The 62,909-nt window shown below is 45.2% G+C and overlaps 1 long non-coding RNA gene across 3 annotated transcripts; it reads right to left on the bottom strand.

Annotated features, from left to right (window-relative positions):
• Positions 1 to 14,472: 14,472 nt before the first annotated feature.
• On the bottom strand, positions 14,473 to 40,100 carry LOC133209665 (uncharacterized). 3 transcript variants are annotated; one of them, XR_009724725.1, is made up of 7 exons: positions 39,557 to 40,100; positions 24,791 to 24,888; positions 24,290 to 24,480; positions 21,466 to 21,599; positions 16,506 to 16,654; positions 15,834 to 16,047; positions 14,473 to 14,765 (listed from the first exon to the last, which is right to left on the bottom strand). It is a non-coding gene; the product is annotated as an uncharacterized LOC133209665 (long non-coding RNA). The 3 variants fall into 3 exon arrangements; XR_009724723.1 differs by lacking the exon at positions 15,834 to 16,047; XR_009724724.1 differs by lacking the exon at positions 15,834 to 16,047 and having other exon boundaries at positions 24,834 to 24,888.
• Positions 40,101 to 62,909: the final 22,809 nt, after the last annotated feature.

The raw sequence follows: 62,909 nt of genomic DNA, 5'->3' as shown, positions 1-62,909 counted from the left end.
GCACAGCTCCCTGACATGGTACTTCCTGCTCAAGCACCCAAGGGCCTTATTCAGGCTTCCCAGTCTGCAAATATTGGCCTAAAAAAAAACCCTAAATGAAATGTTTCAAGTTGAAAAGTCCAAGCCCATTCAAAATAGAAACAAAGAAAGTTAATTTTAAAAGCCCTTTATTTTTTAGCCTGTAAAAGCCAAGAAAGTTGTGTATTGATGAGACAGTGCCTCAAGACAAATGAAACACAGCTCAGCACCCCACTGCTGGTGTTGACTATCCTTAGGTCTCGTCTTCAAGCACTGATAGAGATCAGCACCTCCTAGCTCTGAACCTTTAACCATTTGCCATGTTTTGCCTCAGAGGCAGCTGCACTTCAGTGGTGGGTGAAACGATTCCTCTTTGTCTGAAAGGGCAAATTCTTCCCTTTAGATGTTTGTGCTCACCTCCCATTAACTCTGGTATGAGCTGAGCTCATGCTTCCAAGAGCAAAATTTGGCTTATAATTTCTGCATGCTTCGGGATCCTCTGGGTACCATATAAGTGTAAGATACTGTGATTCAGTGCTAAAGAGCAGAGAAAATGCAAACCCCTGGGAGACACTGTAAGAGAAAATCAGATGGAGTTTTGTTTAAAACACAGAAAAAAAGGAGAAAGATTAAAACAACTGAGATTTATTCCAAAGCCGACTTCATCTCAAACCAAGAACCCACCTCTCTTCCTTGTGTGCTCGCTGCTTTGACACAGGCCATGGGATGAGGCCGCAGTTTTAGAGGCATTATTGCAAATGTCTTACCTCCTCCATTTCCTGGTTTTTAATCAAACTCACTGTGCTGCCAGAGGTGTTTCATTTACCAGCAGAGGGGTCAGCAAGGCAACACTGAGCAGCAGGAAATAGCAAATACAGAACAGTTCCTCCATGCCTGGAAGCTCTCCGAGGGCAAATAGGACTTGGATGCTCATTATTATCATCTACCTTCCTTCACTGCACCCCTCACAAATGTGGGCATCCTGCTGCCTCTCCAGGGCGCCAGCGGTGGCTGGGGGGGATCAGAGGCTGCTGGGTCTGGGACTCCTGGTTCTTGTCCTCTGATTTCACCCACTGGCTCTTTGCAGTGAAAGGAGCTCACAATGCATACATGTTATAATTACATTTTCTATCTTCTGCTGCCATTTTATAGCTTCTTGGCTTGTTACAACTGTCATAAAATTACTTTAGTATATTTCCCCATCTGTTACATTTTTGCCTCTTTACAGGGGGACACTGCATGAAGCACACAGGCTCATTTAGCTTAGGAATGATTGTATGACTGTTGTTTACAGAAAACGAACAGTGTATTTGCGGAACAACATGTGGCTTCTCTGTAGCACCAAGGAGAACACATGAAGTTAGCAAACAAATGTCAGCAGATGGACGTGGCTGCCCCCTCCCCTCCTACCCCACCTCCTTTGCTTTGATTTGTGGTCTTATCTACCTAAGGTAGAGCTGTGATTGCTCATTAATTCAGTCATCTGCTTTGCATTCCCATTGCCCACCTGAAGGATCCCTGTCTCCACTGCAGAAGTGCACTGCTGGTGGGGAAGCCATTCAAGTTCTGCCATAGAAGAACTGATCTCACACACACACAAAAACGGAAAGAGGAATAATCGGGTGGATATGCTCTCCCTACCTTGCTTTTCTTCTGTTTTCCTTGCTTCTTCTATTCAATTCAGCCAAAGCCCCTCGGTTTGACTATTCTTTCTCATACTAAGCATCCACCTACAAGTATGAGCTGTCCTGATGGCCTATTCCCACCATGAAACTTGGGCAGTGACACTATGGTCTGGGGACAGAGAGGCCTGGGGATGCTCTGAGCATACACCAGGGCTTTAACAAGGCTTTCTGAAACTCCTCCACTATTTTATTGCCTTTTCCCCCCCACTTTTTACTGCAATTTATAGTGTCACTGATGGCACCAGCAGTCCATGATCTTCAATGTAAATGATGTGTATTAAAGACTTGGTACTGTTCAATTATTCACATTATTAGATGAAATTGTGTGTTTAATCTGGGGGTTTGGTGATCCCATGGGATTTCTGAATACACAAAATATTAAGGAAAAAATGGTAGTGCAGTTTCAGAGTTCTATTTATGTAAAATCCCTCCCTTCACCTCTCCTCCCTGTCTCTATTGTAAAACACACTTTGCTCATAGTTTTATCTCCAGGAAAGGAAACAATGCTTTTTAACAATGAGCCAGATCCTGTTACCAACAGAAAAGCCTACTTAGTACACAGGACATGAACAAAGAAATTCTGTGTTCCTGCAGCTGCCAGTGGCTTCAATGGAAGCAATAAGAGCACTTACAGAATCATAGAATCCCAGCCTCCTTTGTGTTGGCAGGGACCTTAAAGCTCGACCAGTTCCAACCCCTGCTGCGGGCAGGGACATCTTCCACTAGAGCAGGGTGCTCCAAGCCTCATCCAACCTGGCCCTGAACACTGCCAGGGATGGGGCAGCCACATGGAAGGCACCAATGGCACTGGAAGACTCCAAGCAATGATGTCTGTGTCATCTCTATTATTTGCAAATAACATGGAATAGATTTTGTGTGTGATTTCAATACATAACTGTGTATTGCATGGATGCAGACAATGAGCTGTGCTTTCATTACAGCTGTCCAACTGGAAAGTCTGGGTGAATTTTCAGCCTTTGCAGTTGCCCAACTATTTAATGGCAACAGTTTTGGAAAAGGAACTCCATGTTTTCCATTTAAAATGATTTTCATAGTGAAAAAGATTAACAAAAATCAGCAAAGTTATGTCAATATTACAACAAATGACAGCAATGCAAGATCAATTCTGTGTCTTCTCTCCTGGGGCTTCATTGCTCTGGCACAAGGTACTTCTCTGGTGGATGATCAGGCTTAGGAACAGGAACAAACAATTACACATAAAATGGTGGCTCATACAGGAATTCAGCTTGATGAAGACCTCAGACTGAACTGGCAAGGAGGTTCTCTTTGAACTCTGCAGCCCCTTTGCTCAATCCCTTATTAACTTGTTCAATATGTTCTATTACAGTCAGGCAACATTATAGGAGCTATCTTGCGGCTAATTTAACACCTGTAAATTCCCATGGCTGCTAATGAAATGTTGTATAGGGTCGCGGATGAAGCATTTGCTTCATGTATCAAAGGTCATTAGTTCAGTACTTGTTAATGCTGTTGCTTTTATTCAACTTTTTCAGCTCTTTCTGCATCAGCGTACTGCTTCCCAGTGGTAAATACAAAAATTAGTGTCATCTGACCCGCAACACTGGGGCTAAATTCCTTGCTGAAATCTTGAATTAACCTGATTGAAATGATACTTCCAAAGCTCCTCTCCCCATCAGTCACGTGCAGAGGGGGAGGCAGCATGAGAACAGGGGCAACAGGGAGGTGAGCATCACCCTCACATGGCTGGCTCCCATGGGGGAAGGCTCGGAGATAGCTGTGCCCAGTTTAGCATCTGCACCAGCTCCAGACCAGGCAACCCTGTGGTTTTCTGTATCTGAGTCAGGAGATTCCACTTAGTTGATACAACTCCTTATGTGCTCAAATCTAAGTGCTTATGTGAGCTGAGGTCAGAGCTGGTACCATCTCAGTGGTAAGCAGCAATGGCTTTAGGTGACATGTGTGCCTCCCAATATTTAACTGAATTCCCTTTGTGGCACATCTCCTATTGAGCCAGGGTGAGAGAGCTGGGCTGGGTCAGCCTGGAGAGAAGGCTCCTTAAGGGGAGACCTCAGAGTGGCTCCAGTGCCTAAAGGGGCTACAGGAACCCTGGAGAGGGGCTTTAGACAAGAGCCTATAGGGACAGGACAAAGGGTGAACTAGATGAGCTTGAGGTCCTTTTCAACCCAAAATGTCTAGGATTCTGTGTTCAACAATTAGACACAGCTCTAGCACCATGTATCTATTATGACCTGTGGCTTTCCCATTTTTTCTTGTTTTTTGTTTTTATATTACAACAGTTTACAATTTTTGACTATTTGGAGGCAATCACTGGAAGAGAGAAGATGGTGAAGAGGAGACAACCCATCACAACTAAACCAAACCACCTGCCAGTAAGGGATGTCCTCCCTCAATGCCCTTGGCTGTACTGCCTGCTTCCCATGTGGTGGTGCTGGATGAATACCCCTGGTTTAGGGAGGGCCTCCACCAGTGACTTCCTTTGGCCAGGCTGGTTGGTTGTCGTTACACAAGTAACACCATCCCCTGACCCTGTACTGCTGGTGAAAGCACTATCTCCCTCTGCAAAGACCATGCTGTGTCATCACTCCTGTGCTAAAGAGCTGACACAGTGAGCTCCAAGCCCTGCAGCTGGCTTTTCTGGATGTTGTGCATCTAAACTGACCCCTTCTCAGCCCTGTCATGGGTTGGGTCCATCACAGTAGCCAACTTCAAAACACAGCAAGCACAAAGAAACATTATAATGAAACCAAGCAGCTTCTGAAGATGAAATCACACAAACACTGTATCCAAACGCAACGCTGCAGCTTCTGGGAAATGCTGAGTGTGCGCTTCTTCATCTGGAAAGGTCTTGGCATCTGTGCTGTTTATCAAAATAACAACTCACTGAAATACAGCTGAATGTATTGCCAGAAATGTTGAATGAACCACTGTTGTTTCCAGTCCACCATGGTCTCTACTGACTCTTCCAGAGAAGGGAAACCAGTGGGCTAGAAGAATGAACCCTGTATATATGGTTCTCACCTGGTTGTGGCCACGTAGCGTGTCCCCCTGCAGCAAGTGCTGCCCCACCATCAGCAGCCCTGCCTCAGAGCTCAGGTGCATGCAGATCACTGCAAGAGAGGAACCTTCTTCATCTATCTTGAGAATGGCTCTGGACATTGCTTTTAATAGTAGGTGCCACTTGCAAAGGGCACCCCAGGAACCTGCCATTGAATGATTCTGGTTATCAACAGAGAAGAATTTCTGGATGCAGTCCCGAGACTCACTATCAATTTAATCTGAAGTAAGATGTGCTTTTTATTAATATCTTTATGCTGCAGAATTTTATAGGGTATTGGGTTCTTTGTAAGACACACATGCTGTTTTATATTCATATCTGCGCCTGCCTCAGAGCTGGCTTTGTGATGCAACTCATTAATTCAAGACTGAAATGTCGTTCTCATCCTACGACACAGAGATGCCAGATATTTTCTACAAAGCTTATTAAAACACAGTTTTATACTTCATCTTTCACTGTACTACCAAATACACCAGTGCATTCCTGTTCTGGTATATTCTATGGGAAAAGGTCTTACTCAGCTTGCACAGTAAGAAGCACACACCCTGAGGAACACACACCTTTTTAGTCAAAGGGAAAAAAATCATCAGGTTAGCAGGTGCTCCAAAGTTAACAGCAGCTTCTGCCTGTATTCTGAATAACAGAAATGTGATTTGTGATAGCACATATGCACAGATGATGCCAGACACCTAAGCTATTCTCAAACAAAGAAGATCTCAAATAGTAAGCATCATTCTAGAAAGATGGCTGCTAAACCCATTCGATGCTAAACAGCAATGAAGCCTGTTGGTGCAACAGGCTCAACTTTTCAGTGGTCCCATCATATGTCTCCCACCATTCTCAGAACTGTCCTGGGATACTTAGTGCTCCTCCTTGCTGCATCAGGTGTGGTGGTGGGTCACCAGTGGCTTCAGCAACCCATGCGAGGACTTGGTGACCAAGCACACCCTTAATGCGTGCTTGCTTTGGAAGCACTATTGTCTCCTCCTCCTCCTCCCTTCCTCTGCTGTGAGTCACATTCGAATGCCTGATGCCATGATCCAAACACCCTGTGGTTGCAAAACAGAAGTCTGAGGGCCCAGACACCTCCTGCCCTGCTCAGTGTAGAATCACAGAACAGTTTGGGTTGGAAAGGACCTCGTGCACATGTATGCGTGTGAACACAGGCCTGGCCAAGGGGACCAGAACCCCCCGTGGAAACACTGGTGAAGAGGAGACAGCTGGAGCACAACTGGGTATCTTCCTTCCAAGCCCAGAGAAGCCCCAAGGTCCCAGGCCTCCTCCCTCCCCCCCGAGTCCTGGGCTGGGTACCCATGGGTTTGAGAAGATAAGGATGAACTTAAATACTCACTTTCACTTTATTAGGGTACCATCTCTATTTCCCAGCTTTCCTATTGCTTCCATATGAAGAAAGGATGCTGGGACCAGCACAGGGTCCTTAGCTAGTGCATACAAATTACCTATAAGAGTAATTTAAGGTTAAAAAAAAGGTAGAAAACCAGCAACAGTGGCTTCCCCACTCACACCCATACCCAGCAACTCAGCCCCAGGACCACAGGATCAGGCTTTTAAAACTGCAGTCACAATGAATGGTGGTTTGAGGCTCTCTTTTATTGAGTTAACCTTGGTTTTGTTGCAATTTCCTCGTATGTGTTATAAAAAGGCCTGAAACAATGAAGGCCAGACTGGTCACCTCTCTGTCAGCAGAGCTATGGCTTCCCTGAGCATCCCACCTCAATTCAGACCATGCCCCCACCAAGAAGCTTTGATGTGCAGCTTTCAAAGCATTTAAACAGAGATAGAAGACTTGTATTTGACAATGTTTCTGTATGTTTGACTGAACTTCTCAGATCTCTCCATTTCTCTTCAGACGTACAGAGCCCGTGAGCTAAAAGCCAAGGTTTTTCCACAGCTTATGTTCTTGTAAAAACAGCTCCAAGTACACACATTCTGCTCCTTGCTCCAGTCAGGGCTCCGCATGCCAAGTCAAGTATTTATTTTCATTACTTTTGAGACCACCAAAATTAATGTATCTTTCAGACAGGAAGAATTTTATTTATTATGGTGGATTTGAATCCAAGAGATGAAAGAAGAGCAGCGTGCATCTCAAACGCGGCCGGGGCTGGGAGCAGGAGGCAGCAGCCTGACCCGAGTTCCCCTCCCTCCCTATCACCAGCCCTGCCTGTCCAATGCTTTTCCATAGAGATGGACCACAGCACTGTGAATCCCCCCAAATCCCACCATAAATCCTACCACAGTTACGGTAGTGCGGGCAAGCTTCAATGCTTTAAGGAATTCCCTGTTTTCCTAAGTCACTGGTGTAGTTGCAAGTTGATGGTACAGCTGTGGAGGGTAGGAAGCTGCTGAGGGGAACCTGCTCATCCCTGGAGAGCAGCACTCAGAGAGAAAACAGGTTACTGTTCCCTTTTTCATGTGATACCTGAACTCTACAACATGAGCATTTCCACCTAGGTGAGAGGTGAAATGGCCAAGCCAAGCCATGCTCTTCAGTGTCAGCCACAGCCCCATCAGACATTTCCTTTGATAAGCTTCACCCAAACCACTTAAGCTGGGATTTCATGCTGGAGGAAGATGCTCAGGCATGCTGGCTCAGCTATCAGCATGAATCCAGATCCCGTTACCGTGGTGGACCTCAGCACGTGTTAATTTAGTCTAACCCAACCTGCTGGATGCCCTGGGCTATCCAGGAGTGTGTCCATGTTCCCCTGGGCTGGCTGCAAAGGGAAGGACACACACCCTGGGTGTTTCATTTGAGTTATGCTTTGCTTTCAAGAGGAATACATCACTGTTTACTAGTCAGATCACTGTGGTTTAGAAAGATAGAAATGAATCATAAAAAAACCAGACAAAATCTGGACTTGCTCAAGCACTGCAGCCAGGAGCTGCAAGGCAAATTGGGCCTTGGTGATTCTGAGAGAAATCCCCACTGAAATCCTGCCCTCCGGCTCATGTGAATAAACCAGGTACATTGGGAATCCCGGTCCCAGCAGCTGGCTTTACATTACAATCCTCCCTTTATTTCAGCACTTTGGTGTGCTCCATCAACTGGACTGCAGTGCCAGAGGACCAAGAGCTCTTCCCAACCCCTTTGTTGATACTGAATAGCTGTATGAATGTGTTTTACTTTTCTAACTTGAATAAAATGCAACTCAAAGTACCTGAACAGTCAAGCTGTTTGTGTAACATATAGTCTGGTTAGCTTGGGTTTTTCCCGACGGCTGCTGTCTGAGCTTCACCCTTCATGAAAAGCCAATTCAGCAAAAGAGATGACACGTGCCCTTCACCCAGACCCACAGCCAGTCATCCTGCCCATCAGGAAGAAATGGATTACATCGTTTAGAACTTTTCAGAAAGCATAACTTCACTTCAGGCCCAGAGCCAGTCCAAAGATGGATCGGGTTGGTCACTGGCACTAGTTAGTTTTCAGTAAAAATACTCCATGGAGAAACCTGATTGATGCAGCTACACTTGAGGGAGGCAGATTGATGGTGTCATGGAGACCAGAGGAAGACTAAGAGGAAGACAAAACCAATGAAAACCTAGCCTTGGAAGTTCAAAACCTCATATAACAACTTGTGGCTTCTTCCACAAAGCTCACTGAAGCTTCAGACAAGTCTTAAATGCATTAGGATGTACTTGCCTGAAGTACTTGCCTGAATTAATGCCAGTTTGGAACTCCTTGAGATACTGGATCATTAGAGATCATCAGATCCTTTCCAGGCTGTATTTGATACCATTTCTCATTGCAAAACCTTAGGTGGAACTGTAGTTTTTAGCTGCTTTCATCAGCTCTGAGCACACCTCAAGCCTGGGTCCTAGTTCTTTTAAGAGCAACGTATTGGACACCCAATAAAAGGGAATTTGTGCTATCCACAGTTAGTTTGAATTCAACTTAATTGTTTATTACTCTGAGGTCTCTAAAGGATAAAGAATATGGAATAAAATATTTCTACCACCTCAGCCTTTGTGAAAACATTCGCAACCTGTTAAACACCAGGGTCAGTAACTTTGAAATGATCTCACAATCCGATTTCATACTATTTTAATTGCAAACGATATATTCCAGGGCTCACGTCGGGCGCGAAGCTGGGACTAAGGGAACATTAAACCCCTGCTTTTTTTTCCTCAGCTCTCCAGCCAGATATACTGCAGGCAGGTGCAACACAAACTCCCAAATACCCTGCTAATTTAGTGGAAGCCTGACCTGGAGGGATGGATCTGAACGGGCTTTTCAGCTTGCATGCTTGTTCCATCCGCTCTGCGGAACGGCTGCCAGCCTGGGGACACGGTGCCAGCAGCCCGGTGGTTTTTTTAATGCAAAGTTGCAAAACCACAGAGCTCATTTTTACTGGTGACCTTTTCACCACTAATTGTCGGGTACTTGAAAAAAACCCCCAATTAAAAGAGAAGTTACTTTGGTCAGGGCTGAAACGATAGCCCAGAAATGCGTCTCCGGCTGCTGCTCCCTCACCATGTGCTGTTTTCCCAGTGTTTGCATCCAAACTAGAGTGGGTCCTGCTCAGATGAGTCAGACAGCTTTCTGGGTTGTTGCTTTAGTTTTCCTTGCAAAGCAGCTTTTGATTGTGAAATAAATCACCAAATACGAGCTGGAGTGTTGGGAAGAGGGAATGAGCAGCCAGGGTGGGGGCACAGACAAGGAGAGATCCAGGGCCGCGTCTGCACCAAGCGCTGAGTGAAGGCGGCTGTTTTTTTCCCTCTAAGAACACACAGGTCTATTTTACTTTATTTCTACAGCTTTTTTTGACACGGGTTAGTCAGGAGTTGCAGCTGGACTCCCTCTCCCTAGGAGAGTTCAACCAAGTTTTGATCTCCTTTGCCCAGGTTTTAATATTGATTCATTCCCTAATTTCATTAGAATTGGCGACATGTAAGAGGTGTGTTTGTGAGCAGAGCCTGACCTACTTTTTCCACCTCCTCTGCAGAGTGTTGTACGACGGGACTGAGCTGACGCTCGGCTGGGGGCAGTGGGACTCTCAGCTAGGTGACCTTTCTAACCCATCCAGTTCTGTGCTTTCCATATACCTCCCCAGAGAATCCCAATCTCAAGGTTAAAAAAGGAGACCAGTCCATATTAGCAAGTCCTAGTAAATTAAAACAAGGACACAGAGCTGTTGGAACAAGACCAGAGGAGGCCACGAGGATGATCAGGGGCTGGATCACCTCCCATAGAGGAGACAGGCTGAGAAAGTTGGGGCTGTTCATCCTGGGGAAGAGAAGCTGCGTGGAGACATCAGAGCAACTTCCAGTATCTGAAGGGGGCTACAAGGATGCTGGAGAGGGACTCTTCATCAGGGAATGTAGCAACAGGACAAGGTGGAATGGTTTCAAACTGAAACAGAGGAGATTTAGGTTGGATATAAGGAAAAAATTCTTTACTGTGAGAGTGGTGAGACACTGGCACATGTTGTCCAAGGAAACTGTGAATACTCCATTCCCAGCTGGACAGGGCTTGGAGCATCCTGCTCTAGCGGGAGGTGCCCCTGCCCATGGCACGGGGCTGGAGCTACATGAGCTTTAAGGTTCTTTCCAACCCAAATCAGTCTGGGATTCCACGATTCTTGAGCTACCTTATTTATCTTTTTTGCCATGTTGCAGTTTCAGCTATAATAGTGTTAAAGCTGGTCTTGCTATTTCTATGCACTGAAATACTTCTATACTCTGGCAATGCCTTAAAGTGCAGACAGTATTTAGACAAAAATGCCTAGCAGAAAGCTGAGTGGCAACGTCCCACACTAGCAGGTATCTCACAGGAAAAGTGTGCTGCTTCTTCAGCAAAACACCCCCAGACTAAATAACAAACCCCTCACTGGCTCTGGCCCTCTGCTATGCTTGACGGTCCCTCAAGATCAGCAAAGCTGCACCACGGGCACAAGCTTATATTTATGGCAAATCTCTCACCACTGTCAATGTGTCTGGACTGTCACAGAGTGTTTCTGTTGTTGCTTTCACAGATAGCAAATTGAGAAATATCCAGCCTAAATGAGAAAGAACCACAGTTTACAACAAAGCATGTGATGACTCACAGCTTGGGGATTGCGGTCAGTCATATCCATGTGAATCCATCCACCACAATGAAGGAAATATCCCTTCTACCAAGGGATTCTGTTGCTGCTGGTTTTGTTTGTTATTTTCAGCCTTTGCCTCCAAAAACATACAATGTGGTCCAAAAGTCCTAAGGTGATTTCCTCTCTCACTCTGAAGCCACATCTTCACTAAGCCCAGGAGCTGCTGCAGAATGGCTTATTTCTAAACATGGGTGAAAACACTTTGCTCTGGTTATTTCTTTCTGTTAGCGCATCCCAGTTTTCTCCCTCTTAGTCCTTGCTTCCCAGTATTAATGTCAGGAAAACATTCTTTCCCTCTATCTTGCCCAAGCTGGTTTATAGCACTGTTTAACATTCAAAATCAGCCCTGTTGATTGGCTGGTGGCTGGGTCACATGGTCACTCAGCACTGAGCTGAGTTTAATGGCTTTAACCTGCCAGAAGAGAGACTGAGCTGAGCTCTTAGGCAGAAGCTCTTCCCTGTGAGGGTGCTGAGGCGCTGGCACAGGGTGCCCAGAGAAGCTGTGGCTGCCCCATCCCTGGCAGTGTTCAAGGGCAGGTTGGACACAGGGGCTTGGAGCAAGCTGCTCTAGTGGAAGGTGTCCCTGCCCGTGGCAGGGGTTGGAGCTGGATGAGCTTCCAACCCAAACCATTGTATAGTTCAATGATTGTAAGATCAGTGAGGAAGGTGCTGGAAGGACAGGGCCAGCCACATGTGCTCACCCCATCTTGGCTGATTTCACCTCCGTCCCCACCACATCATGCTGTGCCTCTATACAATTGCTTTTGAAAGCTCTCTGCTTTCAGAAACATGGTTTTAGCAGTAAACAGTTTAGAGAGTTATTTACAGCTCAATTTACAGAGCATCCTACCGGAACAATGAAGGAATGTTGCGGCGCGCATTGTCTGTCGAGTGTGGTCAGCAGGAGGAGTCTTCTCTGGGATCTTTAATGCATTCTGAACCCTTCTCCTGCCTCCAATGCACAACCATCTAACCAGTTACAACACGAGCCTTGCACGCAGGAAACCTGAATGTAGAAGATGACAAGGAACCCAGAAATGCAATCAAAGAAAAGCTAGAAATGGATAACCTATAATTTTCATACTTTTTTTTTTTATTATTAATTATCCCAAAGGATTTATACTTGAGCTCTGCCAGGAGCCTGGGGAGATGGGCAATTTGTCAGGGGAACAAAGCACTGTGCCACCACTGCCGTGTTCAGAGGGAGATGTTAACAGGGCAGGGTCCCCATCGTGCACCAGCATCTGGTTTTGCTTGGACTGGATTTTAAATTTCACTTTTATTACCTTTGAGCCCAAAGTTTTTCAAGGAAGCCCTCCAAAATCTTTGAAATTTTGCTCTCATGTGAAGGCAGGAAAAGTTTTACCCTCAATTTAAGTGAGTACAGAGACAAGAGAGCCCAAGGCGGTTTGGAAACGTGTAGCTGAGAAGGTCTGCTACAATCTCTGTCACAGAATGGAGCTACTCAGCATTTCCTGGACAAGTCTGTCAATCTGAGGCTCAACTCCTTAAAATTCAGTGTAAGGAGCTCCTTAACAGAAAGCATCTAGAGAAGTGCAAATGGCCTCTGTCTTAACAAAATACCAGGTATGGCAGAAGTAAAGAAAGATGGAGATCGCTTTCTGGGGAGCAGCTTTAGAAATGAGCTCTCCAAAGCTGCATCAGCACCATGGTCTCACTTGGGGTTTAGAGCTCCTCTATGAGCTGGTTTCTCCCAAGACACAGCAGTGACCCTGTGCCCCAGGAAAAGGGACTATCACCCTGTCATGACTCAAGGCACAGCGCTGCCTCTCCAAATCATGACCGAGATTTTTCAGGCCTCAGACCTAACGAACAGACATTCTCTAGATGGTGTGATGGGTACTCCAGATCCTGGATGGATGGGTGAACTTGTACAGACAGGTCCTTCAGGCAGCAGCAAAGTCCAGCACTGGCTGGAGTGGTGGGGCAGCGGTGGGGCAGCACTGTGCTGGTTCTGTGCTCCCCACACAAGGCACAACTCAAAGCTCAGCAGCAGCAGACACTGGGCGCTGGTACAGCAGCTGAGGAGCAGCAATGGCAGCCAAATGTATGAGGTCTTTAGGCACCCTGCAGCTGTGGCTGCCCAGGCTCTGCTGGCTTCCCTTGCCCTGGGAGGGGATGTGGTGGGATTCAGCTTCTTCATGACTGCAGTTGCTCAGATCAGCGCAGGCAACTTGTGAACTCCAGTTCCCTCTAAACCCATCTTGCTGCTCAACTCGGCAAGTGCACTGCTCTACCCAGCTCTGCCTGGATTCTAGCACAACAGACCAGTGACAGCATGGAAGTCTGGCACCCACCAGGCACATGCAGCCCACCACAGCCCATCCAGCTCCTTTGCATGTGTCTGGCTCTTGCAGTGCTCTTGAGACAAGTGCTTGTGAGCCCCTTGGCGCTGCAGAACCTGTCAGGAACACCAGCCCACTCCTCAGCTGGGCCAGGGCCATGCACTGCTGACAGCCACAGGGTTGCATCAGATTTTGCCAGCTGTGGATACCGCCCACAGCTGTTGTATGTGACCTCTCCTCCCTACACCATCTGAATTTTCTGGGCTCTGAGAAAGCATGTACTCATATAACCAAAACCAGATACAGGAGGAGAGGAACCTGTTTAAGATTTGAGATGACAATCCTGCCCTCAGTTACACTTTCTTGAACACGAGCAGATTTGGTTAGTAACAAGATACAGACCTAATTCTGATTATTTTTACACCAGCAAAGCCAATGACTCTGGGAGAATGAGAAACGCTTTACACTGGCACTGGTGCAACACCAGCCACCATTGCTGTTTAGTGCCCTGGACATTTTCTCTACAATACAGTTTCAAATGCTTGTGAGAGCTGAAAACAAAGAAACAAAACACCAGCCTCGTGCAGACTTTAGAAATGAAAAATAAAATGTCCAGGAAATCCCTGCAAGGGCTTGGACTGAACAGGAAGATCCATTACAGAATATTTTCAACTTCTTTTGGTGGATTTTTTCAACTTGCAAGCAGCAGAATGCCAAAACGCTAACAGGCAGGGCAAATTGAGCACAAATCAAATATTCTGTGGCCTGGGTTAGAAATTAAGGCAGTGTTTATTTTTTTATGCTTTACACTTTGGCCAGCATTTATCCCGAATGAAGGCAGCAAATGTTATTAGATTTCATGGAATGTAAATAAACAGTTATTGGTAAATACATTTTGGTGGTCTGCTTGTTACACTGCATGTCAGGAAAACTATAGGGAACTGGCAGGAGTTCAGACGTCTTCAAGGAACACAGAAAACAGACATATTTTACTAATTATAGCTAACAAAAACACTCTGAGATTACAGTTAAATTACATTAAAACATAACTTGTTGGCAAGGGCTGTGAGCATAATGCTTTCCCTGTATCTTTCTGTATAATGTTTCATCAGAACAGAGCAGTAACATCGGGAAACCCTGGCACAGACCAAGCGTCGGGGCTGGTCCAGGGTGGTCACTTGGTTTCCTCACTAACTTCTGTAGGTCCAGTGTAGTTTCTAAGAGGTGGAAGACCTGGGTTTGCCCACAGAAGATACTGTGTCACATCTTCATCTGAGCCTGTGCAGAAGGGAAGGGAAGGAAAAAGAGGCACCTGCTACAGGGGCAGTGTGGTTCAGTGAGAGCTGGGAGGGCAGAAGCAGTGGCAGGTGGAAGGCTCTCATCAGGAGCTTCTTTATCCACAACATCTTACCTGGAGGGACTGAGCCACGGCTGGCTCTGCTGAACCTTCTGCTTCTGTCTTTGCAGATGCTTAGAATCACAGAAGGGTTTGAGTAGAGACCTGAAAGATCATGCAGTTCCACCCTTCTGCCATGGGCAGAGACACCTTCCACTAGACCATGTTGTCTTCTGGATCTTCTCTGCAATGTATCTATGAGACAATGAGAGCAATAAGTGATGGCTTTTTTCTGGAGTCTTCTGTGGGGCACAAAGATATGTTTTTTATACATTATACAGGGACCTCCAGCAGCCAATCATATAGCTAAAATCAGACACACGCCTTGACCCAACTCAGCAGCTCCCATATGAGTTTCAAATGACCAACTCACCTCCTTACAGAAGTGGATGTGGTCACACCAGCCCAGGCCATGTTTGTGGCACAGCTTCTAAGGTCTCTGGCTGTGCACCCCATTGTCACTCCCCAGCTACCCAACCTGGCCCATGGCACTACAGCCCCACCACCAATGCAAACCGCTTCTGCAAGAGCAGACCTTTCTTAGCCACAGGAGGAAAGCAAGGCCTTCCTGCAGAAATCCTTCTGTTTGACAATGTCCAGAGCTTCCATGACAAATGACCTGTAGCCAACGCTGTCCCTGTCATTACAGTGAGCAACCGCTGCATGAGGCATGCATGTGAACGTTACAAACTGTTAACATATTTTTTGTTGAAGTACAGTTCACATGAAAGTAACTCAATAAAGAAAGATGCTCAGAAGCATCGCATGTGAGCAGTATTAAGGTCACAGAATCACGAGGTGCAATGTGTTATTCTGCTCTCCCACGGCTGTACATCAGGAGGTGACAAGACTGGCACTCTACTGAAAGCCTCTGAACTAGATCAATTTCCTGCTTTCTGCTGGGGGTTGCTAACACTGAGCAGTCCCTGGCAGGGTGACACAGCGCTGGTAGCTCTGCTGTGCCACCCATGAATATCCCATCCCTGGCAGTGTTCAAGGCCAGGTTGGAGAGGGTTGGAGCAGCCTGCTCTAGTGGAAGGTGTCCCTGCCCGTGGCAGGGGATTGGAACTGGATGAGCTTTAAGGTCCCATTCTAGGATTCTATGATTCTGTGATTATCTATTTAAAACAAGGTAAATTAAGGTGGTCATTTAATCTGACCATTTAACCTGACCACAACTAGACTACAAGAAAAGCATGTATCATTTTGCCTGCAAAGTAAATGAAAGAGGAGTATCAAAGAATATCATATATACAGACTTACCTCTCCAGAATATTAATAAGTCTCCTGCCACTATGCCCTACTTCAGAAACACACGGTTCCCGTGGCTCGGGTTACTCTTATGTCCATGCCCATGTGTAAAGAAATCCTCTAATGAAATCATGCTTTGCGATTACCCATGGTAATCTCTTCACTTGGGTTGACTTTCTGACACATTTATGGCCCGTTCTTTGCTGGGAAGATTTTTACAGGGGATCTGAAGTTTAAAAGAAGACAGATGACAAGCTGTGATCGCGAGGAGGAGAGACTCACCATATGGAAATAGAAAGCCCTGGCTCTCTCCTCTATCCCTCCTCCCCCCTCCCCTGCCGAGTTTCTCTACTTCACATGATGCTATTGGGATTTGAAGATCAGAATACGAATTAAATTATTAAACAAGGAACACACAAAAAAAAAAAGAGCTTGGGCCTTTCCTCTCGATCCTCCCATGTGATCAGTAATTATAAATCAAAGTGGGGAAAACAGCCCCGCTGGAAGCTGGCATTTGGGACATAGCCCAGTTGCCTGCAGAAGGATATAATGCTCAGGCGACAGTATGTGCCTTTGCATGCTATGGGGGTTCACGCATGAATGGGTTCTATAGCTAAGAAATTACTGTAATGGCAGACACTGTTCCACAGAGCACGTTTATTGTATTTTTTATGGTTTACTTACTGGGAAAAGCAGAAGCACCACTCCTCAATCCAGTGTGTTTTCACCAACATCGGACTCTCAAAAGCCATGCAGTGTCCCCCAAAACAGGACAGCCAAGCCCGTAACTAATGCTTTGTAGCCACTGATGCATGGTAGCAACCATTTAAAGCCTAGACAGTCAAAGAGAAACAAATTAATCCACTTCAGCTGGACAGATCTTGAGATGTGGCAGGTTTTCGGCTTGTTTTGGTGTGGCACACTTAAACAAGTGGGTGATCTGGTCAGTCTATAGGTCAGGGGCAACATCTATAGTTCTGGGCTGGGACTCGCTGCCTGTGGTCCTCACCCTTGCACCCTGTGGGAGTTCAGGGGATTCTGCATTGTTGAAAAACTCACATGCTGCAGGCCCCAAGTTTTGAAAGATCTGGCTGTGTTTTCAACGCTGGCTTTGCAAGGCTTGGGCTCAGCTGCTGGCCTCAGTAGCCAGACTTACAAAACAAGCACTTAGTCCCCCCTTAAGTGCAGATTTGGGCTACATGGACATCCCATTTAGGCACCTGTGTTGGAACACCGGCTCCTTGTTTCCAAAATAAATAACCGAATCAATGCTACACAGAGTTTAACCTAAACACATAATGGAGCCTAACTCGGATATGCACTGTAATCCATCGACAGGTCCTGGAGATGGCAAACTGAAGCCTGCTTTTATAGTGTGCCAGCTCAGGGACCTGTTCCCAATTTCCAGATTTGGCCTGCTGCATTCTAGAAGATGCTTAATATACTCGATGCGTGTTTGTGTTAATGTTTACCATTGAAGTTTTTCATTATTGGATGTTATATTTGGCCATAGCATTAAAATTCCATTGAACCGACTAAAATCTAGTGTCAAAGCCAAAGAAGCGTCTTTGTGATAGACCTTCAGCTCCCATCCAACCATGTGATAAAAAACATCTATTGGAGGTGTTTTCTTTGTAGCTTTTCCTCTTTTTGCCAAAGAAATAGCAAACGCTTTATTTATTAGCTGTTGTTTTTATATGCATAGCTCTTAGCCCAAAGCCACGGACTAGCATGGAGGCAGTAGCTGCTCTGCCAGGTGGGCACAGGTCCATCCCATACCAGGGTCAAGTGCAAGTGAGGGCGGCTGACACCTCCGAGTCCTTCTCCAAGGCCTTGTCATTTGCAATAAATAGGATTACTACCTACAGCCCTCCGGATTCACAAACTAATGCACCTTGGGGACAGCTGAGGGACTGCACTGGTTTTTCTGCTGCTTGCAAGCTGCTTATTGTGACTTGGATCATGATCAACCTTGGACGCCTGGACAAAAACCGATTTCCCACTGTGCTAGTGCCCAGCACTGCTGGGAGAACAGCCCTGTCCTGCAAAGCCTCAAGCCTTGATTCACCGAAGTCCTTAAGCACATGCCTAAAATGAAATCTGCACCAGGACATGCTTAAAACAAAGCACTTGCATTAACTGCATCTAATGAGGGACCTGGCCTGACCTGGGGTCTGGTGCTGCTTGCCTGCTTCTGCCTGCAGGCTGAGGGCAAGATTTTTGTATGGAAACTCAGTGATACAGGATCAAGAGTCGATCCCCAAGTGCCATGGGGAGTCACAAGCCTTGGGGGGATGCTGAGGACGCTCGGCACTTGCAGACTTGGAGCTTGCAAATCACACACACGCTCACAAAAAACCCTGGCATCGCTCACCAAGTCCAGAGCGAAAATAAATGAAGGAGGTTTGCCTAAGTCCAGATGTGTCTGAATTCAAAGGGACCTGGAAAATATGATGGCCTGGACAAAAAAACTGGGAAACAGCATTTAAACATAAAGCCATGAGGGTAAGTTTGAAAAACAGTCAACAGATATTCTCTCAGCTAATTAGAAAGGGGAGGCCTGTGGATAACCCATTTTTCACTCTACCAAAGAACTGCCAGAGCAGAAAGAGATGTTTCAAACTGTGTCCCCTCCCCAGAACATTTTCTCCAAGTTTCTTATCACAATTCAGATCAGATACTTTGCATTTCAATGAATTTTGGTTTTCAGGATGGTGTTTTTTCATTGTCAAGATTATAAATTAAATTCTGTAAATGCCATCTCAGTACATAAGAGCATTTATTTTGCCCGTATTACAATGGCATGTTTTGATTAATGAAGAGTTCCCACTTTGCTCCAAACCGGATTTCTTTCTGAAATGGGAAACAAAACTCTCTGCCTGCAAAACTTTGCTTGGCTTTAGTTAAATGCTGAAACACTAAGAAAAAAGATCTGTGGCATTACACTGAAGTTAACGTTATATACTTGTAATATATAGCAGCAGTTCTAAACAGCATGCCCAGCCCTGGGATTACTCATATTGAAATATCCTCTTTAAGAGGCACACAAGAAGTCTGACATTTTGGGGAAAATGAAGCCACATTCCTATGAAGTCCCAGTGGTCACAGGCCACTAAGATGACCCTTGTTAGGGTCAGACTAAGATTTCAGCATTTAGCCCATTAGCACAGCTTATGGGACAGAACATATTTCTGTATATAGATCTGTTAAACCTGAATGTCCTTAATGTATCATTCTTGAAGGCACTGATTTACTAAAAGCCTGTGAGAGCCTGATGTTACTGGTTGAGATGTTACACATTACTGGTGCAAAAGTGAAGTAAACAAACTTTCTCCCAGCATCAGTATTGGTGGTAGTGATCGGGTTAGGATGGTTTACCAGATCCTCCCACATCAGCTCCCCATATGTTAATGTTCTGGTATACACTTTTCAAAGGGATGGACAGGTTAAGGTTTGCTTGAGACCTGTTGCTGCTGCTGGCTTCATGCTGCAAGAAGTATCTGTTAGAACTGGAAAGTTTGGTAAGTTGTTCCCTTTAGAAAAGAAGTCTTTGTCACTATTTAGTGAAGTGTGCAAAGCTGCTAATGCTGGTGCTGGTCCTCAGTGACAAGCTTCTCGTCTCACCATCACTGCTGTCTCCTCCTAGAGTCATAGGATCAGCCAGGGTGGGAAAGACCTTTAAGATCATCAAGTCCAACTCTCAGCAGGTATCTCATTTGCAGCACCTTGTGCCCGCAGCTTCTAGAGTTGCCCACTGGCTTTGAATGCCATCCCCTGATTGAGCTGGTGAGCACTTGCAGATGGGTCAGGTTCAAACCACAGAGGCTGAACACCATTTCCCTCTCATGCTTCTGTATTTACCTGGCACAACTTGCCTACTATGGGACAGCCTGAAACAACAAGGACTGTCCGCTTCCCATAAAACTTAGAACAAATGTAGTGATGGGAAGGCCCTTTGTAACAATGAGAGGTCTTTACACTCTGCTAAGGTAAATCCATTTTGTAAGCCACCAGCTACATGGACTGGGGGCAGCAGACCTCTTAATTTCAGCAAACAGCCTTGGCCACCAATGACATTTTTACCATCTGTAATCTTGAGTTGAAAGCCTACCTTTTATCATCCAGGTCCAACCCTAAGAAGCTGTTCCTTGCCTGATGCAGAGTAAAAGAAGGGTAAGTGCCTCTTTACAAGCAGCAGGCACTACCTTCCCCTTCTATTAAAAGAACTACTGTCCTCACAAGGAGCTTGTAGCAGCTTCTAGCTTAAGTCAATAGAAAGACTTAGGTTTTGGGATCTGGCCATTTACATCAACAGCACAAGAGCTACACCAGGCTCCTACCTGTAACTTGGATTGCTCTACTGGCTCCATTAAGCAAACCCATTTTTATTAGCTGAGGATCTAGTCCACATACTATCAGAGCTTGATGCAGCTATCCTGAGCCCTATCAGCTATGAATCGGGCCTCCAGAGTTGTTACATCTGCCACTTCCAAACAAAATGGGATTGTAGTATCAATGAAATGGCATCAGAGACAGCTTATAGCAAATGTACAAGCCACGATTAAACTTAATTATGGATTATTTTATATTACCTACCTCCAAGCACTGTGGAAAATTGTTTCCTTTTAACTGCCTTGGCTGGCTTGCTCTGACCACACACATACTGGGGGATATTTTCCCATGATTGATGTATTTGTTTACCAAGCTCCTTGCTCAGATACAGGCCGATTCTCCCTTTAATCAGAGGTGTGAATACCTTAACAGTTGTCAGAGCTCACATAAGGCTCCTGATTAAAAGATCCTCACATTTACCACTAAAGAAATACATGGAACAAAGCGAATTCATATACTCAGTATAAACCTCATGATGAGCAAATAGTTATCTTATGTCCCAGTTGTCCCATTTGTGCCTTACAATAGAAATGTTGCTTTGCTCTTTCTTTGTTGTTTCCTTTAACCAATGAGTAGATGGAAGAGTTTAGGTGGGTTGAGGTTTTTTGGTCTTGCCTAAGGGTGAAAAGCTTCATGAACATCAGTTTTCACTCGACTTCCTTTGAGTGCTTATCTACACTGGATAGTACTCTCTTGCTACAGCAATATTACCAATAAAATAAACATGTCAAAATTCAGAAGCACAAACAAGTTCATTTGTGACACTAATTTTGCCTGGCAAATAATTTTCCTTGTTTCTGCAAGGGCTTCAATTTCTTGTGGATTCAAAGCAAATTCATCTTTAATTTCATGTCTCTGTCTTATTTTTCTTTCCCAATCTCATTAGAGTAAAAATAGCAAGGATATCCATATGATTAAAGACTTCATATGCAAGAAAGCAATCTGGTCATAGTGCTCCTTAGCTTTATGTACTTCTTTCTATTTGACAACATTAATTTGCCATCTGTCAGCTCAGTTATGTAGTTTACTTGCTGCTTGCTTGGCGTTCACCTCCCCCTTTTTCGTTGTCAGCTGTTTTTAATAGTTTGGCCTCCTTGAGTGGGCCATTTATGCAGATTTGAAACAGGAGAAATCCTAAAAACTGACCATATGGGAACCCACTTTGTACTCCCCAGGCTGACATAGCCATGCACAGCCCTCCTTCCCCTCCCAGGCACCCCAGCACTTGAAAAGAAATCCAGTTTCTCCATACCTCCATAGCACCTCTCATCTGGGGGACTCCAAGAACATCACACAGCAGATGCAAACAGCCCAGTTCTGCTCTATTGGGCAGGTCTGCTGAGGTCAGCTCAATTGTACAAGATTTCCTGGGAGCTCCATTCAGCTCTAAACATGCAATGAAATAAACAGCAGAGATTGTTAAGTTCATATCAGGAAGGTGGCCAATACAAAATGAGCCTGGCAAAATGAGCCCTCTTCCACCACGGGTGTCCTGCAGGGCCATGTGCTTTACTGCCTTGTCCCATGTGCAACCCAGGTGCAACATACAGCGGATGTTTCACATCAACATCTGCAATAAGGGTTATGGATATAATACAATGTCTCAATCTTCTGAGGTAACTGAGTTCCTGAAACTGTTCCTTTTTAATCTAAGAGCCTCAATTCCAGGGGAAAAACACACAAACCCAAAACAAACAAACTGGGAGATGGGTGAAGAGAATTGGGAGATGAATGTAGTGCTTTGGAGAGGAACTGAAACAGGTTGACCCAAGAACTAGTGGCTGCTCCATCCCTGGAAGTGGCATCAAGGGAGTGCCATCAAGGCCAGGTTAGACAGGGCTTGGAACAAGCTGCTCTAGCAGAAGGTGTCCCTGCCCATGGCATGGGTTGGAACTGGATGAGCTTTAAGGTTCTTTCTAACACTCTGGGATTCTATGATTCTATAAATGGCACCATCTAGCTCCCAACTTCCAAGGCACCACTGGAGTGGCAGAACAAAAGCTTTCATCTGATTTGTCAAAAATTCTCCCAAAAACTCTGAAATTTTCAGTATCTTCTGGCAGTGCTGCCACTTCCTCATTATTGCTGTTCATTTACAATATATTGTCTCTGCAAACACTTAATTTGTATAGTATTTTTGAAGTGATCTCGCAAATATGTCTATAAAAGTTGTTATCACTAATATTCTCTTATCTTTAAAAATCAGTGACAGAGCGGAGCCTGGTGGGCAGCAACTCAGCCTTTATGTGAACAATCCTGTTTCCCACTTGATGAGGCTGAGAATGTAAAAACTGAACACTTCTCCTTTAATTGGAAATGCCTGGTTTAGGGACAGGAGGCTTTCACAGCAACATCTTTAGAGCACATCTGGAGCTGATGCTTGGCTGTCACATTGACAGCACTGCACCAGTAGGGGCATTTTTTTTTTTCCCAGATCCCAAATATTTAACCTCCAAAACTTATATCTGATGCTCAGAATTATGCTTACAAAAGGAAATACATTAGTTTATATATCTGAAATAATACCATTTGATCTGAATATACAGCAAACCTGATTCTGTCCACTTCTTCCATGTGATTTTCCTGCCAGTTGGAGAGTTTCAGAATACTCAGGAGCACTGAATTGGAAAGATGAACTTCTCTCCTGAGTAGAAAAACAACATCAAGACTGGCTATTGCTTAGTTCCCGGGGTAAACTGAGCTGTGCAAGCTAAGGGCTTCATGGCTCACTGGGACACTGAGCATATGGGCTGCCCTTTGCCAGTCAGACTGGCCCATGCTCTTCCTTCTCCATCCAAATAGTGTGACGGGAAGTATCCTTAGAAAGGTTTTCATCCTCAGGAGTGGCTAAGTTACCTGCAGATAAGTGAATTAAGTGGTTTGTATCCACACCAGAATTCATTCCATTCCAGAGCTGCCATGTGCTTTGTTCATGCCCTGTTTCAGGACGAAGTGACATTATCAGGGCTGTGACTGTTCGCACTGGTGGTGTGTTTGTTGTTTGTTTTCCCCTGGTTGCTTTCTCAAAAACTCATTTCCAAAATGTAAAAACCTTAAAACCTTTTAAACTGGAAAGCTAGTACAGATGCAGAACAGTACCTAGGGTCTAGATAGCTTAAACATAAAGGGTTTAAGATCCTTCCTCACAGCCCTGCAGGAAGGAAGCAAGGTTGTAAAGGGATCTTAGTTTGGGTGACCTCCATCAGAAATCCAGCAAAAAGGATGGACAACACCATGGACATCAGCAGAGGGTGGCTCAACTCAGGCTGCTCCTGGAGCTCAGCTGGATGTGATTTTGCTGGTTTTGATCCACACCCCAGGCAGAAAAATAGCCAGTGCTGGGGCAGGTCCTTTGGAAGGAATCCAAAAGAGAGCTGCTGGTGCTGGGGAGAGAAGGGTGATCCTACCTAAGGCATGTTGGTCAGAGGGCTGACTGCAGGCCTGGAGACTGACACCACTTTACATCAGGATTACTATTTCCAGAAAAGCAAAGATGGAAGTGACTTTTCAGCTCTGATAGCCCAATCCTGGTATCAGCAGCCATGAGAAGATCACCCCAGTAAAGGGAAGTCCAGCTGTGAGACAGAGCCAAAGTAATACCTCCAGCACTGCTCCCCCGATGTGAGCCTGACCAGATGTGTGCTGCCTCTGGGGCTACAGCTGTCTGGTAATTCAGAACAGTCTCCAGGCTGCTCTCATTTAGGTTGGGGGCCAATGTACAGCTCACTTCAGACAGAGTTCAAAGGCTGCCCTGAGCTGCTCTGCATGCAGGCTGGCCACCAGCTGGACCCAGGGCACTGCTGCCACCAGCCACTTGCCAGCTTCGGCTTCCAACCCTGCGCTGGGCTATGAGCTACAAATGGGACTGGTGAGTTGGTGGCTCTAATGGGCTACCCAAGGGTTCCTCACACCTCCTCCAGGAACCCTGGTAAGTCCTGCTGTGCATAACCTCTTTGTAATGTATAGATGCACCCATATTCATGTAGCTCATGCTAAAATGTAATCCTACAAAGATATCCAAAGGTGGTCTTAGGTTGAAAAAGCTCATCCCACACTTGTGTGGCAAAGATGCTTACCTTAAGCTTGGCACCAAAGCCAGCACTTCATAATTTCAAAATGTAACCTCTGCTCCAAACATTTCCTAGTATCAGCACATGCTGGCTGCAGATAACCAAATATTCAGGAGTGGCTTTTTGGGGCTGTAAGCTCAGCACCACTCGCCAAACACTGCCTCATGCAGACAATATGCTGGTATAGATAACAGAACCTATAATGGCAAAACAAATCCATAAACACCTTGATGAAAAACAGAAACAGCGGAAAAAAAAGGAACACTGACATGATACTGTTGGCAAAACTTGGCAGCAATGTTCAGTTTAAGAAAGATGAGCCATTTCCATTTACAGTAAGACCTAACAGCTTCTGGGACATTGTTATATAGATGCTGGGTTCATTTTAGAGGCATGGGAGTTTAGTAAACCAACCAGTCCTCTTCCTCTCAGGGAAGACTCATTAGCTACAGGGAAACTCAGTGTGAATGGGAGGTGTGTGTGGGGTATGGGTAATTACACAGGCACCTTAGAAATAAATCACCATCCTACTGTTGATATGACTGCAAACCTGGAACTGATCCTCATTTTAGCCTGGGAGAAGGTCTTCAGCAACACTCTATAAACTACAAAGAAAAGAAAAGGAAATTGACTTTAAAACCAACATTTTAATAATACTGAGGTGTTGACAAAACCTTTGGAGAGCAAAGGAGCTCCATCACACGGGAAGGACTCACTGCCCAGGGAAGTGGCTCCTGGGGCACTGTTGGGGCCAACATTTTGTTAGCACAGTGACTACTACTATCATTGTGTCTGAAGAGGATGCTGTGGTGGGAAACAGGCTGCAGGGATACAGATGCTGGTACTGGATATCACACTGAGTACCTTCAAACACTTCTCCCCAGCAGGAGCAACAACAGAGGCAGGACTCACCTCACCTGAACAGGAACCTGCACAGCCCTGGTGCTTGGCAGCATCACATGATGTGAAACATGTTAGAGCTGGTGTTATTTCTTAACAGGTAATCCCAGAGGGAATTGGGATGTATGCTCCCAAAGCATGTGTGCAGCTAGCCTGGGATGGAAGCGTGAGCACAAACTGCAAGTCTGCTGTCTAGCACATAGACCTGGGGGCTCTAATACCTGAGGTGCATATACTGTACTACTCAACGTGTGCATACACTGACAATTTACCCTGCAAAAATGTAAGCCAAGTCTCTTGGGCACACAACATACATAAATACACTCAAAGTCCCTTCTGGCTTTCAGCAGGCCACCTGACATCCAGCTGTTCAACAGATGCAATGCAATGTCAGTGCTAAGAGACATGGTGATGCTGGTGGAGAGGGTGGATCTGTGCAATTCTTTCAGGTTACACCAGAAAAATGCAAATCTGGGAGGTTCAGGATGCATTTCTGAAAACCTGGTTACATTAATTCAATGCCCAGCAACATATGACCTAGCCCCAGCTGTAGGAGCATTGCTTTCTTGAAAATGTAAAGCTCTGTTCTCTTCCTTATAATTGTGATGATAGCTCTGACTGCCTTTTCAGCAATGGCTGTCTCCTGCGCTGGGGACATGCAATGTCTTAAGCCAGCAGGTCTGTAGTCTTTACAGAAGCCAGGATGACAGCAATGTAACAAAAAACATACTGATGCTGTTTTAGACCATGATGCAGAGTGCTTGCGTTCGTACTCTGTTCTCTGCAGCAAAGCATGCTGTTAGATCCAAACCCATGAAGGACAGGCATGAGAGTCCCCAGATGACAACCGAAGTAATGCAATACAAAAAGCCATAGAAGAACTGCACAGAACACAGCGGCCCTGACTCACAGCTGATGCACTCTGCTACCTCCTGACTGGTTTTGATAAAATGATGTTGTTTCCAGCCAGCTGAGAGCCTCCCCCTGGTCCATGGCTGAGGCAGAGGTTTGAGAGCCACATAATAACCCTGGTCATTTCATAAAGCACTGCTGCTGAGCTGTCACACTGAGCAGAGAGGACAGGCTGTGGCAGCTCCAGGTAGCCACCTCACCATTAGTCATGCCAGTCATGCTCAGGTGGCTCGAAGGAATTAGTTTTCCATTTAATTTGGGAAATCTTCCCAGAGAGTCTCAACTCCTGAATAAAAATAAGAGTTGCTTAGAAAACACTTCACTGCACTTGGCTACCGTTCGGCATTACACCGGCTCAGACGAGGGGCTCCTGGGCACACGAGTGTGGCTCACTGTTAGTGCAGACACCTTTCCGAGTTTACCTGAGGCCAGCCAGGAGTACAGCCTGTGAGCAGCTGAACAAGCTCGGGGTCTTCTGCAGGTATCTTCTACTTATCATAGAATCCCAGACTGGTTTGTGTTGGAAGGGACCTTAAAGCTCATCCAGCTCCAACCCCTGCCACGGGCAGGGACCCCTTCCACTGGAGCAGCTTGCTCCAAGCCCCTGTGTCCAACCTGGCCTTGAACACTGCCAGGGATGGGGCAGCCACAGCTTCTCTGGGCACCCTGTGCCAGCGCCTCAGCACCCTCACAGGGAAGAGCTTCTGCCTAAGAGCTCAGCTCAGTCTCCCCTCGGGCAGGTTCAAGTCATTCCCCTTGGCCTGTCCCTACAGGCCCTTGTCCAAAGCCCCTGTCCAGGTTTCCTGTAGCCCCTTTAGGCACTGGAGCTGCTCTAAGGTCTCCTGCGAGCCTTTTCGTCTCCAGGCTGAACCAGCCCAGCTTTCATCCTGTCTTTGGTCATGCCCTGCTACTTCAACCTGCTAATAGGGACCTAAAACCCCTTAAATAACTTAATTTTACAGCTCTCCCCAACCTTAATGTGTGCTGCTTCCTGGGTCACCTGCAGAGGGAGGTCCTGGCTGGGACTGCAGGAGAGGGGAGTGTGAGGCAGGCAGCAAAGCCCGGCACTGCTGCCATTCCCTGCTCCTCACTGCCCAGCTTCCCTCTCCGTGTCTCCATCCCTGCTTTGGTTTCCGTATTCTTTTGCATTGTGGTTAGTTTTCAGATGCACCATAAAAATCTGTGTGCTGGGAATACTGTGGTTAAAACATGGGAATGTAAACATTGTGGGAATAACTTGGGTTTTGTTTTTCTTTTCCTTCCCCTTTTTTTTCCCTTCTATAAACTAACTTTTCCACTTCTTTAGCATGTTGGCACTTAGAACTTGTTTGGCCTGTTAACAGAAACAAGGACTGAAGGGGTCACATGAATGATCTGTTTAGAAAAACAAGCAAAAGCCTGTTGCAAGCTCTCAGCCACGGTTTGCACAGGTAATTCCTGGTGTAAGGACTTGCACATCTAAGCATTCAGCAGTTGGAAACTCAGGCGGCCATGACTCACAGACCCTCTACCCCCCAACCCAGTTGCCACTGTCTTCAACCCCCACTTGTCCCCATTCCTCTGGCCCAGAAGCCTGCTCTGACCCATCCCCAACCTCTCCTATGTTTTTCTGTCAGCTCCTGTCCAAGGGCCCTCTTCAGGCCATCCCATTCCTTCTCCCAGCTTTGAGAAGATGACCATTAGCTCTTATTACTGACCAGTCTTGCCCTCAGTGGTCCTTACTGCTATCTCCCTACACGGCTGACACCATGCATGCTTCTGCATCCTAACAGCTCATTTTAACAGACACTGGGAGGGTCACAGCTGGTGCAGATCTCTACACAGGTCAGGACACTGCATGGTCTCATCACAGTAAGCCACAACCCAACCCACTCAATACTGAAGACTTAAGAGTACAATGAGCAAGTTCATGGTGCTGGCTCCATGGCAGCTCCACAGTCACTGGCAGCATAGGCTGAAAAACAACTCAAACCAACAAATCTTTTAATGTCATTAGGGTTTGGATTTTTTTTCAGTGGTTCTTACAGATCTGTCCTAGATCATCTCACAGACCAATCTGGGTTTGAAAGACTCAATCATCTGCATAGAATAATAACAAAACAAAAAACATTTTCTTAGGGGTATGATTTGTTTTTCCATCAATGGCTCCTATTATCACATTAGCAACCACTACAAAACCTTCATCCCCACCACACCCTGCCTTCACACATGTTGAAGGAAGAAAAGGATGATGTTCATGTCCTATCACCTGGAGAGCTGAGATTGAGGGAGCCTACGCAGAGCCTAGGAGGGGACTTGCAGGAGAGCAAGCACTGGTAAGGGCTAAGACATGGCCACAGACACCTTCTCCCAAAGGCCAGGTTGGATAGAACTTGGAGCAAGCTGCTCTAGTGGATGGTGTCCCTGCCTGTGGTGGGGGCTTGGAACTGGATGAGCTTTAACGTCCCTTCCAACACAAACCAGTCGGGGATTCTATGGGTCTGTAAAGTCTCACTCTGCTTCCTAGGAAGCAGTGCTTTTCAGAAAACAGTACTTTGGTTTTTACCTTTTCAGTAGAGAAACATTCCCACAGTTTTTCCAAAAGGACTCAAGATGTGATGGCGCTGAAAAATGAAAAAATAATAAAAAAAGTTTTTTGTTTTATGATCTTTACTTGCTGAATCCGGTACAATGTTGGTCGTCGTTTTTTCACTCTTCATGAATGCCTTGGGGATGTCTGTGTTCAGTCCGTTTCTAACCGGCTTTGGATACTGATGTCTACTCCAAAACCAAGGGGGTTATTTAAGCTCTTAGTCCCTGTACTATCTTCAAAGCTCCTGGGGAAGTGCCGTTGTAGCAGGTCTTAAGTAATAATTAGCATTATTTACAGTTGGGGCTGCAGAAGAGAATTGAAAGTGTCATCAGATTTTACATCCAAAATATTGTCTAACTTAGTCCTTTCTAATTCCCAGGCATTGCTGTGGGAAGATACAATTGCACATGTAAATACTTTCCCATGCCTCCTCACCATGTGCATTATTTTGCATGTGTAAAGCATATGGGAATGTACATAGGGCCTCGTTGGAAATGCAGTGTGTGTGTAAATTGTTGCTTGTCTACATCTGTGTATCTAATTGCATGTGAAAATCACTACTTTAGTTGCATCAATGAAATACAACTTTTTGAAAATACAGCTTGCATGTGTTTCTCATTCATTTTAGTGAGGCACAAGATGATACAGTTGAAAAACAGTAGCTAAGACCAGATGTTCTTCTGCTCCTCCAGCGTGAGAGAAGCAGCTCAGCCTTAAGAAAGTCAAAGCTCTTAGTTTAGGATGCTTGCAGTATCATGGGAGAGAAAGATCATCTCCTTCAGCATCCTCCTTTTCCAAGAACTCAGACCTATCCCCAACAATGTTTATGGCAGAAGTTCACCTCTGCTTCCAGTAATTCATAATCAAGCACCAAGTTATTGTCGAGTGCTGATGAGCAACAGTAAAGATGGTCATTCAATGGCAACGAGGGGATGTTTCTGGGGACACTACTGGAAAGTTAAGACTGGACATATGGCAGAGGTTTAATGAAGTATATGATGAGAATGGCAACTCACCCAGCTGTGCCAATAGTCATTTTTGAGCTATGTGCTTAATTTCTAAACAATTGAGTTTTAAAGATCTTAATAACTCCTTGAATTTTTCCACAGTTCTGTTGCTGCTGTGGTCATACTTCCAAATTCAATGTACCTCTTACTCCTCCACTTAAAACATTCACTTTTCGTTAAACCTGCAGGAAAAACAAAACCTGGATTACTTTCAAATTATTGGCCAAGCTCAAAGGGACATCCCAGCCCTTTATGGGGTGCAGATAAAAGAGCTCACAGTCCCTGCTCTGCCAGGAAAAACGTTCACTTTCTGTGAAAAACATTAAGGAATCAGATGAAGAGCTTATTAAACTTCGAGATGCAAGAATTTACGAATTGGACAGTGGTATGTATATGTCAGACCCCTGAGATGAGATGGTGCCTGTCATAAACTGCTGCTGGATGCGTAAATAAGACTCACTGTGCTCTCCTCCAGCTGTGGAGTATTGAAGTAGGAGCTCTGGCTGAAAGCACTCTTTGTGAGAATCAGCTCCAAAGATTTATGTGCAAGAACCTTTTCTTTATTTACCAGCTTGCTGAGACTGACAAAGTGTTTGATAGTTTGGAGCCTCCAGCCTGAGAGCCTGGTTTGTAAGAGCATCTGTCAGTGATTGTACCTGCTATGCTATTTATTTTTCAGTGCCCCAATCTGCAAGTGCCCGCCTGTCCTGTTGGTGAAGGACCTGCTCCACACTCTCTTCCCTTCCACCTCCTTCAAAAGCCTTAGACAAAACTGATTTGGGTTCTTTATCTAGGACATATGAACCTAATCCTCCGCTTTTCAAAGACGCATTAGTTATTCTAATAGTTATTTTAAAGTATTAATTATTCTTCTGAAGAGAGGTGTTTTAGTTGGCAGAGGTGCTCACTGGCCATTGCAGGTGTTGGAAGTGTAGCTGTACCCACGGGAGTGATGACTATTAAAAAGCACTCCCTCTTAGCCATCAGCTCTATAAAGTTATTTTCACAAATAATTGTAGGCTATATAGGGAAGACAAGTCATCTCCATGCTTATCAACCCCATGGATATTTTTTTGCTAGTAAATAGTAATTGCTATTACTAATAAATGCATGAGAAGCTTTGACTTGCAAAGCCCATGCTGAGTTTGCAGAGTCTGCAGCTACAAAAAGCTTTTCGCTTCTTACCAGTAAACTTACTGCATCTGATCTGCAAATGGGGACAGAGCAATGTCTCGATTTATAAATGCAAGTATGTCAACAGGGCTGTGTGCATGTCCACCCAGAGATGCAGCAGACATCTGCCAAGTTATTCTGGGAGCTGGCTGACAAAAGCAGCTGGTATTTTCTCCTTGATCAGGTAAATACAATACATGAACAGCTTGAGCATATTAAAAATAAGTATCCATTTGTAAGTTTTCCTAAGTGGCCACATTACACAGAGCTCTTGGCTGGCAAGTTGCATGATAGTTCAGATTTTTGTCCTCCAGGTTAGGAGCATGGGTAAGAAGACTGGAAGACCACTTAGCTTGGAATATGCTGCTTGTGACACTGCATGCTTTCTTCTTCCTTTCTTTTAAAAAGATCATATCCAGCTTCTTGATGAATTCTGTTCCAAAACCAAGTTACACAGAGCAGTTGAAGTATTTGCAAACCTTATCTGCGTTTTTGTGCATATATTGTTACTCCTATATTGGATTTTCCTTAGTGTGCAGGCAGTGAGACCATGAACAAGATATTGCAACGTCTGAGTGAGACCACCAGCTCCCTGGAGCAAGCTGCTGTCCTCTCCACCTTGAGTATTCCACTGTTCCCATCCAACACACACCTGCTTTTTGAGATGACCAGGGGCAAGAGTCTCATCTTTGCCCAAGGACTTTCTCCCTGAGACAATACTCCAGGCAGTCCCAAGCCCTGAGCTCCACAGCCTGCACCTTCCATGCTGGGTTAGAGAGCAGGCTCCTGGCGAAGAGAGGGCTCGTGCCATGGATGTGGCCAAAGCAACAAGAGGTCTTCCTTGATATCACTGTGTGATCTATTTAGGTACCTCTAGGTATCCTCTGATAGCACAGAAAAGATCTCAAATCACCAAGCTTACAAACTGCAGGCAATGGGATAGTTTTTGTAGCAACAATATTTTAGGGTGACCCCTGGTTAATCTTCCTCATCTTTGCAAGAAGAGTGGCATCTGGATCCAACAGAGGCCTCCTGATGAAGTACAGTGTCCATATGAAGAACAGTGTCCATAAGAGTACTCCCTGTCAAGCTTCCATGTTTCTACATCTCATCCAAATGTTTTGCCATGTATTTCTTTTCCCAGTTTTACCTCGTAGTTCATGTGACCTAAAGCCATCTTCAAACATCCTGGGACATTTTCCACTTGCTGTACATGACTCAGCAAGCCCACAATGATGAGAAAAACACACCTTAAAAGTCAGCTTTCTCCAGATGCCCACCAGGCTGCCTCGATCCCTCTAGTGCTCCAAGTGCTGGAGTGCAAACCTGATGATGCCACGTACCTCCAAACAGAGCATTCATTTCTTTCAGAGTCATTTGCTAAGACTCGGCAGCCTTCAACCAAGAATCAAGCAGGCTCTGGCAGAATGGTGGTCGGAGTCTCCCTCCACTCATTCAGAACATGTTATTGCTGGGGTGAGAAACAAATACAGCCGACCAGTAACGCTTGCTTCCAAGGAAAACACTCCCTTTACTGTATCTGGTGTTTTGAAATGGACGAAAATAAATTATTTATTATCATGACTTTTGGGCTGAACCTGTTTATATGGGCTTGCATCTGTCTGATCTGAAGAGTGAGTCACTGACTGACAGACACCCTGTTGGCTGGTCCAGTTACTTACATTATGTCCATACTGTTCCAACAGCTTAAATAAAAATAGCAAGCTTGAAACTTCTCCTCTGTTGGCATTCCTTCATAGAGACGGGGTGTTGCTTAAAGAAACATCAAATCACTCTTAAAGAGGTCAGATCTGCAGGGTGAAATAGTAAAATTAATGGTGAGGCTCCCTGGCTGCTCATTTCCAGCGTGGCTTTAGACCCCTCAGCAGCAGAGCTGGATGCCAAGGGAATGGGCGAGGAGGTTTGGACGACATGTGAACCGCTTCAGAGCTGCTCACAAACTATCAGTCAATAGGAATTAAACATCAGCTCAAGTCCAAAAGTTGCAGCCCTCCGGCCACTGCCAGCCCCTTCCACATCTGGCAGCGGGGGCAAACTCCAGAGCAGGATTTCCACACATGCCAAATTAATTCTTTTTCCTCCTTTTTACTTTGTACCCTTTCAGACCCAGTGAAGACTGAAGTGAGAGCTGTGGATAAGTCTCTTGGAGAAGAGTGTGTGAGGGAGGAGTGGGGCAGCAGAAGAACTCTCCCATCCTTGTGTTAAGGGGCTTTTGTTAGATCATACAGAATTGCAGAAACGTGACTCAGAATAGAAACATCCTTTTCTTCACTATCCCATCCAGCCAAGTACAAATGTATCCTCATTTGCTTGATTAGGTAGGAACTGGAAGCGGCTGACAGCAAACACTGTGTCCCTTTAAACAACCAATTTGCACAACTGGCAGCCAGCATTCCCATGGGCCTGGGCCCTCAAATGGCTTTTCTGGGATATACTGTAGCCATAAATGCTGCAAAATCCTACTAGTGTGAAGCCAGGAGCAAGTAAGCAAGAAGAGTCTTGGACACTGCGAAGGTCAGAGGCCATACTGCCATTGCAGTGTGGAGGTATGGCATGAGAAGAGGCATTAGCCATCTCACAGCCTCCTGGAAGACTTTAGTACCATGGCAAGAAAGTGAAGGTCCTAGAGAGCCTTCTACCTCTCTCAACACTGTGGAGGCTGCAATTCCTTACCTGGCACGTCCTTTTGGTAACCATGTTGCAATATCTTATGACCACAAAGGATATTTATGCTGCAATACACACCTGCGTGTCTGTCTGCCAGGAAGGGAGCAAAACCCAAATCATAGTCAGGACTTACTGTTAGACATTTGAATTGTTCAGAATTTTCTTTTAATACAGCTGATCAGGATTAGGAGCCCAAACATATTGGATGGTCTAAAGCAAAGGCTGTCACTTACCTTTTGTCTCAGCAGAAGTCATAATTCAGTGAGGACAGCCATCTGTGGGCTAGACCTGTATGTGATCAGACAGATTCTTTCCTCCTGAAGGTGACACTCATTTTTATGTGACTGAAACAAGCGTCTAATCACAGTTTCTCCTTTGATTTCTTAGATTATTTTTGATGAGGAGGAAGCAATTCACTACAGTCTGGACTCCTCTGACTGAGAAGACATGCAGAGATAAAGAGGATCTCCTGCTTAACACACATACTTTGGAGCAACAGCCAATATCTAAGTGCAATATAATATTCTCCACTTGCTCTGCACTTGCAAGCATGGAAGACTATGAGTAGGATGTGTGTTTGTGGTTGAGGAGGTATGCAAGTTATGCTCTGTGTGGATGGAATATGCCTGGTGCTGAAAGCTGTGGGATGGAAGAATGAATGCAGTTGTATTGGGAGAAGGAGGAATGCTTACAGTATTTTGTGTCCTCAAATGTGGATTAGCTTGGACAGAGATGTAAGGTGGGAAAGACATATCCTGAACACCTGTTGCTACATCTGTATTTTTTTTACTCCTTTTGGAGGCAGCATGCCTTGCTTCACACTCTCTGTCCTTACTCTGCACTCAGGTCCTTTCCATTTCATGTGAAAGTTTCTCCTCTCCTGAAAGTCAGATATATTTCTAAGTAGGGGAGAGGCTGAGCAGGGAGTGAAGCCCATGGGTTAGGGCTGAAGGGAACTAGGCACACATTTGCCTCTGGAAGTACTGAGGAACTGGCCTATCTCAGGACTCAATTCTCCTGCTGCAGAGTGCACTTCATGTCTGCTACCTTCCTTCATGCTGGTGTTTGCTGTTGCTCACCTTTCACAGCTCAAGCTGCCACTGAAGTCAGTGGGAATGTGGGCAAGTCAAGGTGTGCAGGATGGACTCCCTAAGGAATGCAATTAAAGCAGCCACATTCCCAGTGTCCCATACAAAATGTGCATTCAATGAGTTGGCAAACAGTCAGCAAAAGGAAATGTAATTGATTTGTCAAGAAGCTAAGGCTAAAAATCTCTCCAGAGGCAATGGAAACATACGGCCTTCCACTGACCTCTGAAGATACATGATTTATGGGAATACCCACTTATTTACCTTAATTCCCACAAACAGACCTGAAAAAAATTAGCCCTTGATCTGCGATGGCAAAGGGCTCCACAGAGGTAAAGTCACTGAGGAAGAAAGAAGCAAAAAACAGGTTCAAAAGGAACATATAAAACTAGAAATACATTGAAGGGATAGAAAATAGTTTGCCCTGAGTAGTGTAACGGAATACCGCTTGGCAGTGCTGCTAGGCTGTGGACGGACAGAGACACTCAGGGCTTCCTAGCAGTTTGGTTTGGCTGTTAGTAATTAGGAACTTGAAAGGAAATGTGAAAACACAGCAATAATAATTTCATAGTAAAAATAGTTTCAACTCGGAAGTGCTACAGTGCCACAGACCTAGAGCCACACGCCTGAGCTCCCTTCCCAGGGAAACTCCATGTGCATCCTTCCACTTGGTGAAGTCACATTTCACTTTGGAAATTCATTTTTCACGGGATGGTTACCACCTCTCAGTGCTGCGCTGGGTGTCAGCCTGCCACCAATTGCTGATGGATCACAGAATGTTTAGACTGCAGGCCTGGAACAGGGTGCCCAGAGAAGCTGCCACTGCTCCATTCCTAGCCGTGTTCAAGGTCAGGTTGGATGGGGCTTGGAGCAAGCTGCTCTAGTGGAAGGTGTCCCTGCCCGTGGCAGGGGGTTGGAACTGGATGAGCTTTAAGGTCCCTTCCAACCTGAACCATTCTATGATTACGTGACTTTAAGACAATCCCCCTTGTGAAAAGCTCTGTGTTCTCTTATGGTGTTTCTAGAAAAGTGACCCGATCCTCAAAATGTCCTGTGAAATGATTTAATGCACTAGACTGGACAGTATGTAGTGCCTCTGTCTTGGAAAGAAGAAGTTTTGTTCATTCTTAGATCTGAACCTGAGATGTAGAGGGTGTAAGTGACATGCACAGGTCTGTTTACCCGTGCCCTATGGTAAATGTTAGTTCTTAAATTCTCTTTAAAAAAAGGCTTGACGAAATTTAACCTTCCTCCTTGCAGTCCCAGCACCGCCAGATCCCCTGGACTCAGGCAGGAAACATGAAGAGAAGGAGCCATTTCAGATATCAGATTCAAAATGCACGCTGTTCTGCATGTAGAGAAAGAGGTGTGAAAACAAGATGGAAAACCACCAGTTTTGATGTGCGGTGTCTGAACTGATCTAGGATGGATCTGGGAACTGAGGAAATGGAAAGTAAAAGCCCTGAAGCCATCAGAAGTAGATCATAAGAAAATCTGTAAATGAGTTTGCCTAGAGAGTGAGAAGTCTGATAGGCTGTGCTCTGTGGTGGCTCCGAACCACCAAGTGGGTGTTCTGTCGTGCCTCAGAGGTCTAATCTCAAGTTACTCTTTGATCTCCTCACAGTTCTATGGCTCTAAGTAAAGAAGCCATAGAGTACATCAGAATTAGATTATGACAGCCAGATCTGGACTCTGGGTTTGGTTCATTTCTAGATATAAGTGAAAATGTATTTGGTGGCTTGATTCAAGTCTCCAGCAAACAGGTGAATTGGCTTTCTTCAAAACTGCTGTATAACCCTGCATGATTGGCACCTTTCACTTAAAAGAAGCCTGAGCTCCATTGGCCAGCAATGAATTAAATTGGCAATGACTTAGGGAGGTTTGTAAAGCAGTTGGCTGTGTTCAAGGCTTAGATTCTCTCATTTTCATGAACCCAAACCCACACTGGAATAGAAAGCAAAAGAATAAACCACCCACCCAGCATCTGATAGCAAGAAAAATGCCATTCTTCTCAAAACAAGCAAACAAAATCCCTGTTAATGTGATAATCTTACAATAACTACTTATTTCAATGAACAAATGACACCAAGACAAGAAGTATCCTGGAGTCAGAGGCATGAACTTTTAGCTGGTAGGTCAATGGTAACGTATCTTGTTTGTACAAGCCCGACAAAGATCTGCTGAGCAATATCCACTGGGGCCAACAGTGCTTGGCTGTCTGCACTGTGGTGGAGAGACAGACTTGGATAACGGTGTCACTCACTCCTTCGGCGACACCAGCCAAGCATAATGAAGCATGGCCAAAGCCTTCTTCAGCATGATGGCAAGAGTGAAATGCTGAAAAGTCCTAAAACGGGTTGACATGCATGAATTAGAATGAAATGGTTGCAGTAACAATGATCTGAGACGGCATGTCCGGCGCTGAAGCCAAAACAACCCTGTTCCAACCCCCTCTTTCCTCTCTAATGGCCTTCTTGCTGCATTTTCATGTATGCTGCAAAAAGTTACGCAAGTTCGTCCAGCCCACAGGGGTGTCAAGGGATGTCTACACCGCAGACTGCAGCATAACACTGAGGTATCTGGAGCAGTTCTAAGTGAGCTAATCTGAGTACCTCTGGCCTTATAACTGCAGCTTCAGAGTTTGCTTTGTAGAATGAGTTTCTAGTGTTAGTTTTAATGCTGATAATAGCATAGTTTTGAAGGACAGCTTTGCCTGGCTTTCATCCTATTACAGAGAATCAAAGTTTCACTGGGTAAATTCTAATCTTTATAGAAAGTAAGCTACGGTATCACTCCAGAACACCTTAATCCATTTTCAGAGCAAGGCTGGACCATCAGGTCAGCACCAAATTTCTGGGACTAGAGTCTCTTCTAGACTGTGTTCTTCCTGCAAACCCACTGGTGATGAAGTTGTGTGAGGCGGCAGATCACACTGGCTTTGCCTAAGGTTGGTGAACAAGGTCAGTTCAATGGAAGGGCAGCTCAGCCCCTGGAAGCTGCATGTGAAAACTGGAACCATAGATTCAACCTAAGGAACCTGGTTCACCCACAGGCAGATTATCTTTGAAACCAACTAACAACATCACTTCTTCAGCCATAAGGAAGAACTCAAAAAGGGCAACATGGATTACTTATTTTCTTGTGAGCAAATGGAATGAATATAAGGCCATAATCATCATGGTCAAGGACAAGGAGGATGCAATGGCTGAGGAGGACTTCCAAGAGTAACTGAAGAAGAGAAGTAAAGGTATACACTGTGAAGCACAGTTCAGTGATGATAACAAATTAGAGCACTTCTCAGTTCCTAGGTGTTGGTTTGGCACTACGAATGACCCGAGCAAGAAATCTTAACATGTTATTTGTGTGGAATGCACTCAGAAGCTGCAGGAAGCCACAAAAATTAAACTGATACTTCTTTATTTGTAACACTAGCTGACGGCTCTTTCCAGTCCTTCTCCTTCTCCAATGCATCTTAGAAAATAGCTTTGAAATTCATCAGACCTTGGACATACAGCCCGGGTAACGTTCCAGCAAGTAGCCGTTTATTTTATAAGGGGATTTAAATATTGTAAAAGTGAATAAAACGCAGGTGCTTGCATTACAAACTAGTGAACCTTGTGTAAGCTCTACAAAGACGTGGCTTCCAGATTAAAAGGGCTTTGCACAGCTCCTGCTGCCTCTGTGGAGGAGGTGGATTTTTGGCTCGGCAAGTGAAGCATCTTCCTTTGCATCACGAGGCCCCGGATTCAAACCTCTGCTCTGTTCGCACACCAGAGAAAGGCAGGCAGTAAGGCACATGGTGACCATATTTGCACCTGCACAAGGTTCTTAACTTTGAAATTTGTCTGAGTAAGTTCAGCCACCAGATTGCCCAAACACAAAACAACTGCTGCCATGCTTTATGAAAGGGTGAACACTAACCCCATATTGTGCTACTATTCAGATGGTCCAGCCCAGGCTGCTACCAAGAGATGCTGGGATTAACCAAAGCAGGAACATAAATAAATGGGAAAAACTGATCCCCTGATTTTCACACTGGATTCCAGTACAAAGGAAAGAGGTAACAGCGACCTCTTGGAAAGCTTCCCCAAAGAGCAAAACCAAACCTTCTGGCCCATACTGTACCAGCTTCCTCAAGAAGAGAGTTTATGTGGAAAACCTTAAAACAAGGCTTAAAGACATAGCAACTCCACCTGTGTTAGTTCATTGACTCCTGATTTACACCAGTGAAAGCGAACACATAGCCAAGGTAATACTAGTTAATTATTAAATATATAATCAGTGTAACCATGCCCTCTAGAGGACTAAGCTTACCTTCATAGAGTCAAAACCAGTCTTTGGGTCTGAACACTCTTACAGTTTGGGGGAAAGGCATTTTGGATGTTTGTAGTTTCCTTCCTCATCTGAACCTATCCATGAATTTCCATTTCCTCGTTGGCACCATACCCTAGAACAGGTTGAACCAACCCCTCAGAACGGCACTGGCAGGTGAGTTTAACTTTAGCACCCACCTGGTGTCTCTGCCAAACAATTACTTCAGCTAATCCCCACCCAGAGACTGAAGGACTGATCTGAGGTCTTCCTCTCTGCTACTTCCACAAGACATTTAACTGCTTTGCAAGGCCTGACCCAAATCAATATGCTGAGTATCAAATGGCTTTAAAGTGATGGTGGGGAGACTGAGATGAGCTCTTAGCCAGAAGTTCTTCCCTGTGAGGGCGCTGAGGCGCTGGCACAGGGTGCCCAGAGAAGCTGTGGCTGCCCCATCCCTGGCAGTGCTCAAGGCCAGGTTGGACACAGGAGCTTGGAGCAAGCTGCTCTAGTGGAAGGTGTCCCTGCCTGCGGCACGGGATGGAATTGGATGAGCTTTAAGGTCCCTCCCAACCCAAACCGTTTTATGATTTTATGAAATAAACAATATTCATTTTCTTACCGCCTGCTTTCCACATTTTCCTTCCTTTTCTTCTTTCTGCATTCACTGGCAATTTCCCTGCCCTCCCTTGGTCAGTGTGGTTTTACATTCCCAGTTGGCTTGAGCTGCAAAAATGAGAGTGAAATGAATCTGCGTGCAGTTTGTTTGCCGTGGCTGCGATCACCCCAGCTGGACAGGATGCTGGTGGCAGGATCAGCTAGCTGTGCTCATGGGTACTCGCTGCAGGCTGTAGCACAGTCCTAAAGGAGCCAATAAACGCTTGTGCAGTTCAGTCTGAAACTCTTTTGGCTTCAATGTCCACATTTTTTGATCAGGAACCACTGTGAGCCACACATCACCAACCCTGTGGGCAGCTACCCTGAAAACAAAATCTGGAAAGGAACAGAGGAAGGGTCAAAGCTCTGAGCTAACACGATGCAACAGAAAGGAAACTCTCATCAGTTCAAGAGGTTTCTGCTGGTCAGGTTGGTCTATGCAGACCTCCAGATACTCCCCAGAGAGTGCTGCAGACCAGCTTAGGGATGCAGGGCTGGAATGACAGCCTCCATTCAGGCTGGTGGGGGAGGCCACAGCCTTGCTTTCTACTAGAGAATATTTGGACATTTCTTCCATGACACCTTAGCTTCTGTCTCAACGGACACTGCTCCCACGTAGCTCAATGGACAGATGGATTTAGAGCACAGCTGTATTTTAGCAGCTCTTTGAGTAAACCCAGAATAGCTCAGAAGTGGGATTTTCAGAGCCTGTACCACTAGCGTTTCTTTTGTCATCGAGCCGTTGGGATGTCAGGCACCGACCACCCTGCAGCTCTCATATGGAGGTTTTCAAATCCACTCCGTGGATGTTTTCTTTTTTAATTCATTTTTTTCTGACTTTTCTCCCAATACAAGAATATGTGTTTTTTCCCTTGGTTACTTTCACTCTGCTGACCTGGTTTCTTGCCTTCCTTTGGAAACGTTTAGGTGGCTCAGCAATGGAGAGGATGAATCAGTTCACCCACAGTTAACATACAGTGGGTCTGGGAAAACCCTGGCAGAGTGAAGTGTGTGGGGAGCAGAGAGGACTGCAGAGCCTTTGGAAATGGCTTGGCAATGAAGGGGGCTATCACTTTCCTTTTCTCTCTGAAGTTTCATTAGCAGCCAGTATTGCTGCTCCGAGCAGACGCTTCCCTTGCTCTTGGTTCAGCAAGATCTTTGTGCCCAATTTAGTGGACAAAACTCAAAGCATTTTAACAGCTACTGGAATACACAAAACATATTGCAAATTTTCTAGCAACAGGAACCTGTTGGCATACAGGAAACTGAAGGATGATTTGTTGGGAGGGTGCAGGTCTAGCTCTCAGAGAGGGCTAAGCACGGAGGCACTTACTTAGGTTTCAGCTCATTCTCAGAAACACCAAGTGCCTCATCTTGGGATCATGTCTTCATGGTTCACTGCTTGGTCACAGCCCACTGGAGACATGGCCATTTCCTCCATCAGCAGCAAACACACCTGAGAAACAGGCAGAGATGTGCAGACAGTTCATTAACCAGGAAAAGACAGGCCACCTTTGTCAAGTAATTCTATGATATAAAGGACCTTGAAAATTTGACACACAAATTCTGAATGCAGAACATGATAACTCAATTACTGGATTTTTAAATTAAAATCCAGCAGTATCCTAATGTATTTCTTCATATTCTTTTAAAGCATCTTCCAAGAGAAAAGAGTGAATGATTTGCAATTTAGGTGACAAACATTCTCCCAGCACCAAGAGTCCTGTATTCTGGCCCTGGGGCAGGGATGCACATCATCTGAAGCAGTTTGAGTCATCCCACTGCCTTCAGCCACACTAGTCATAGGCTCAGCCTAAGCCCACCACTAAGTATAAGTATCATGTACAGTCAGACCTTCAGTTCAATCAAGAATAGACATTTCATGCTCAGATTTACAGAAGCTTCCTCCGTTAAACCAGTGACATGTGCCTGCACCTTGAACATTTGCAAAGTGTTTTATAAAACCACATGTGGATTTATCACAGATACTTTTACCCTGAACCAGTTGAATCTGAATCAAGTGAATGGGTGTGCTGAAGACTGAAAACCAAGAGTTGTGTAAACTGATAATGCTAACACTGAGTAACATGCTAGAAAATGGTAAATATAATTCAAATTCTCCATGTTTGCTAGAGCTGGTGACTGACATTCTGGTTCACAGCATGAGTAAATCACATCATAAATGAAATTTAAAGGTAGTTAACAAAATAATCTTCATGTTAAACGGATGAGATGTGGGTTCACTGTTCAAAAATGTCATTCTTTGGTACTGCAGTGTCCCTTAAAGGCTAATCTAAAAGAAAATTAAATTAATCTCATGCTCACCACCTTTAAATTGCAGGAGTGAAAAACCTTTCAGGACTTGCCAATTACTGAGGAAACTTCATAGCTGGATTATTCCCAAATTGCACACCCCTTATTTTAACCACTAAAGACAAACACATGGTTTTGATGGGTCGTAAAAGAACAGGTTGCTTTTTCAGTACTGAAAGAAGCTGTAATTACTTCCCTTGTTCGGTGACTTCCTGATTTACTTAGGTTGTTATGGGTGATACTATTCTGCTAAGGTAATTGGAGCTGATGACCTGAGGGAATGACCAGTGGCTTTTTAGTCTAGGTGACTTGCACCTAATGAGTAGAGTCCTGCTTCCCAGGAAACAAGGACACTATAACTGCCTTAAGTGCTTGGTATGTGTGCTTTAAAGGCTTACGTTTCACAGTCCAAGCAGATTCTGTCTCTGTATGATATCTGCAAATCGAACAGATACAGCTGTTTCCAGATACAGCTAAAATAAAGGTATTTTCCTCAGACAGAAGCATGAGAAATAGAGCATGCCAGGAAGGTGAGCTTCAGTCTCTAGACATCCAAATGCCAACACACAGACACAAGGAGGTAATCACCAATTCCTGAAATTAGTTCTTGTCTGTAACACAATACATAATAAAACATGTTTGTAAATGAGTGGCAATGGGTTGTGCCAGTATGAATTAAACTACTTAAAGAGTTAGAAATGAGACCTCCTGAGTTTTCAAAGGCTTCAGGAAGGCATCATCCCTGAGCCATCCCTGGAGGGAGTTAAACTGTTGAGGGGACTGGCCACCCCTCAACAGAGGTCCCTTCCTTCCCCAGCAGATGAGACAGGCAACACCCAACATCTCCACAGTGCTGCCCAGAGAAGGCATCTTCCTCAGCTGGCAAAGGCAATGTCTGTGTTTGCTCCCACTGTTGCTTGGCTCTGGTTTTGCACATTTCTGGGGCTGTGTGTTGCATTACCTTTCTGCTCAGAAGGACAAATTTTGACTTGCTGCATGTTGTCTTAAGTTGAGATATATGATTTAAACCTGTGATTCCTGATTCTAAGTATCCCAGATCTCACATGGTTTGAAACTAGTGATGGCTTGGCTTACTGCACAATAGGCTACTTGTGCCAAGTAAACCGATGGGAAGAGATTAAAACAGCCAACTCTGAGAATAAAAGTCCTGTACCATGAATCATGCATAGCTTTTCCCTTCATGTCCCCTGTGTAGTCTGGTGGATCCATCCAGGTATGAAATTTTGCAAGAGGTGTGGGTACACAGAATAGTTACAGTGAGGTAAACACAATTTATACCATTGTGTAAACCTAATTTACAGCACCTTCTAGTTGTCTGTTAAGAACAAAAGCTCATGTACTTTCACTCCAGGAGAAAAGCAAGGATGGGCAAAGAAGTTCTTTACTGTGAGGATGATGAGGCCCTGGCACGCGTTGCCCAAGTGAATGCTCAATCCCTGGAAGGTTACAGACAGGTTGGATGGAGCCTGGAACAAGCTGCTCTAGTGGAAGGTGTCCCTGCCCCTGGCAGGGGTTGGAATTGGATGAGCTTTCAGGTCCCTTCCAGCCCAAACCAGGCTGGTATTCTACGACTAAACAGCAGCTGAGATGTTGATAGTTAATACCTAAATTAATCCCACAGTAACTCAACGATGTCCACAGATTCATAGTTTACTAGAAGGTAATGCATGAAGATGATGATGTCTTAAACCTCTGTCTGTAATACACTCAGCATCTATGACTGATGTTAAAACACCAACCAGGAGGGAGTTTGGCTATGGCACCTCTTCAAAGTGGCCCAAATATGCCAACACTGAAACAATCTAACTCATACAGCACCTTAATTTCAGAAGTTATTTCAAGAGACATCGTGCCTCTTACTGCAAGAGACTGCAGACAAGTACATTTACAGCTAAGACTCTTCAGCACCTGCAGGCACCACCAGAAAGCCTCACATACGGTATCCAGATGTCCTGCATGGCTGGAAAAGGCATAGAGCACAGCATCCTCCAGCAGCCACCATGGAGGGTGCTCCTTAGAGAGGCAGGTGGCTTGTTCAGTGATGCAAAGGCTCATTCCCCATCTTTTCTTTCCCAAAGTTCAACTGAAAACCTATTCAAAATACTAGAAAACCTGGCCATTTCTTTAAACTATCCTAGCAGTTTAAGCTTTCCTTGTGAAACACATCCAAATTACATTTCCAGTGGCTGGCGTACATACTGGATGCCAGAATAGCATTATGTGTCATTTTACTTGAACCCCCAGGTCAAAATTAGTGATTGAAGAGAAGCTTTATGATGTAAGGAGCTCCAGGAGCCTCTGTTAAGTTAATCATTTGAATAACATCACCATGAAGGACTCACAGATGAACTGAAGAACAAATTATTTCAATTCTTTATGGATTCAGAAATAGCAGAAACAGAGCTACTGATGATAGTGCTGAAACAACATTTGTGGAAGGCAGGAGTTAAAACTCAAAACCTCATCCTGAACTTGAGAGGGCACCCATGCCTCTGAACACACACAGCTCAACCATGGAGGAAACCCAGAGAGGTGATAGTGCAGACAGAAAATACATTCTCCTTTGCCATGCTGCGTGTCAGGGGAAAAGTCCTATCTGTTAACTGGACCAGATAAAATGCTGTAGTAAAACACACGTACTAAAAGCCATGTTGGCATAGCCCACCCACAGCCAGCACCAACACTATATCCCACTACTGCAAACACGACCAAGTGAAGGTGAGTCCGTGAGGTAAGATACCACCCATGTTCTCCACTTTGTTAAATGCACTATCTTACATTGACCAAACACTCAGATCATTCCCATCAAAGCTCCCGGCCCAGCTGAGGGCTGGGAAAGCTGATCAGTTCTGATCTCCTGTGTGGATTACGGGACACCAGAGCTGTGTGTCAGCGTCCTGCTGTCATTCCACCTAAAGACACTTCCTCTTTCCCACCTCCCAAGTCAAACAGCCTTATGAAACAGCAACGTATGTCCAAACAGGATGTGGTGAGGACTGAAGTATCAGCCACACGTGGGTGAGTAGACTCTTATAGGCTAGAAAAGGCCTTTAAGATTACAAAGTCCAACCGTTAACCCAGCACTGCCAAATCCATCACTAAACCATGTTCCTCAGTGCCACATCCACAGGTCTTCAGGGTGAAGATTTCCTTTGGATGCTGAAGGATGTCCAACTTTCCTGGACCCCTTTGCCCTTCAGGACTACCTGCCAAAGGACTCTGCCACCAGCCTCTGAAACAGGCCAAAGTCTGCCCTCCAGAAGTCCAAGGCAGCAGTTCTGCTGACCACTCTTCCTTAGTTCTTTGAGAACTGAAACCTCCATCGCTTCATGATTGCTGTGCCAAGATCACTCACAGTCCTTACCTGTTCACAAACAAGAGGTCCAGTGGGCACCTTCCTTGGCTGGCTCACTCACCAGCTGTGTCAGGAAGTTCTCTTCCACACACTCCAGGAACCTCCTAGACTGCTCCTACTCTGCTGTATTGTATTTCTAGCAGACATCTCGTAAGTTGAAGTCCCTCATGGGAACAACGGATAGCGATTGTGAGACCTCTTCCACCTGCTTACAGAGAATTTCATCTGCCTCTTCATCCTGGTTGGGTGACCTATAACAGACTTCCACTATGGTGTCTGCCTTGTTGGCCTTCCCCTGATTCTGACCCATAAACATTCAATCCTATCATCACCATCATTAAGCTCTAGACAATCAAAGCACAGGTCTCCCCTTCCTTGACTATTTCTTCTGAATTTACCAGTGCATGTGGTCAGTCGTATAAAAAGCTACCAGAAAATCACATAGTAAGCAGCTACCTGGGATCTTCATAGACTTCAAGGAGACGACCATCACCAGCCAGGCTGTGCTCAGAAGAGGCATAGTACTGGCCAGTAATGATGCAGCCTGAACCCTCCCACGACACACACACAGGTTAGCCATAGGGTCCTCCTCCCTTTTACAGACATCTCTGGAGGAGAAAGCACTGACCTGCAGCATCCTTCAGGAAGTTCCCCGGGGGGGAAGAGATGCTCTCTGCTTCTCTGCCCATCTCCCTTCCAGAACGATCTGACATGCCCAGGAAGTGGAGTGTGGGGGATTAATTTGTTTCCTCTTTTCCAAGACGTTAAAACAGGCAAGGAGATAACATTTATTGAAACACAGATCTGCCATAAAAATAAGCAACCAAAAATACAAGTAAAACAAAACAGTCTTCATGTCTTAACTTTTCAGATGCAAGTCTCCGAGTTCCCACTTGGGTTGTTATTATTACTACTATTACTACAATAATAGGATTCCCAGGCATGGAGCATAACCAGCACACATATAGAAATGTAGGAGTGCAGAAAAGGGATGAGCGCAGCCAGCCAGGGGAGCAGGCACCGCCTCGTCTGCTCTTCTCAATGTGCTGAGCACTCGTAACCACCATGTTCACCGGGGAGCCTTGGGAAGGCAGGCGAGCTGGGGAGAGACCTGGCCCAATAGAAGGGACTCCAAATCCTGTCTGAGTCCCAGGTTATGAAAGTATCAGCCACAGCTGTGATACAGCAGGAGGAGGTTCAGCACCAGCTTCAAACCTCCTTAAGAAATGGCTCATCCCTCTATTACTTTACCTTCAAACACAGGTTTCAGCTGCAAGACTTGGAACCAGGCTCAGGTGGTTTGGGGCTCAACTTTCCCCCACGCCCTGGGTTAGTTTGGATTTAGGGTTTTGGCCTCTGTTTGTCAATGGGAGAAGGGTTAGCTGCAGGCTTTGGATCTAAATTCAACCCTTCCCAAACTTACGTGGGAATGCTCCGACCCATCTCTATTTGTCTTGGGTAGGGGAGGCGCTGTGATGCTATCTGCCGTGGAACTTTCCATTAGCAACAACAGGAGAGACAAAGAACTCATGCTCTGACCTTTATAAAACCATTCCCTAACAAAATTTACTCAAGTAAAGAATCCACAATCCTCTTTGGTTTTACTCATTTAATTGACAGGGACATAAAATATTTGGCGTTGTTTTAATAATAGTTTGGTTTTCTGCTATTTAAAAAAAAAAAAAAAAAGGAGTTCATTTCTCCAAACATATTTTTAGCAAAAATATTTTGCTTGAACTTTTTTCCTCTGCCTTCAAAGGCCGCTGCACAGTTCTGGGGTGCTAAATACTAAACTCACATTCTACCACTCCACCTCCTCCCATTTGGATGGTAATCACAGGATCCTGATGCCAAACTCTGGAAGATATTTTTTCCAGCAGCAGCATCTGGCTTCTTGGCAGCCCCCGTGAGCAGTTGTGCTGGCAGCAGTGGGAGCTGCTTGAGTCTGTCATGTGTTTAGGCTGCCGCGGAGCTGTCTGTATCGCCCTGTTGTCTTAGACACTGTTCTCTTGACTTCCATTTCATTTTGACAGATTTCTACTTTCTGCTGTCCTCCTGGTAACGAAGCCCTGTTGATCCCGAAAGGATCTAAATATAGCTTCTTTAATCAAGGATAATAATGGATGTTTGTGGAGCGCTTTTCAGCCCCCCCCAGCCCCCAGCTCCTACTCGGCAGCTGAAAGCTGCTCTGTGACCTCTGAACAGGGATCGTTTTGCACGGTGCTGAACTGCAGCCACCTCCAGAAGGGATCACGGGAGCTGCAGAACTCACCCGAGACCCTCAAGGTCCAGGCACTCTCTCCACTGTCCTGCCAAATGCCAGGAACACCCTGACTAATGCTTGTCACGGGGAGACCCAGACTCCAGCCTGCAAACTGACTCATGCAGCTCATCAGAGAAGCCCCTGAGTACCTTAAATTTTGCCTTTGGTGAAGGCATACTAGGAGGGATCTGCTGCTCCTGCTTCACCGGCTGCCAGCGGAGTAACTCTGAGCTTGACTTTCTTTCAGGCTAAATGAAGACAGAAGTAAAGAATTGATTTATTTCCTGCAATGTAAGTACTCCAATGTAGTTTCTGGTTCTGGAAAAAGATGCACATGAAAAAAGAAAACTGCTTAGCTATACATCTCCCTGTTAAGCTTGAATTTCTCTCTTGATTTCATCCACTGAAAAACACATCAGGGTGCTTGTACAGTCCCCTGGGCTGTGATTCAGTGGAAGACTTTGCCCTCCTGTTCCCACTGCTGGTACTCATTGCATTAGGAGACACTGATTTAGATACATACTTCTCTTCCCGAGGCTCAAATTTGCTTTGGTTCAAAAGATGAGTATTTCCTTGAGGTAATACATTTTAGCACTTACCCAGAAGGTCACCAGCTATCCTTGCTTAGCTCTAGGAACACACAAGACTCTCTGGATAGCCAGGTAAGATCCTCCCATGGCCAAAGCATGAACAGAACCTGCCAACACCCTTCCAGCAATGAGAAGGTTGCTCCAGACTGGAAAGGTGGGGCTCTGTTTTGCCTAAACATATGAAAATATAATCCATGCAGTTATTACACCATGTCCTGGACAAGAGTATAGAAGGATCTGGTGAGTCCTGATCTCAAAGGACCTAGTGTGTCTGGGTTGATGACTCCAGACTTCCGCTCTGAGGAAGCTGTGAGGAGGAACCACCTGCAGGCTGCTACGATAGGACATGCAGTGCTATGTGCTGCTGAAATGCAATTGGAAGTTGCAATGTAGACATTCTTCCATAATGTTAATATGGATCTAATGTTAGTGCTCTAATTAAGTACCTGAATTAACTTTGTTTCTTTAGAAAAGTATTCTTTATTGTACCTAAGAGAAATTTGGGGTTAAGTTGAAAGCATCACTTCTGAGAGCTGAGGGGTGGCCCGAGAACTGTCCACTTACAGGAGTGTGATAGAGCTGCTGCTGTACAGTCTGCAGTTACACACAACAGACTCTCAGCTTCTCCTGCAGCTGGCCTGAGGAGTAAGGGCCAAATCACCAAACATCCAAGCACACCCCAAGCCTCTTCCCTGCATTTCCCCTGACAGCATCAAACTGGAGGTACAAACAGGACATGCACCAAACAGCAGCATACTTGGTTTAGGTTTCCCAGGGTACCCACAGCAGCATAAAGACACATGAGAGCTCCTCTGATGCTTCAGTGAGGGCCTTCAACACTGAGCCATCCCTTCTGCACACCTGCAGCACCCATTTGTTGAGGGTTTATCTCTCTCTCCTGCTCCCACTACAAGGCTGGATGAGCTTCTTCCCAACAAAACACTTTGACGAGTAACACAGTGACCACATGGGCATCTGCTTGACAAAATATTGAACAAAGATGTGGGAGCATTTCGAGAGCTCATAGCCTTAAAAACCTGAAATAAAGATCCTTTCAGGAACTTGCTGAAAGCTTCATGAGGGTGGATTCTACTGTCCATAGGAACACCGAGTCATGCTCGAACCACAGCACTGCAGACAACAGAGATGAAAACCATCTCCTCTATATCAAGTAGTGTGTTCTGTGCTGCTGCTATAAAACTGATTCCTACAGGAATTAAGCGGAGGCCTCGTTATCAGCAGGATTATTGCTGTGGGTCATTGTGGGATACCCTAAAGACTGACTTTTGTAACAGGATTTAGCTCTCAGATGCTGGAACCAATGACTCAGCGGGTCCTGCAACACTTTTGTTTCCATTACATGTGCAAGGCACCTGACAAACCTGCTACCATTTGGGGATGTGAGGGGACAGCCCTGCAAGTCGGGCTCAAGCACCCTGTGTCCCTGCATAGAGTGGGCAGGTGGTGACCCACAGGCTGTTTGCTGTTCCAGCAATGGGCCCTATGGATTCAGTGGTGCTGCAAAGAGTAGTCAACTGGGGTGCTTGAAGGGAAAGGGATTCTCTTCTCTCAATTCTCTGCTGCTGGGATGCAGCAGCCTCTAAGGGACCAACCCTCTCTATCCAGGATCCAACCATGCAGTACTGTGCCCTCTTCTGGGCTCCCTCTCGTGCCTTGCTTCCCTGGCAGAACACGAGGAGAGCTCTGTGTACATATCTCCTCTCCAAGGTGTAGCAGCAACCTTCAATGTTAAGGTCAACTGAGAAGCTGAAACTGAGAGGTCAGAGCAGTGAAAACCATGTCTGGTCAAGGATTACATCAAGAGGATCTCTGACATCATGCTCCTCAAGAGAAACCCCATGGCCCAACACACGATGGGAACATCTATCCCTCAGATTTTCTACAAAACCTAAATGAAACCATACTACTCCAACCCCAAAGCTGATTTCTATACAGAGACATTTGAAAAGCTATTCATGGTTTGACAGAGTGGTTAAGAACAAAACAAAACAAAAGCTTGGAAATGACTTGCATTGTTTATTTATTAAGTCTGAATTGGGAACTAATTTTGATTTCCCTGCTTTCAGATTCCCTTCTGCAGCTTTGGCGTGGTTGAGGGATTAGTGAGGCTATCTCCAAAAGATCACAATCATGTGAAATTTAGGAACAAGTTTGCTCTTGTTTATTTACTAGTTTGATTCCCCATCCCAAATTTCTTAGCACTTGCTTTGCTACATCTATATCCAACCTTATAAATCTGGATGTTTCTGAAGTATGTCTGAATGAGAACCCTGACTCAGACTGACTTCCAGGCAGTTTTGCTGACATACAGATTCAGAGAGACCTGATCGGGTTTCAGACTTTTTCAGTTCTTTTTCTAAGCTCAACATCCATGCCAGACGTTTTGTGATTCACTCATCACTAATAAACAAGCATTTTACTATTGCAAAACCTCATTCGACTGCTATTTCCAACCCGTATCAGAAATGCTGCTTTAATAAACTCAATTCATGCGTTTCGTCTGAATTCACCGGATTTACCCCAGGGGTGATTTTGGATCAATGTATTTAATTTGTTTTGTGGGATGGAAGAACATTCCTTCCTCATATATGCAGTTAATTTGTGTCTATGCATTTCACAAAGGAGAACATAAGTCATTTAAGGAGCCAGCTTAGGAGACGTAAGGAACCACATTAAGAAATTAGACAGATGGATTATTTGGAGGGCCTCCTTTAAGCCCCAACAGAAGCTATTTTGTTGAAAACCTTTATAAAGAACTAGCCCATGCAGCATCTCAATGTATTCCCAGAAATTCCAGAAATGTTTAATCAGATATTTAGGATTTCCAGTACTAACCAGAAGTGCTGCCAGTGGAAAGTTGGACTTGCAGCACAAGACTTTTGTCTTATTAAGACAGGTTTGCTTGTTGTTAAAAGGTGTTACTTCCCGGAATTTTCTTATGGAAGGGATGGAGAATTAATGGTTCATGGCATGTGGATTTTATAGTCAGTAGTTATAAGCAAATCCAGAGATGTACAGTTTGTTTTTACTTAATAACAGAAAAGTGTGATCTCAAAGGAACTCAAGGGATGCATGTCATTCCTATCAAGTCTGGACATTACAGATGCGTGCCTCTCCAAAGGTCTTGTGGAAATCCCAGTTTAAATCTCAGTATCTCAAATGCCTTCAATGAAGCCACTGGGTCCAGTCTGCTAAATTTGTCAGAGCTATAAAGGGCTGGATGCTTTCGGCTGCTTTATTTCAGCTGGGAGTGAAGCAAGGTCAACTCTTCCCAAGAGCTGCTTAAACACTCGCAGGAGAAGGTGTTTAGACAAGGAACTGCTTTTGCAGTATGGGTCTGGCCTGGACAGGAGAAGGGGAAAGAACCCAACTGAAATCTTCACTCCACTGACATTAATCAATAATCTCCTCTGCCTTCAACAGGACCAAGGTTCTGTGCAATATCTACGTATTTCCTAACCCTGAAAACTGCCCAGGTTCCTTCCATGTAGCTGACACAGATTCAAGGTTGAAGTTTTCTTACTTACCTGGGCAGGTTCACTCCTGCCCTTCACTCAGCTCTTCGAGTCACCATATATTCCTAGCAAATTGGGGGAAAAGTCTTTCTGCCTATTTATAAGAATCCCATTATCTCTTTAAGTGACCCAGAAGTCTTCTGGCAATACAGCTTTCCATATGTATGTTCAGAAAAGGCAAAGGGCAATAAATCAAGCAGAAATATAGGATAGACATACATTTACTACCTACAAATATAAGTAATGTATCTGATCTCTCTCCTTCCTGTCTGTACTGTAATCAGGGGGTATTAGAGCTTTGCCAGGAAGATTTTTTGAGATATAAAATAGATCATGACTGAGGGATGAGACACAAAGCCAAAAGGATGCTGGGAAACAGAAAGAATACAAGCAGACAAACAGAACCCTTTGGAAATGTAATCATCATCATCACACATATTTTTTTATAGTGTGCTTTTCATTTGATGATCCCTGAGAGCATTAGATCCTCTCACTGTATAAATCAACACGGCTTCACAGAATTCACCCTGACTCAGCTCAGAGACCTGACCCACATCATTGTTCTCTTCTCCACCAGTCCTCAGTTTTGGCTCTGTCCTACCTCCAGAGACAGAAGATTCCAAGATTGTCACCACAGCTGAAAACACTTCTGTAGCTTAACATCTAGAAAAGCCCTGGCATGGCCACGTGCCCCTCAATGGGTGGCTGCCATTCCACTCTGAAGCCTCTCCCATCTGCAGTATCAGCCCCACCAGCGGCCCCAGGACAACCAGCCCTGCAAAACCACTGCAACAGCAGGAGGAAAGCAGGCAGAGACAAGTACTTTTTAGATACTCACAAACATCCCCAGGCTACCCTGGGTAGCAGGAATACTTGCAGGCAGCAAAGCTTGTGTGAGAGCTGTGCAGGCAGCTGGTGCCTGTCTCACAGGTTGGCGTGTGCATCCAGCACATGATGAGCTTGGTGCATCATACCAGGAGCTCTGTGGAAAGCAGTGAGCTCCCTGCACAGTGCTGGCAGCTTACTTTAGCCACTGAAAACAGGGAACCTAAATGAAAGTCTTCGGTCACTGGGACAGACCTGAGATTGAACAGCAGTAGGTTAACCAGAGTTTTGATGTCTCCTCCCTGCAGCCCTCATGCTGTCATGAGATAGGAGGCAAAAGATGCCTCTTGAATGCCAACCCAAACCTTTCCATTTCCACCCACCTCACACTATTTTACTTGCCCAGTGAGGGCTGCCTTTCCTGGAGCCCTTGGAAATCAAGAGATCCTACCAGATTTAGTCCAAATAGATTACTCAGGTAGTTTCCACAGAGGGTAATGAAGAAGTTCATAGGCAGCCTGTGATCTTTTAATTAGTGTCTTTTATCTGCTCTATTATAGGCTATGAACATCTCAGCTGAGATTTCTTTAAGTACAAATCGAACATTTTGTAAGCAAATTTCTTTTGGTGTGAACCATCTGCCAAGCAAAGTTCACATCACTGAACCAAGAGACATCTACAGCCCCAGAACCAGAACAGAAAGACACAGATTATTCAGATAAACAACAAAAAAACATTACAGAATGTTTCTGTGTTTTACTAACTAAAGTTTCCATTGCTAATGACTGTGAATCTTATTAAAGGTTAGATAGGAGCAGCTGGCTCACAATACCTGCAAACATCCTTGATGAAGTGGTGTAGTTTAGACCACCTATTTTTACTGCATCTATGGTTGTTCATGGGTCTATGTATTCCAAAAGGTCTCTATAATTTGGTGCTTCTCTGCAAATATTGAACAAGAAAGTAAGGAGCTATTTTGCTGACTTGTTTCTCAGATAAACCCGTAGGAGCCCAGAGTTCCAAATTACAGACATGAAAAGCTGTGGGGTACAGGGGCTGTATCTGGAGGGGCAATTTTCTTTTCTGTCTTTGTTACGAGGAGGGGAAACTTTGGACAATATACAACAAAGCATAACCAAAAGAGATCTGGCCTCTCAAAAGCCAACGTGGCTGCTCATCTGGGCAAAAGCCCTGGGACAGGCTTCCAGTTTGCTCAAAATCCTCTCCTCCGTGACATTCACTTTTGGCCATTTTCAGACAAACACGTTACAGACATGCATCGAAAGGTAACGCAGGGCAGAGCAGGCTCTGATCCCCTGAAGGTGAAACATCTGCAGCTTTTGCAGAAGGACATAGGCATACATGAAGAAATTAAGACTTATAATTTAGTTGAAAGCAGGAAAAATATCCTCGCAGTAACCTGTTCATAGGCACTGGCTTATTTAGCCTTAAATCACATACTCTCCTTGGCACTGGTGCAGAGGAAGGTATTTCCTGAACAGCTCGTTTCAAGTTTCATTCATAGGTGCTGTCTAAAATTAGATCCACCACTTTCATTCAGGTCCAAATCCTTTGCCTAGTGTAACATTTTTCAGGAACAGAAACTCTGTTAAGTGTGTCCATCATCTGCACTATTCCCCCGAGCTGGCCGAGGGCTGCAGGTCCCACCAAGCGGAGCAGTGGAGGCTCATAAACCTGTAGCTAAATTCAAACTACCTGCTTTTATGGGTGACTGCAAACTCAAAAGAGAAACAAATGTTCCCTTTGACTCTGGACAAAGCAAATCCTGTGTCACAGAGATAAACACGTTTCGATGTCCAAAGCCTGGCCTGTGAACCAGGATCTGACGGTGGAGCACTGAAACGTGGCCGAAGAATGCTCTTGACTTGACAACATGGAGCTGTGGACTTCCGGAGGCACTGAACTACACATCCCATATTGCTTTACTACAGGTGATCTGGTTTCCTGGTTGAAGCAGAAAGCAAAACCCCTTAGATGGAAGGGCCTCACCAACGAACTACATCAGCTTGGATTTATTTTGACCCCAACTCATTAACTTAATTCACAGCTTTCATACCTGCAGATGATTTTCATTTCAGAGTCTATCACACGGGTGTGAGTGGCCATGTCCTCTGGCTATGTTCCTCTTTCTAAGGCAGGCTGATATCACAGAATCCCAGAATGGTTTGTGTTGGAAGGGACCTCAAAGCTCATCCAGCTCCAACCCCTGCCATGGGCAGGGACATCTTCCACTAGAGCAGCTTGCTCCAAGCCCCTGTGTCCAACCTGGCCTTGAACACTGCCAGGGATGGGGCAGCCACAGGTTCTCTGGGCACCCTGTGCCAGCGCCTCAGCACCCTCACAGGGAAGAGCTTCTGCCTAAGAGCTCATCTCAGTCTCCCCTCTGGTAGGTTAAAGCCATTCCCCTCATCCTGTTCCTACAGACCCTTGTCCAAAGCCCCGTCCAGGTTCCCTGTAGCCCTTTCAGGCACATGTCACCATAGCAGAGGTGCTCCAGCCCTTCAGGGTAGCCCTGGTGGCTGTGGGCAGCCTGGTATGGACCAGAGACCTTGTCACAGACTCCAGATTCAGGTTTCCCCATCCCTGGCTGTATCTTCCTCACTGCCAACCACAGAGAGGAAGAGCTCAAACCTGGGTCCTTCAAAGCAGTTTTGCTGTTCCCAGAGAGTAAAATCCCTTTAATGCTGGGGTACAAACACACTCCTAGGCCCTGCCATGGCCCCAGCAGCCACCAGGAGCACAAGGCACAAACTGCTGGCAAGCGAACAGCAAACACATGGATTTTTGGCAAAATCCAAGCACAAGCTGCCTATTTTTAGCACTTGTTAATTGTTTTGAAATTCATCTGGCAATAGCTGCTAAATAATTTAACATTTTGACCCATGTGTCTGAAGCAGCAACACAATCCCTTGTGCAATGGCCGACTCAGAGAGGTACAGTGGTGGGAAGCACAAGTGTTACAGCAAGCTCTCTGTGGGGAGGAGATCATGCCAGGAAAAGCTCCTCCTGGACACCTAGGGCTGGATTCCCTTCACCTGACCCTTGTCACCCAGGAATGAGGCAACAAGTCAAGGCAGATGGTGAGGGTATTCCATAGGACATGGACAGAGGTGCCACTGGAGGGTTCATCCTACCCACTGGGAACACCTCCAAGGATGGGATACTTGCCCATGGAGACACTTGCTTTATAGGTATGACAGGGAGCCAAATTATTAGTGCACATCAGAAGCTTAAATTCTATCTGATCAAAGTCACTTGAGGTTTTTGACCCGAGTATTAGGTCAAAGCCCATGCTATCAGCTCCAAAGCACACCCGAGTGGGCTGTTCCTGGGGAAATCCCGGAGCCAGAACGGACAGAGCACACAAGGATAAGACGTAAGGCACTATTCCTGTTTATACACTCCAGATCTTCCAAACCACAGATTTGGGAAAGGTGCAGCCCTCAGGAGCCTCGCCGTGCGTCACCCCAGGATTCCTGCCCTGGCTTTGTGTGGGTATTTAGGCACCAGTTGGACACAGTTGAGTGTCTGCTTTTTGGGGAATGTGTTTCTCTTGCATTTAACTTCAGATCTGAAAAGCATTCGCCTCCCTCCTCCCTTCCTCCTGGAGGCTCATGAATCACAGAGCCGCCAGACGAATGACTCACCCCGCCAGGTTCTGGTCAAGCACGCCAGTCTGGGAGGCTCTTCTGTGATCAAATGTGAGCGGGGCTGGCTTTGTTGGTGACTGGCCATGTGTTGAGTTGTGTAAACCTCTCCCGGGGTCATCCCCACTCTCTTTGTAAGCTGTCTCCCTCAGGTTGTAATTGCTCTTTTGTCAGTAAAACTTGTGAACGTATTGAGGGAGGGAGGCAGGGGAGAGGGTGGGGGGTTTCTTAGGAAGAAGAACTTCAGAGGGCTTCCCAGGATGGCGGTGGCCGCCAGAGGAATTGTTCTCCAAAGTCTCAGTTCACTGAGCTTGAACTTCCAAGCCAACCCAGCATATCCCTCGCGCCTGTGAACCAACCCAGGGGACTCGGCTCACGGAGCCTGTGAGGATCCCACCCATCCCTATCAAAGGCTTCCTCAGTCCCCAGCAGCTTCTGGGCAAGCAGCACGCACTGCAGGTGCCCCCGGCCCGACATGGAAAGCTGGTGTTAAGGATTCTCTAGTGGGGATGAAACTGTGAGACTGGTAGGGACCGCACACACTATAATAACTGGAAATATGGCACGCAAAGAGACACTTGCCTTGATTCCTGAGAAGGGAATTTGAAATCTGACACTGCCTTGTCAAAATCTTTTTCTTTTCTTCAAAAAAAAGAGAGCAAATAGCTGAGATTAAAATGCATAGTGGGGTCTTTTTCAGGCACTGAAAGCCAGTTTGATCTCCCTAGGAACCATCAATTTCATTATTACTACATTAGGCATGGGCTGTGCTCCCTGGGGAGATGGCTTTGCCCGCTCTCACACCTCCCATTTCTCCTGCTCCATCGCCATCCACAATGGGCAGGTGTCCCATCTGAGTCCTTCTACCTTCTTCTCTTTTCAATTTGATTGCTCAGTTCTGCTTGTGGAGGAGGCAACTAAGAAGGGTGACCCTAACCTCTTATTGTCTCATCTGAACTGGAGAAAGGATGGCATCTTTAGTACCACCTTGGGGTGAAGTGGATGAACACATGTCTGTAATAGAAATAAATACTGAAAAACCTGACCACAACTGCACGTCTGAACACTGTTAATTGTTCAGGACAAATCACAGAATCCTACAACGGGTTTGTGCTGAGAGGGACCTTAAAGCTCATCCAGTTCCAACCCCTGCCATGGGCAGGAACACCTTCCACTAGAGCAGCTTGCTCCAAGCCCCTGTGTCCAACCTGGCCTTGAACACTGCCAGGGATGGGGCAGCCATAGCTTCCCTAGGCAACCTATGCCAGTGCCTCAGCACTGTGGTGGTATCTCCCAGTTGCACGTTAGAAGTTCCCTGATCACCATTCAAAGAAGTTCAGTGTTTCAGGAACTCCCCTGAATATTTGTGACAGCATGTTCTACCATCTACTTGGTGGCAGTCAGCAAGAGGTGAAGCTGCAGCAAGATCAGCATCACTGAACATCTTCTTGAGCAAAAGTCTAACCTTTCAGTCTTAGGAATGAAAATCAGCAGATGAGGGTATTTTTCAAATGGCTTCTACTCACAGGTGACACCAGCAACCAGGCTCTGGCACCTCCAGGGATTTTAGCTATGGATGTGAGGATCCATGCGGGATTATTTTCTCTGGAAGGTAAGACTACATAAACTGACATGTTTAAAAGCAACAGAAGGAAGGTATATTTGTTTGTTTGTCTAGGTATGTAACTAAACCTCGTACCTTTCAGAGAGCTGTATGAAGGCAAAAAATACAAACAGTTTCAGAAAGGACACAGTAACATAGGTCCCAAAGATTAAGGCTTCAGCCACTGCTAGTCAGTGGCCTATGGCAACTCTCCTAAGTCAACCTCTTGAATTAAAAGAAATGCCTTAAGCGCCTTGCACCGTCACTTAAGAGACTTCCCATCCCTAAACCTTGAATCTTGACCTTTGTAATAGTGGGAGAACGGTCAAGCCCAAGTCGTGGCACACATACCATGCCACTGATTATTTTTGCCCATTGCTGCTTAATATCCACTGATGTTAAAAATAAACAGTTAAAATGCAAAGACAAGCCATCACCTGAACCAGAATCAGAGCCAAAGACTGAGAAGGATAAGCAGAAATGCTGTGTGCAGGAACCACACAGTACCCTCAAAACCTCCTAAACCACTCTGTTAATGCCTCCACTGGGTACCAACGTCTGCACATCTTCAATCACAGCAAAGATGCAATATAGAAAACAATTAACATGCATCCTAGAGCTGCATTTATGTACATTTACACAGATAGAGCTAAATGCTTGAGGGGGATGGTCACAGACAACAGCAGAATTACCACTGAGCTTTCTCTTGTTGATGACAGTGGTCACCAGGGTGTAACGTGGCTATGGGCTTGCTGAACTCATGCAAAGTTGCTGTTAGTGCTAGAATATCACTTGATTTGTAATGAATGTTAATGGACACCAAGGTGGTGGATGGAAGCTCGAGGTGCTTCATACCCAGAAGTGAGTCTGGGAGCAGCACAGCAAGTCCATACAAACAGACCATACTCTGAGGAAGCTGCAAGAGAAGGCTGTAAGACCAAACCAGATGTGCTTCACTGTCCCCTTACATTACACTCATGTGCAAAGTATGAGAAGAGGTTAAGAAAAACATATTATAATCAACTGATTTAATTAAAGGAACTGCTGCGTGTGGAATAGGACGCAAGGTGCTCATCGTGCTTTGCAGTGCTGTGTCTCCAGCACAGTTCCACTTTATCTTGTCCTTTCACTCTGCACTACAGAGGCCACTTCAGGAGTCTCCTACAAGATCCTGGATTCACACTAGTTTGTTATCTTCTCAAGTCCTTGGCTGTGAAGATTCAGGAATGTTCCAGAAAATTTTCACATTAATCAATTTCTATCAATGTTCCTAAAATGACACAAGCTTTTCACCTGGAACTATACTACCTAAGCTTCCTTTTCTATGAAGAAGCATCTTCCCTTTCTTTTTTTTTCCCTCTCCCTTTACCATAAAATTCCAGGTCAGGAAGTCTGACAGCTCTGAGATTAAAAGTTCATAAAGACAGAGCTCTGCAGACAAGCCAAATAAAACTTGCTTTTAAGTAAGAAATATTACCTACACCAGGGAAACCTTTCTAGTAGTGCCTGCCTCCTGTCTAGTGATTAACTGCTTTATTTCAATCTAACGGGTTGCTTTATCATCATTTACCCACACAAAACCATTGCAACAATGAAATACTATAGTTGTATCAATGTATTAATATGAGTATCTGCCTAATTTACACTGACCTTTTAGCTTGGGAAAAGGAAATAATCAGAGCTTCAACTGACAGTAAAAGAAAATCATACTTAGCAGTGTCAAACAGCATCTCTGGATTGAAGCATCTTCCAGCATTTATTCAGAGACATTTAAGGATGCTCATGGACACAGGCTGCACATTCCTGTCACCTTCCTCCTGACAACAATCACAGAAATGTCAATCAAACAGAATTATGAAAATGTGGTATCTGAAGAGGGCCTACAGGGATGCTGGGGCCCATTAGGGACTGTAGTGATAGGACAAGGGGTAATGGGTTAAAACTTAAACAGGGGAAGTTCAGGTTAGATATAAGGAAGAAGTTCTTTACTGTGGGAGCAGTGAGGCCCTGGTGCAGGCTGATCGAAGAAGTGGTGAATGCTTCATCTCTGGCAGTGTTCATGGCCAGGTTGGACATGGTCTAGGGTGAGGCGTCCCTGTCCATGGAAGGGGGATTAGAACTGGATAATCTTATGGTCCTTTCCAATCCTAATTATTCTGTGATTCTATGTAAAGATATTTCCAAGGATCACTGCAATTCAACCTTTATAACAGGCTTTTGGAGCTGAAATTTGGCAGCAAATATTTCAACTCCTGCTTAGTGATCCATACAGCCATGAGCAGGGAAAGCCACACAACTGCCAAACAACCTTAGCTCAGCTTATGACCCCAAATTTTAGGCACTCTCCAAAAAACCCCACTTCCCTTGTCCCATCTTCAGGCAATAATTTCAAAGATGTGCAGCATCTGCAGCTTCTATTGATGCTAAAACTAAGCCCGAGCTCAGTGAGGAGGGGGAATCTTTCTTGGGTTCATCTAAACCAGCTGGCATTGGTAGAGGGACAAATACCTTCCTTCATTTTCTGTTTGTAGCTCTCTCTCCATAGCTTGTATACACAACTGTTGTCTTTTGTGTTCTGAGCAGGAACACTTAGACCAAGCCACCACCAGCCATATTCTTGACTATATAGATATAAAATTTAAAAACAATCATCTCTTCATATTCTAATGGGAAAATAATGAAGGGGAAAAAACATCAAGTTACCGCTGAATGTCAAGTGGATTAAGTATCTTTGTTTCACTACTGAGCTCACAGTTGGCAAAGCGTATTGGCAGCTTTGGACATGAAAGTCAAGTAGGATGCTCCTGGGGAAGGGGAGACAGGAAGTACTTAGCAATTGTCAACGGATCACTTTATTGCAAGTGTTAACTGAGGCACTGAAACTGTTAACGGAGGGGAGATAGAGCTACTGCTATGAGATTGTTGACTGTGAGCTGAATCTCTTTAGGAGGCAACAGAAGCACCTCCAGAGTATTTTCACAAATACTTCTGTCATAGATAAGAACTTGATTGCTGATCTCCTTTTTCTGTACTCCTTATTGAATCCACCACATGAAACCATGCTGGTCTACATCTTTTTTTCCTCCTGTGACTAAAACTCTAACTGCATCCATCCAGACTGTGCTCAGAAGTTCTCCTGGCACAAACTGTACCATCAACATGATCATGAACGGCATTTCTAGGGAATTAAATTTCAAGTCCTTGGACTCTACCTACCTCCTAAGCCTTCATCTGACTGTGGGACTTCGGTGCTTTGATGCTTAACCCCACCCTTCACAGAGCTGCCCAGCAGAATTGTTTAAATATGCCCAAAATGTGTCTTCCTTTTCTGTTCCTTTTGTAGTTTATTTTTCAGACTGGAAAAAGAAAGGGCTGGATCACTTTTATTAGAATTTCTTAGCATTAAATACTGCAATTAAATGATCTTCCAGTGTCAATATACAAAGGGCAAAATCCTGGCTTCAGGGGAGTTATGCCTTTGATTGTGGTGAGATCAGTTGTTTCTTTTCCTTAGTCCTTATAATCTCCCCTCACAGGGTGTATAGTCATAAGGAGAGGGAAGATCTGACTCTATGTTTGTGCAGAATTGTTAAGACTTACACCACTTAGCAAGTCAGTTTTGTTCAGCAATTTTTCACCCTCTGAGTTACTTTATTCCCAACTAAGATATGAAGACAAAGATATGAAGACAAAGAAAGGTTTTCACACGAGAATGCAGCACTGCTTGATAGCAGTCTCCTGTCCATATATAAACAATGTGCATGAGGAAAGTTGATAGCTGATAGTTGATACTCTCTTGATAGTATTTCCAGGTACTTTATCTTTTGATATTTCCAAGGTAAAAACTACAGCAACTTCATACACTTAAGCTGGAAGTGAATCACAGAATCCCAGAGTGGTCTGTGTTGGAAGGGACCTTAAAGCTCATCCAGTCCCAACTCCCTGCCACAGGTAGGGACACCTTCCACTAGAGCAGCTTGCTCCAAGCCCAGTTCAATCTGGCCAGGGGATGGGCCAGCCATATGAAGTATTACTTCTGCTGAAGTGTCAGTGAGTGCAGAGCCTGTCCTTGGGAGTCGATGGGAACTCACCAGCTTGGCTGGCAAGACGGAAGCACTCTGGATGGCATCTGCTAATCAATCACAGCACCTCTTATGGGGATGGATACACAATTCACACAGGCCTTTTTTGTCCATGAGGGTTTTGTTGCTGGCCCCACAATGTGCAGTTTTAGCTAGTCCCTTCAGTTCTGCTGGTAGTCGCAGACATCAATCAGCAAGTGCCCTGCAGAAGGTGATTTAACTCACATACCCTAAGACAGGCTGAATCACTTCCTGGAGGTGCCAGCTTTGGAGGGAAACCAAAGGACGAGTTCAGACCAGTTTCTTAACTTTCACGTTTCTAAAGTGAGGGGAGATGAATCCCACCCTTTTTATCTTTCTGTACCTAAACTGGAAGGGGAGACAAACAAAACATGCTTCGGGAGGGACGGGTGTGAGCAAAGAGCTGGCTTGGAAGGCACAGCACCTGGGGATTGTTCCTGGCTCTGGCACCACCTCCTTTCAACAAGCTGTGCTCTTATGGTACTTAAGCATTATGTAAATGGAATAAGGAGAACTGTCTTGACTATTTGGATTATAAGGTCTTCACTGGCAGAGTATGCACAATATCTTGGATGTCCTGAGTTTTACTAAAAGACAAAAAAAAACACAGTTAAGAAAATCATTTCATGCCTGTGGGAACTGGAAGGATAGAACAGATAAAGAACAGAAGGTGCTTAATGAAAAATGACAAAGTCTTGTCCTAAATCAGCAGCTCACAAAGAGCTGGCAAAAGGAGATAATGCCTGTCACCAGTCCACCATTCACCACATAAGCTCTGTCCACAGCCCAACATCTATTAGCTGTACAATGTGCTCTCCCACAGCTCTTTCAAGTTCATAATCTCATTTGTAGCTATTAATCTGTTTTTTCATCAAGATCCTTGTTGTTTTGGGCTTATCTACTCAGTTTCTGAAAGAAATGAGGAGTAAAACCCATGTCAGAGCAGTATGTTTGAGAAGAGTGTGAATGAGGCACCTGACACTGGAAGAACTGAGACAACCTGCTGACCCACAGACACACTACGGACAGCAAGGACCATGT

This window comes from Neopsephotus bourkii, unplaced genomic scaffold (assembly GCF_033783945.1).
Source record: "Neopsephotus bourkii isolate Nb327-2 ecotype Australia unplaced genomic scaffold, CSIRO-AGI_Nbou_v1 NB_357, whole genome shotgun sequence".
NCBI lineage: Eukaryota > Metazoa > Chordata > Aves > Psittaciformes > Psittacidae > Neopsephotus > Neopsephotus bourkii.
This window is presented reverse-complemented; position numbering and strand designations above follow the sequence as displayed.